Source organism: Manacus vitellinus, unplaced genomic scaffold (assembly GCF_001715985.3).
Source record: "Manacus vitellinus isolate BGI_N305 unplaced genomic scaffold, ASM171598v3 scaffold_6_pilon, whole genome shotgun sequence".
Lineage (NCBI taxonomy): Eukaryota > Metazoa > Chordata > Aves > Passeriformes > Pipridae > Manacus > Manacus vitellinus.
The window spans coordinates 19,737,408-19,806,707 of NW_021940750.1; the positions used below are offsets into that span (position 1 = coordinate 19,737,408).

Below are 69,300 nucleotides of genomic sequence, written 5' to 3' on the forward strand. Positions count from 1 at the left end.
CTCGATGAGTTGAATGTCTCAAACCCTGGTTCCCACAACCAAGCAGTTAAAGTCCAATAAACAGGAAGTAACCAAAAGTGTCTGGGACAAGCGAAGTGCTTTTCCTTGATGGAAATTTACTATTCCTCAGGAGTGGCAGCTTAGAAAGCAGTTGAAATATAGAATTTTAAAAGGCTTAGGAAAAGTGGATTTTAATAAACGTCTGTTTTTTTGCAACATGGCTCATTCTCTTTACTAAATTATTCTTTGGCGCAGAGTATGAGACTTCATAAAGTGTGGTTAGAACATTTTAAAGATGCATCCATGTTAACAAGAATATGGCTGCTTGTCTCATTTCTTGGAAATGAGCTATAGCTAAAAGAGAAGGTTGTCTTTAGCTTTTGAAACATCTGTGCATAAATGTGTGTGTGTACATGTGTGTTTATGGGTTCGGGGGAGTGTCCTAATATACAGCACATATAACAATAGACCTTTTCTTTATGAGACAGAAGGCTTGGTATGGAAACTGTGCAAATTATTAAATAACTAAAAGTAATCTACATATAAGAATGTGTTCTATTCAGACAGGAAAAATAACAAGGAATTATCTGCTGTATGTAGTCTCTGGTATTCAGTCAGATAGCTAATCTGAGAGAATTATATCAGACAGGTGGAACACTACGCTGTATTTGGTATCTCTTGCCTTCTTGAGAGCAGTTGGTAAGGGTTCTGCAATTCATTTTGCTGCATTTAGTCCTGTGGAAAAAGAGAGGTCTGAAGCTCCTGCCATCCGGCAGATATCCTTGAAATATCCAACTGTCTTGTACCAATGGATAAAGTCTGAATCTTTGCTTATCCTATCTGAGGACTGGGATATTGTATAGATTCAGCACACAATAGGCCATTTCACACCATCAAAGTCACTCTTCTTGCTATTATCAACTCCCATAGGGTTATGGCATTCAGACAATTCCTGCTTTTCTGTGCTTGATGGTATGAATTATTGATGTATTTAACTTAGTGGTCTCACCAGTGTATCACACATCACTTCGTTTAATGCAGGCTTCTAGCTGTGGTGTAAACTTTCTGAGCACATTTTAATGTGCAACTTGGTTTAAAAGTATAAATATACATATATACATGAAGCTTATTTATATCTTACAAGAAATATTGCAGCTCAAACTGGTTTGGTTTGCATTAATTTCAGATTTGATTAAAAACAAGAAAATACAGAGATCTGATAACCTGAAGTCACTGATATATGCTTGATAGAAAAAAGGTCATTCAAGGATTTTGGAAGAGCAATGCTGAGCATAATCAAATGCAGTGTAGCTCTCTGGAATATACTGGAATTTAATCTGGAATACACTGATTTAGTAGCATGTAGCATTAACAAATATGTGTATGTTTACCACAATGTAGGTGACCTATAAATAGAGCAGGAAAGAAGTCAGTGACATAAAACTGATTTTTAGATTGTTTGTTTTCTTCTTGAATTCTTCTAGAATAGTTCTTTTCCCTCTTTATTAAAAAACATTGTAAAAGTAATGGAATTCTCACATGCCTTCCACTCACTACACTGAGCTTTTTGTGTGATTACAGAGGAACATAAGTACTTTTATACCAAATCTGAACAGCTGAAATGAGGATTGCTTAGTAAGGATTTACTTGTCAAAGAGTATAAAAAGAGAAGATAACAAGAAAATAACTAAAATAAATACCTTTTTTCTGAACTTAATATCATTGTGCGGATTTACAAAGAATAAACTGGCTAAAAATCATTACACATGCTGACATTATTTATAGGGGAAAAGTGTTTTAAAAGAATCATTGAGCTAAGAGCATTATTTTAAAATGAAAAATAATACTTAAATCCTAGTGACTCAGCAAATATTCTCTTTTAAACAAAAAAAAATTTTGTTTAATTTTGAATTAACCACTCATACATGAATTTAGTCTGTCCCTTCAAAAGGAGTAAGTGAAGTTTGTGTGTAGAAAATCTGAGAATTCATAAAAGCTTGCAGTAACTTCTTCATTTGTGCTTGTAAAGCTTTGAATATTCTTTATATCTGATAAGTTGTGTTGCAATAACTTTGCCACCTGGGGTGATACAATACAGTAACTGTGCACATAGCACCTTCGCTGCCTGTTAGACTCATTCTGGATTTCTGTGTTTGCAAAGGGCAGCACTCTTGTTATGATTTGTAAAGGCTTCTAAAATCACTGAATGGGAAGTGGATGCAGAAGTTCTGAAATACTGAGTAATTGGTCTCCTTCATCTGATAACGAGAATTGTGCCTTACAAAAAGAAATACCTTAAGCTCCCTATATTATAATGCTGTTTCCAGTTCAAAAGTGATATGCATGTGTGTCTCTCTCTAATCCTCCGAGCTTCTTTCTGTGTATGATTTAGGGTTACATTCCGAAAAGCAAATGGGAGATGGACACTTCTGAGGCAAAGCTAGGTGGGTATTTTTTTTTCCTGTTTCTTATAGTTGATATCTAATGATGTTTGCAAAACCTGAAATTTTGTTTTTACTGTGCCTCCCTACCAAAGACAAATAAATGTGTTGATTTCATACATGTGTCTGAAATGGCAAAAACATCTATACAGAAATAGAATTTATCTTCTGCCAGAGGCAAGAGAGTTACTACTTTCTAATCATCACTGGTTTATATACTCATTAATTGTTCTTCCATCTGTTCAAGGAAAGTACTTTGTCTCAAAATTTTTAAAAAGCAGTATTTTATTCTTTATTCATCTCTTCCATATTTATAGTTTTTATATAAGCAAAGAGTCAACTTACATTGCACTGTGTTCTTGTTCATACTGCATACCTTTTTTCAAGCCTAAGTGTCATCAGTAACTTCTTACATTCTTGGAGACATGCCTCATACCTACCTATATTGGAGATGTTTCTCACTTTCCAAAATTGACATCTGTAAGGACAAAGTAGTGCCATGCTTTGAAGTTGGTTCTGAATAATTAGGCGACACTGTATCTTTCCAACAGCTTAGGTGTTGAAAAGTTAATTATGCTTTTCAGTTCCAGAAGAGTACTAGAATTCTTCTTAGTAGTATGCAAAATGGACTTTCCAGAAGCATGTGAGCCCTATTTTTTGCTGTGCTTTTTGTTCTGAATAGTGCTGATGATTGCATTAAACATAAGTGCTGACATTAGGCTTCTGTCAAAGTCAAAAGCAACTTTCAGGCAGAAATGCATTCACCATGGCTATGGTGAAAGGAGTACACATGGGAAGGGGTTTCTGGTCATTATGATCAGTTGTTCTGGGCTTTTTTAACTGAACAATAATGGTTCTAAGTGAAGATTTTATAAGACAGTCTGCACAAAACTGCTCTTTTCTGTCATGTCTATGAGAAGTAACAAATACCTGAATGGGATACAGCATGTCTTAACATTCTGAGGTTTGCTCCTGCATGTGTGGTACAACCCTGTGTGTCATTACTTTTCAATGACCAGAATCACAATTGCACCTTAGAAATAGCATTAGAAGGTCTGGCTTACATAAAAGAGTCTTTCATCTTTTGCTGTTAAATGCTTAGCTACATCATCTCTTCTGCTGCTGTGCTCTTTTTTTAAGTCATGTAAATATTTGTGGAATATACTGATGTTGTGGCACCTGCAGTATAACCAGAGGTACCTTCTGCTCAATTGTTTTGAAATATCAATAGCTAGGCAGCTAGGCAGTATTATATCAGGATTGATCTGAATTTTTGTTATAAACAATAATTTTTTTTTATAATATAAAATTATTTCTTAAGTTTATAATGAGTTTTCTCCAATTATGCATGAAATCATAGTACTGGAAACCTGTGTTGTTGAAGAATGCTCTGATACATAATGTTAAGTGTAGTTTCTAACAATGTGGAGATTGTGACTGCAGCAGAAATTTACAGTAGCTTTCAAAATACTACTAGCAAATAGAAACTAAGAACTGTGTTGTGTTTTCTTATGCAATAAAAACTCCATAAGATAAAATGCAGGATTTTTATATGGTGACCACTTAAATGTAAAATGGGGAGCAGGCAGCAGAGTCACTTTTATGCTGAAGTAAGTTATTTGCAAGGCTATTGCAGTAGTCCTTTAACAGTCAAACTTCATTAACAACTGGATGTTAGCATGCTGCAAAACACAGATACAGGTGCTAAGAATGGCTTTCTATTAAATCTGTATTCACAATTTTATAACTACCCTCTAGTATGTGTTCATTTTTATATGTATATATAGGACTATAGATTAAAAGTGAATTCTGACAAAACATGCATTTTTAATAAAACAGGCATTCCTATGTAATAAATGCGGTTTCTTTGGAAAATTGCTCTGTCAGGGCAGGCAACTTTTAGCTCAAGGTATGAATTATAAACATTTGCAGTCTGTGAGTAAGAATTATTCTATTTACTAATTAGTTCACAATAAGAGTCTGTAGATGACCAGTTATAATTATTTCTGGAGAGGCATGTAAACTGTGCTATGCATCTGTTATTCCAAGTTTGAGTTATTTCCTGGGAGCTGGCCTGCCCATTGGGTTTATTGCATTAGTCCCAGAGGGCACACATTTACAGAAGCTGATGTAAGTGCAGACTCCAAAAACAACACTAAGTCTTGTTTTGCTTTTTTGTTTTCTTTATGAGTAGATATTGTTACAGGAAAGCACAGTAAGATCTTACTGATTGTAATACATGTCAGAAAAGGTCTGAAATGTTTGAGTTCTTTAGCTGCAAACACTGATTTGTGACAATCGCTGTATGCCCCAGAGCTCTTGCTTTAGCTCAGATTTATTTTGGCAGGAGTGATGCATTCCTCTTGAGTATGTGTGTGGTATATCATCGTCTTATGTGTTGTGTACAGCCACAGTTTTTATTCTGAAGTCTAACCACTGGTCTGTCTCAGTGCATATTGCACATGGGTTCTTCTATTGAAATTTAAAGTGATGGACTCTCACTTTTAAACTTTGACTATATGCTAAGTGTTTAGTGCAATACCCCTTTTCAAGGTGCATCTTAGTGGTGATTTCTACAAACTTTCAGGAAGGGAGAAACAAACTCTGCCATAGCTTGAGCTTTGATACCATTGTAAAATTTGGTCTAGAATGCAAATAACATTTTACTTAAAACTTTGTGGCTTTTGTCTCAGAAGAGCAAAATTTAGCTGATTGATTCATTCAGTTTTCGGAGGAGCTAATTAACTTAGTTACTTTCAGAAGCTTTATTATTAAAATTCTAAAGGTGAGTTTTTAAGTTCTGTGGATTTTCAGAAATGCTGCTACTTCGTTACTAAAAATTGAAATGGTAAAATGATGTCTAGTAGTTTAACACTAAATAATCATCTGCCATAAATATTCAAAAGCACCAGTGTTACAAAGTGACACCTTGTCTCATTTTCAGAAAAGAATATTCTGAAATAATCCTTTGTGATAGACTTTTGACATCTCTGTAGTGTCTACTGCATGATACATGTACCTTGAACCATGATAGTATGGATGGAAACAGACTCCTCTGGAAAAGCAATCCAACTTCAAACATGGAGAGAGAGAATGTTTTAAAATAAATTCTGTGTAGCAGTAACAAAAAGGGACAGGGGAACTGCATACTCAGAATGCCTTCTGAACTCCTCTGTTGATGCTTGAGCATTACACATTTCTTGGCAATGTTTTCAGTTCTGTGTGCAGCAGGGAGAGAGACTGAACTTGCTTTCATATTGGTAATGAGGTGAGCTTGCATCGTAGCATGTTGGCTTCCAACGGGAATATGACTGTCTACAGGTACATGCCAACAGAGAGCTCCTCAATTTTCAGTTTTTCATATTCCTAAATGCTCCTCAATGCATTTGTTGATTTCCTTTTCAATGTTAATTTTTTTCTGGAAACCCTTAACATTACGAATGATCTACGTTGATTGAAAGTAATACTGAGAAACAGTGCAAGTACACTACATGCTGAAGTAACACAGGAATATTGTGTAAATCAATTTTGTCTTCTAGAGAGAGTGTCGCCTTTCTGTGGAGATTGAGCATCAAATTTGGCAGATTTAACTTAGAGCAAAAGAAGAACCTTAACTGAACCATGTAACAGATACAAATATTCTGAACATTTTTCTTAAATGTTGGCTTTTTAAAAAAGCAGAGGGGGGTTAAAATGTTTTATTAGAAGAAATTCGGTATCTGTTTCAGGAAATGGGGCAAAGATGGAGTCTTTAAAAATCTTAGAGCTGTATGAGGGAGAAATAACTTCCTTAGTTTATGGCGTTTGAATTATACTAGCATGTCTACAGTGCCATTGTACATACAATCACATTATCTCCATTGTTACTCTTTTCTCTCCCATATTAAGTCAAAAAACTCATCTCTGAACTAAACTTCTTTAAATACATACCTTTGAACATCGTCTTCTGCTACCCAGAAAATAATGCTGTCTTGTATTTGGTTTATTTCTATGGCCTTTTGTGGGTGAATTTAATTACAATGGTGACTTCTGAAACAATATTTCTGACATCTCTGGAAATGGTTTGCAGAATATAATTGCCAAGCTTGGTGTTCCTTCTACACATACATGAATTGTTGGCTTATAAAATGGTAGCATACCATAACATAGAAGTAATAGAATTTACTTTGACTTGTAAAGCTGTTTTTCCTTTTCATGCTTTTGTTATTTGTAATCTTACAATGAATGCTTGATCTCCTGTCCAAAAGCAGCTTGCTACATGATTTCAAGAAGGTGGGGTTTTTTTACTGAGAATAAATGTCCAAAGAGGAACAAAATTTTAGAACGTAGGAATGGTTTCTCCTCATGCTATATCGGTTCAGTAAGAAAAAAAAGAAAATGATGACTGTTGGAAAAATGCCCTGCTCAAATATTCATGACTGACCTCTTACACCATGAAAGAAGAAATTCTGAGATTTTTTTTTCCCAGTTCTGGAGGATTTTTAAAGTAGTTTGCCTTACGGGGAGAGAAAAAGAAAGGGGGCGATCAGTGTTTCCAAGGATCTTTTTGTTTAGCAGAAACAATATCTCAAAAACTTGTCTTTGCATTCAATTATATGATTGTCACTTGTTCCCTGATACTGCACGTATACCATGTTTGACACAGTATTAATCCCCAAATTTGGAAAAATGCTACAGCTTTAGTATTGTGTTCAAATATAGAAAGGTGGATCTGTGGTTCCTAGCTGTTGTTGGCTATATTGTACCTGCAAGCATAGACTCCATATAATATGACCATCTGGAAGAGCAAGCTTTTTCTCCCTCATACATAACAAGACTGTTATTGCCACACAGTTAACATGAGAGATCAATAAAGCTTGAAAACTGTGTTGAGTCTTCTCTAGTTTATTTCAAGTCTCATCATTCCACCTGTCAAGACAAGCTGGATGTACAAATTCTGCTGCTCTTTCTTTTGAAAAATTTTCCACTCTCATCTTGTGCATGTAAATATTAGAAAAAAATTCTCCTTTAACGCTGAGGCTCTGTGTTTGTTCTCAGACAAGCTGGATGGTTTGCGGACTGGCACTAAAAGGAAACGTGACTGGGAAGCAATTGCCAGCAGAATGGAAGATTATTTGCAACTTCCAGATGACTATGATACACGTGCTTCTGAACCTGGAAAGAAAAGGGTAATAAATTTTCAAATGACTTACTGTCTGTATGTGATGATTTAACAGTCTCTGTGAAAGAGTTAGTATCAAGTCATTCAACATCTATGAATATGGGAATTTCACTGACTCACTTTTCATTTTGCTGTTCCATTAGATTCTGTAAGAGAATAATTTTTGTGAGTAGGGTTTTTCAGAGGTAAACATATTAATTATAACAAACCTAGGAATTACAGATTAACTGTGCGTGGGCATGGCTTAGAGATTGAAAATGGAATCATCCCATTTCTTGCTAAAGGAGATGATGCACTTTATTTCAGAGCAACCCACAGTCCTTTTTTATGCTGTATTGTTTTGTGGTGAGATAATGTGATATACACTAGAGATTCCAAGAGAAGATGATGATTTTATAAGTAGACAGAGAAACAATACACTGTTCTGGTATCCAAAAAGATTCGTCTCAGGAAAGTATCAGTTATGTAGGTTTTACATCAATTATGTCTTGTAGACATTGGGAGATAATGTGTATAACTATATGTAGTTCTGTTCTGAAAACAAAATGCCATATGTTCACATGCAATTTTAAAAAAATGGGAAAAATCACAGAAGAAGATGAAAGAGAGGTAATAGAAAGAGGTAATACTCTTTTCTTTTTTTTTTTTCCTTCAAAATAGAAAGACCGGCTTTTGCCACTAAAAGTAATTTAACTGTCAGTGTTTGGGCATTGTTTTGCTCTGTAATGTCAAATAGTACTGGACAGCATGCCTGAGAGAAATGGAGATACCTAAGGCATTGGCAGAGGAGGTGCTGGTGGAAGAAAGCTGACATTGCTTATCAGTAGGAATGTCTGGGGAAATCCAGGTAGACTGTGTGGATAGGGAGGTGCTGGCAGAAAGTTGATAAGGCTATGTCCCTGAGTAACACACTGGCCTGAATGGGACTAATGAGTATGTCAGGGAAGAGCTCTTTCACTTACTGTTTTTTCTTGTCCTGCAATGGTGTGTTACAGGTGAGTTTTTGGTGACTGCAGCCTTTCGGCATCACCTCTTTCACTCCTTCCTCACTGTTGTTCTCACTCCCAGCGGGGTCTGAGTTTTTGGGTGTCACTGTATATGTTTGAACAGGATAAATGCAAGGGATCTGCATTACCATGAAGAGCTACGGGGGAGATGTGGAACTGTAAAGATGAGAGATAACAAATGTATGAAGTTGATTTAGTGTAAAAAATAGTGGAAATATTTAAATAGAAATATATCACACAAGATAGAGAAGAAAACTGTCCTTCATTCATTTGTTCATTGCTGAGTTGCTTTTTAACACCATCTTTCTGTAGTTTCATAGCTCTCTTCTAGATGTTTCCATTGTGCAATTGAAATACAGGTTGCACAGAAAATAAAGACACTAAATGAATCTTGGATAATTCTTCCCGCAGAAAGCATTGCTTTGAACAGAGAAATAATTGTAGTAATTACACTTCAATGCTTAGAATTATGTTTTTGAAATGGAAAAGGGTGATCATCTGTACCTTTTTTCTACTCTGTAGAACAGCTGGGGTATTCAATTAAAAATAATGTAACTGATGCAATTTCCATCTTTACCTATTGGAAAACAGATTAATACTTACCTGTGAAGGAAAATGAATACAAATTAGTATTCTTATGCTCTTACTTGCAGTGGAAAGCCTAGACTTGTATCAGGATTTCTTAAGAGGTTATGCTGATAAGGTATTCTCCATAGGTGCGGTGGGCAGATCTAGAAGAAAAAAAAGATGCCGACAGGAAAAGGGCCATCGGTTTTGTTGTTGGACAAACAGACTGGGAGAAGATAACAGATGAAAGTGGTCACCTTGCTGAGAGAGCCCTCAACCGCACCAAGTATATATGAAAAAGTGGTTAAGTGGATTTTTGTGCCTTGAAGGTAAGTATCCCGTCTTCCTGTGTGTTTATAGCCTTGATGTTTTTTAAGAGTTGAGGTTGCAGTTCACATCATTGTTAGAGTTCCCTCAGACAAGACTATTTGTTTTGGAACCTTGTGTAACAGGTGTCAGCTGTGCCTATGTTAATGTGTACCCTTCTGCACAGCATCTAACAATAAAGGGAGAAGGATTGTCAGCTATCTGTCTCCCCAACCTTATTAAGAGGAAGCTTATGGTTTCATTAAAAGAATAGTTTATCTGTATTCCTAGTCCTGTGTAGTTCAGATTTTGCATACTTTATTTTAATTCTGATGATGTTAGTTGCTGGTTTACTTGATATAACAAACTTTTCCTTTCTTTACAGGCCATTTGCTCTGAGGAGAAGTGAACCAGGGTGTCATGAGCATCTTGCATGGGTCGTGTCACTCCCACCTTCACAGTTTTTCCTTGTTACTTTAGTTTCAGCAATTTTCTTAAGATACTGGCAGAGAACCAGTACCCTCAAAAACTCATTGAATCCCACTGCTCCTAAGTGAGAGAGACAGTTTACTTTTTAATATTTTTTGAGGGGTGGGGGGGAAGGGTCAGTAGTTTTAGCTACTCTTTGTGGGATAAAGTGGAAGGGTTAGACAGATGTTACCTCCACTGTACCATCACAGAATGTTTATCACCTTTGCTCTGTGGCTGTTCTCGTTTTATACTGTATGTACCTTGTAGCTTATTGTATTAGGAAGCAGAACAATAAATTTCACTATAAACTCGGTGTTCTTGGTGGACCATATAGTATGGTTTTTGTTTGACATTTTAAATGTGGTCTTTGTTGACGTGTTGGTAGTGCTCAGAACCATCCTTACCTGGAAGAGGTACTGTACTCATATTCTGGAATGTGTTCTGTCTTCTAGATTTTCCATCTGCTTTTCTTCTCATAGACAGTTCCATTAAGACCTCAGGTCTTGCTGGCCTTTAGAAGTTCATGTTCCTGGAGAGCAGGAATTATTATTTTTTGGATCCTAGTTTCTCAGTTATGTCAAATTTTCATTACTGCGTGAGTATAAATGCTGTTGGGTGACTCTGTAATACTCAAGGTAGCAATGTATGAAAAACTTTTTATTAATGCTCAATGTGAAAACAGGTACTAAAGAGTTCTCTGAAGGGGCAGCCTAGAAAATTCATTTTGGTGTTAGGTCTTTTAGTCAACGCTGATCCCTTTCAGGGTATTTCATTCCATTCATAAGTTTACTGTCTCATAGAGAAACATCATTAAAGGAAGCAGCAAAGACCAGAAGTTATACCCTTCTATTCCTTTAATAAATTTGTTAAGCTTGCTAAAAAAAGGATAAAAGAATAGCAGTCCACACTATTAAAAGTGGTACAGATTCTTCATAGATGCTGGTATATCACTTCTGCAGAGCATCAGGTTTGCTGATGAAAACTTTCTTTTGTCCTCCCAGGTTTCAAAGCAAATGCCTTGCATTAATAATGTTGTAACCAGACAAGATGTGTAAATGTGAAGATAATTGGTGGTTTTATGGTGAATTGAATTTTTTCTCCTGATCTTTCTGAGGGAAGGAAATGAAGTCCTGAATTTCCTTCTCTGCTATTATTTGTTGCTCTGCTGAGTGATTACATTGTGATTTGCATCTAGGTTGGTAAATCAACTAGTTCTGGTGTGGTGGTAGTTCATTCTGTTAATGGAGAGCATGGTTCTAATAGATGGTTTTGTTTGTCATTCTAATGTTTTGGTTTACTGGATGCTTCTCAGCTTTGTCTGTGGTACATGTCTAAAAACTCTTTATTAAAGGAGAGGAATAGCTGAACTTGTGCTATGCCCTGAATATATTTATTAGAAGAAAATTGAACTCCATGAATGCAGCATTTTTAAATGGAAGGTATTAAATACACATTTTCTCTGTACATGTACTATTACATAGCATCCATACTTTCTTTTCAAAATGTTGCTAAGCACTCTTTGAATTCTGACTTAGAATTGTTGACAAATGGAAACTAATAGTTAACAAAAAATCAGCATTGTGTATTGCTGTGGAAATCAGGTGAGCTTCACTTTGGAGACATTACTCTCAGGTACGTGTAAAATGGCTTTCAGTCTTTACTCAGTTTTCCATAACAAAACTGAAGTTCTTGTGGCACACCATCATTATAAATTGATTCTGTTTCTTGACTTTTAAGAACTGATAATGATTTTGTCTGTGTTTTTGCTAATACAATTGAACCAGATCCTTTCCTAACATTTTTCTTTCCAGACTAAAGACTATTTCTGGAGCATGCAAATGGATAGCTTGTGACAGAAGTTATAATATTGTTTATCGGTTTTAACAATTTTGAAATTATTTTAGCAGATACCTCTGAGAGAGGTCACGCTGTTTATTCTGTGGTGTATGTAGAACTAAAGAGAAATGAGCAGAGAGTTCACATAAAGTTATACTTTGCTCTGATGAGAACAGAGAGAAAATATATCAATCTTCAAGTTTAGGGCAAAATTCAGTTAGGAAAATATACTGTTGTAAACGGTTGCTAGACTGTTTGATCAGAACAGGCTGAAGGGTTTTGTTGTTTTCCTGAAGTTCAGAACTTTTCCATTTCTCTAGTACAGAAATATCATTCCATAATCTTTGCCGTTTGTTTCAGTTGGTTTGAATGTTTAGCAGGTCAGTCTTCAACTGCTTGATGGAAAGTGGCTCTGAAAGAAAACAACTTACGCCAGAAGTGCATCCTACAGCAGATTATACATAGTCTAGTCCTTCAGTGACTGAAGGAATCGAGCAAAAAGGAAAAATTCATCATTGCTGCTGGTAGAACTGAGAATATCTAGCTAGTCCCTTGCTTGGCTCATAGTCAGAGCTTGGTGATTAGTGATTTTGATTTTGTCTGGAAAATCCTTCAGTACAGAATCCATTAAGTCTTGATCCTGATTTAGTTCTTACTCATTATTTGCTCACTGATATTGACAGCAGAATCTTTCACAGCACTAAGCAGAAAAAAATACCCACTTGCATTGATGACTACATAGGAAAATATGTATCTAGCACTCTTGTATGATGATCCATCTTTGACCACCATGCAACTGTGCTAACTCTTAAGTTGGACTGTTTCTGTGCAGTGCATCATATTGAAAAATACAGTTCTGAAAATGTCAGCTGCTGCAGAATGGAGCTGCCACCTTTTCAGCAAATTTGAGTGTTAAAACAGTATTTTCTGTGAATTATGGTTTCTCATAACATTTCAGTTTTTCTCAAGACCATCTGCTTTTTTAATACTGAAGCCACCTGTCTCATAATAGAAGTACCTGTGGTTTTTACAAGGGAATGTGCAATGTGCTGTGCTATGCAAATAGAGCACAGTTGTCATCTTCAGTCACCTTCTGCTCATTAGGCATATGAAAGAGTGAAATTATAACAGAGAGTATTAGATCAGTTCTGGAAATTCAGTTTTCTGTTTTCTTAAATGTTTACATCAACATGGATAAATAACTTACCTTGAATTATTAGTTCCTACTCTTTAGAATGGAAGAATTGCTTTTGGTACAAGTTAGTTTCACTTTTTACTCGTCAGGTTGGGCTTGGCATTTTTTGGACTTTGCCTCAGTCATCTTTGTGAACCCTGTCCCTTAATTGTTCCTTGCCTGTCTGTTAATACATAACACACATCACTGCTATTGTCTGTTTGTTAGGCATTGTTTTAACTATTTTCTGAAGTTTTTTAATCTCAGAACAACCATTTAGATACCGTGGAGATACTGAGTAGGATTTCAGTAGTGGTTTTTCTGAAAGGATTGAATTAGAAAAGTAGAGTTATGACATTACACTGAAACAGATATATTAACCTATCCCCCAAAGTCCACATCTAATCCAGTTGAATAGTTAAAAATTATCGTAGAATTGGGAGTTGCAAGTCAGATTAGATAGTATGTTCCCTGCAGAAGAATAGTCTGTCATTAGTGTGCTTTTAAATGTAAGAGAAAAACATGACCTCACCAGATAAAATCAGTTCTTCCCAATTTGAGATTTCAACATCATTAGAATACTCAGAGAATCCTTTTCAAAGACATAAAGTAATTCTGCCTGTGGGACAGCATGTTGCCACCTAAAGAAATTTATCATTACCAGAAAAAAAAATATTCTTTGTCCGTTTATTTAATGCAGCTATCTTGGTGACTCATTTTGTGCCCTTTGGACACAATTTCCTTTTAGTATGCTGTGCCATTTTATTATTAATGTTGCTGCCACAAAATTTTTAAAACCCACACAATACTGGTCAAACCTCGGGATTTGAAGAAAACATAGTTGGACTGGGTTGGAGGCAAATTTTTGCTTTTTTGCTATGAAGTTCCTAGTGTTTCTGCCAACATGCAGCTAACTAACTGTGAGTTGACTAAACTGAAACCCAGGAACTCAGCATAAATGAACTGGAAAAGAGGAGCAGTATTTAGAGTTTTCTTTGCCTGTAGAATGTTCACATGGCCTGCATCCTCAGGAAGCCAAATACTGATGGGTACATGAGTCCTTTTTATTGTGTCTCTCTTCATTACGTATGTTTCCCAGATTACTTCTGGAACTTGAGGTCCACTGACAATTTGGGATCAAACTGCACCGGGACAACCTGCATACTATGAGATAATGTATTTGAGGAGCAGAGGTGGCCATCTCAGTTGAGATCTGCACACTTGCAGCATCAACTGGTCTTAAACTGTGGTTATACTTAGTTTTCTAGTCATAGTAGAAATGACAACAGAAAGAACAGAAATTTCCTAGAATTTAAAATGTGTTTTGAGTCTCTAGGGCAATCATCTTTATTCTCTCATAAAACTTGAATCAAAGTTTTCTCCTGCTTAACCGTTCCTTCAGATGTGAGTCAGAATCTTTAAACCAACTGAAGGACTCTTTAAGTAACTATTCTAATTTCTGCTCAAGATTAATAAATTCCTTCTTCATGGTGAAACTCTTTTGTTTCGTTCTTAGCAGTGGAGTGTTCCAGCAATTGCAAAGTTGCTTCCAAATTTGCATTTGCACAGTACTGGAAGAGCAGCCTGGAAGCCTTAAGTCTTCCTCATGCACGTAGGTTGGAAATATTTCATTCAGGTGAATTATCACCTTCTAGCTGATTAATACTGTTTGGAAGCAGAATGTGCTCTTCTATTCATCGTTTTGCATAAATTGGTTAAGTGCAAGTAGTTACCAGACAAAGGCACGGCAGGTTACTGCAAGTGGAGAGGCAAAAGTGTTTTGAAGTTGCTTATGTTTTCCATTCTGTGTTTGGCTTCTAGTCAGGAGTCTCTGGGCTCTTTGGATTGTAGGATTTAATATTTCAATATGCAAAACCTTAAAGCTGCCTCAGGTGAAATGGCACAGTTTCATTTTTTCCTAATATTTTTCTGCCTCTTGGAACTCTTAGATGGAATCTTTTTTGGAGGGGTGGCCTTTCCCTATGGCTTGTGCTCTGGTGTGTCAGTCATTCAAGTATTTCTCCATACTGTTTCCCTTATATGTGTGTATAGGAACAATGTTTGTTTCCATAACTGCTTGACGTACACATGTATGAATGAATGTTCAGCTTTACATGAAAAATTCCTGATGCTTTTTATCAGGATGGCATCTGAACTGTCGGCTGTGACCAGTATATTCCTTATATGAAGTTGGTGTGTTTGAACAGTTATTGTTCTTGGGAATACATGAAGACTGCAAGATTGCCATCACTTCACCAATTCCTGTGATGTTGCTGTCTTTGGAGAGAAGTTATAACTGCAGTGGTCCTTGGAAAAAAGAACACCCGAGAAGTGAAAAGTCTTCATCTAAATGAAGAAAAAACCAAACCAAAACCAGCCCAAAATCAAACAAAGCAAAACAATAAAAAAGGAATTCAGGTAGTTTTACTCTGATTATTTTAGCTGGTGTCTGTCTTGTGCAGCTAGAATGTGCTAGCAGCTCTGCTGTCTGAGATGTCTGCTTTAGCAACTGGCTGCATATATATATTTATGGAGGAGAATATGAAATTAATCCCTGCCATTTTTTGCCTGCAGGTCAAAAGTGTAGTTGAGCCAGCTGATTTAAAAAGCAGTTTGTCTTTAACAAGCCTGTTAAGGGTGATTCTATTAAAATACTTTTTAATTCTTTTTAAAGGCTCAAGCCATTAATATATTACATGTGAACTGAAATATTACCAAAAAATAAAAAGTCTAAGATTTCTTCTGTTTAAATCTTGTAGGATGTTACTTCTCTGGGGATTAGCACAGAAAGGGAACAGAGCTGCAGCTGTTCCCTGCTTCAGGGTGTAGATGGCCTTAAACTGCAAAAAAATAAATATTTGTGTTTGCAGGTACAGACAACAACTTTAATGGTGACATACACCATATGTGGATGACAAGCTTTCTTAAACAGCATTTAAAAATTATTTTTTTTAATTCTATTTTGGTAAGTCTGATGCAGATAGTAATAAGAGTTTTGTTTGATGCTGTAACTGATCCAGGTACTAGCCTTTTCATACGTGTAGCTTCTGGGTTTTTTAGGAGACGGTACTACTGTCTGAAGGACAGAAAACACACCTTTACTGACAAACACCTACACTATTTCAAGTTACTCATCTGTTGGTGCTCAAAACTTGTGTAAGTGATGAGTCTTTACTACTATGCTTTGAGGTGTTCGTTTTTCCATTTCCATTGAACTGCAGTTGCCAAATTCTTTTCCTTGAAAAAGGCATGGACAGATTAACTTGTATGGTAGCAGATCTCATTGTACTCTTCAATTAGAGTCACACAGAAATCAAGATTTTTCAGATAATGGCAACCAGATGGCACCGAAGTGTTGAGTTCATATTAGGATTAAATTGGAGAAAGAAAAGCTTGATATTGATCCCACAATAATTTAATTTTTGTGATTTCATATTGCCTAATACAGTTTTAAACCAATCACTTCTACTTCATGAAAGAAACTGACCACCTTTCTGTGGAAAAAATGTCAGTGGATTAACATTGTGTGGAGTATCACTTGCAGTCCACAGTCAAGATTTTGCGCTCTATTGAACCTACAGTCTGTATAAACATGGAACAAGATCTTTCTCCTGCTTTAAGGAAAGGCATCAAAATTAAATGGTCTTTTTATGTCCTGATTAAAAGCTTGACAACTGCTGACATCTAATGGAAAACAGGATTTAACTTGCTAATAACTGCTTTTGGAGTGTAAAGTCTTTAAGTATATTGTAGCAAGAAATAATATTTCTGAAGCTTTACAAGGTTCCTTATTGCATTGCTTGTGGGGTTTATTTTTCTTCTTGGTATGAAGAAAAATAAGGACGAATATCCAAATCAAAGCACTAAAGATACTTCTCACAGAAGAACCTGCTAACTTTTCCCTGGCTAAGAAATCTTGGAACTTCAGCTTGATCAGAGGCACTGCAAAGATCTGTCACAATGAAATGTACCTGAAGCTCTAATGTGATTCGGTCCAAATAGGTTTCCAAAATGTATGATGTGATTTCTTCTCATTTTGCACCAGGTACTTTAAGGAGGAACGTGAATACCCTTTTCTAAGGAGTTTACAATCTACATGTTCCTTTATTAGGAATATAATGATTTATATTTCCTTTCCCTTCTCCCACTAGGCAGAGAAAATCTGCAGTAAGGCTGAAGGAATGGCCCTGAAGTAAACTTGGGTGTAAACTTCCTCATTTTTACTTAAGTCTCTCTGTTGTAGCCTCATTGCAGTATATATCGTTCAGATATAGCTTGAGAAGAATATTCAGGTACCCTTTAAACAATTCTACAAATCTGTTGGAAAGAGTCACTAAAATGGTGAGTATGCTGCATTGCTAGGAGTATGGTAACAGTGCTTGTCTGTAACTTCCTACTTGAAGATGAAGTTGGAGCAAAATAAAAATCTAACTAAAAACTAGATTTACCTGTTTTGTCTTTGGTTCAGTTTGAGGAGCTGTTGAAACATGTGACCTTCAGTGATAAATATTTCTCCATCACCTCCTTTGTCAGTTGTGTCCAGTACTGACTTGTAGAAGATTGTCTCAGTCTGCGGATTTCCATCCTTCTCCTGTTCCTCAGCTAGACTTAAAATGTGCTACATTGAAGGAAAGGACTATCTAGAAGTCGAAGGGCACAATTTATGCTTTGTTTATGCAGAAGCGCTGACAATATCATGTCATTTTGCACTATGACAGTTTTTTGGATTCTGCATCTAAGGCTTGAATTTCATTTGAAAGGCTACAATTGTCCAGAGAATTTCTCTCTCAAAGGCTGTTCTTCACTGCACACTCTGATGCAGCAGCATCCAGTGCGGGCAATTTTGGAGATGAGAACCTCAACAGTGTCTGTTACAGCTAAGCAATCTCGCACAGATTGTCTTTCTTGAGGGGTATTGCAACATTTCTTTCTTCATTCAGAGTTTCTTCTCAGCATATGAACTTTTTAGTGTTAAGTTCTGTAAACAGAAAATATGGATGCTGTGTTCTTGTGCATGGATGGTTGTTTGTCATTCCTAGTGAAACAGAACTTCAGAAATACACATACTTACTAGTCTGCACAACTGATGTGAAGTCCAGGGTTAGTACTGAGGTGACTACATTTTTGCAGGAGTGTAATTTATATATGATCTTCATCTCAGTTTTTTTATTCACAGGGTGATTGATTTCAAATGTCATTGCCTTGGCAAATACTCTTTATGCAGCATTTCCTTGATGAATGAATGCTTTAGGTTGAGACTTTGGTATATTAGTTCCTCCAGTTTAGGAGACTTACCTTTCTAAGATAAAGATGAATAGCTTATCTCTTATAGTACACATTGATTTTCCTTTTCTGGACTATTGTGGCATTTCTTTCTATCTTAACTTGTCCTTGGCTATGTGCATCGAGATGAGGGACATCTGTTTTCAATAGCTAACATTGAGTTAGCCTCAATGCACAGGAGAGACAAATAATTAACTTCTAGTCCTTGTGATAATTAACCTAATTGGGCATCATTTTTTTCTGCATTTTCTAGCACAGATCATGAACAAATGTGTAATGTGCCTCATATATATGTTATATAAAACTTAAATGTGTGATGTTGAAGTCAATTTCCTTTACATTCAGTTTTCCAGCTGGATTAGTCCAATCTAGCAGGGATTTAAGACCTGTACATGGCCTCCAGAGCCTTCTGCATTGCTATTTTTCAAGTTTCAGTCATTACTGTAATTTATTTTTTCTCTGTGTTCATGTCAAGTTGCATAGGCCTGACAAGTAGAGTACAGTATAGCCGAATGTACAGATGGAACCCTTATATTGTAGGAACATTATTAACTATCTGCAAGATGTAGGTTGCTTTTTTATCATTTCTGATTTTACTGTTCCCCACCTCCGATACACCAGCAATAATGGAAATCATGAGTTTAAAGTCATTAATGTTATTAATATATTTTTACAAATACACAGCAGGTTGGCACCTTCCCTGGAAAAAAGGGTAGAAATTAGGAGAAAAATCAAGACTGGACAGTATTCTAGGGAGTTTTGAAAAGTATAAAAGGGTAGAAATACTTTTTCACAATGTAAGAATTGGAATTCAGCATTCAGTGTCAGATTTCTCTTTATTTTTTTAACTAACTGTGATAAAAGACAGGTTTTGAAAATAGATAACATGTAAAATACTGCTTTTGCAATTAGACACTTTTTGACTTACGCTGTTACCAACTGGAATTTTTTTTCTTTGGCTGTGTTTTTTTGCTGATGTCATTGTCACAGAATTTGGTTTAGTTTAGAGCAGCTTTGCTTTTGGAAGCAGCAGTCTACCTCCGGCAGCGTCACTGACATGTTGCCCTTGAACCCTATGCACACAGGGATTCCGTCCTGCGCCCGAGATGCGTCTGAGCCAAGCTCTGAACAGTTAATGTGGAGCAGATAAGCCCTGTTACCTGAGTGGGAATGGCACAAGGATGCATGTCTTCAAGGATGCTTCTCAGAAATCGCCTTTTAACTCCTCATAGAATAATTAAGTTGATTTTTATCTAGAGGTTTACCCTAGTGAGTCAGTCCTCTTCCACTTTGCATTCGGAGGGCTGCTACATCTTAATGTGGGTTTGGTGGATGTAATTTTATAATTTTGATGTAATTTTGAATTCTGTGGTGTGGATTCATGTGCTGAGGCACACTGAATGTCTGAAGCTATACTACAGTCTTATGAATTGATAACATAACTGTATGTTAAATCTTAACAGTGCAGAACTGCACTGTCATGGTAGGGGATTTCCCCAGTGCTACAGTTCTGTTTAAATGTCTTATGGGAAAAACAGACGTTGGAGAGGTGTCTGCATAGAACCTTCCTCTATTAATTCTCAGTGCTTCTTTATTTGTACCCAGATTTAGGGCTATCATATGGATCTTTCCCTTGTAAGGCCTGACTTTTTTTGTAACACCATATTTACCTTGTCATTACTCCATTAATTTTCTGCATGATATCAGAGTTACATATACAACACTTGCATTTCTCTGTCCTCTCTGCTGCCTTCTCCCCCAGCTTTCTTAATTATTTTGTATGTCTGAGAATCCTTTCTCAACTTTAGCTTCCAGAATGCATTGTTGTGGTTTGGGTGTGGGCTCTTAACTCTATGGTTTATCTCCAGTGGAAAAAGCCACTGAATGCTTGCAAACACATGGCCATTCAATAATATACTGAATAAAGACAACTGAACTGGCACCAGAAGACTTTGTGAGATGGTGAACTGAATTTTGCAAACTGCTGAAGTAGGAAGATCCCTGGATCACTGGAGTATGTTGCAGGAATGATGCAAGGGCCAGTAAATTTTTCTGAAAAGACCTTTGGGACTCTACATGCTGCTTTCAGGTGATGCTGGTTCCACCATCGTTTGCAAAGAGGAGCTGATCTTCAAAGGATTGCTGCTAGTTGCCAGAGAACAACATATGCAGAAAATACAGCTGGATGGCCCTGAGGCTGATGATTGGCTGACATAATGGCCCATACAGTAGTATTAAGAGAGGTAAGATCATCTGACAGTAACTGTGAGTCTACTGACTGACTGAGGCCTTAATACCCATTATTTGTCAAGAGACAGATCTGGAGAATTGAAGTTAGAAGTTAGACCTTTTCCACAATCAGTTAATTTGGGGGCAAATAGTCATAGATGGTGGTGTGATCAGAGTAGATCGATACCATGAGGAGATGGTGGGCTTCACTACCAGTGTATTGATATATAGACAGACTGTGGGCTGTTATAAGGGAACAGGACACACACTGGTGTTCCCAAATGTGCAAAGGAAAGAAATTGCTATCTTTTTGCTTGAAATACAGAAAGCAGTTTTATAGAAACAACCTTACAGCAACTCAGGAGACAGACGATTCTGTAGTTTTGTCTCTGTTGTTCAAGAGTTCACACGGCAACAATTTGTTCTGCACCAAACAGATGCTCTGTGCCATTGCAGTCTTCCCCACAGTAGCTGCTCAAGAAAAACTGGTCCAAAAATAATTCCTTCTAGGATGAGGTGATCCCTTCTAAAAAATGACATGCAAACATCTTTATGAGTAAACCCAGGATCTACAAGGATTTTGTTTCTGTGGTCGATATGACTGTTCAAATGCAGAATACGTTGCCACCAGCATCCTGGTTACATTGCAGGTATGGAAGATGCTTACACAAGCAAATCATACAGTGCTAGTGGACATCTCCAGTTAATTGCTAACATATGGGTGAGTATAGTGTTGTTATCCTTTACATTTCCGTAAATAATCAAAGCTCCACGAAGTTCTTGAAACAGAACATTCATCACCAGATTAAACACTCCAGCCTTGGCCTTGCTTGTTACAATCTTGTTACAGCCAAGAACCTATGCCATGAATGCAGAGACCTTCACTGACTGGACTGTTACTAAGATGGTGTTTTCAACTTCCAGATGCTGCCAGTTCTGCAAGGTTGTGCTGGTATTTTGGATAACATTGCTCATTAAAAATTTCGTCAGAAATGGAGGTGAGATTGCTTTAAAGCTCAGGGCTTAGAAATAGCTGCAGAATAAATGGTTTGTTTGAAGTCACAGAGAGAAATGCAGTGAAGCTCTGACAACAGCAGTGACTCCGGATGCTGCATAGGAGCTTGTGCTCTGCAAGTTGTTTGAAGAGTCCGCTGCCAACTAAAAAGCACCTGGTGTTCTGTGCTCAGTTAGAAATGCCCTTCTAACAACCTTCCACAAAAGAACAAACTGAAAAATCTCTGGGCTCACAGCTGCAGCCCGGGACATTGTGAAATATGAATAGATGATAATTCTGCTTTATAGTGATTGCTCAAGAGGGGAGAGCACTCTGGCTTTTAAAATACCATTTCTACAGCATGATCTTTTTGTAACTGTGGGTACTATTCTGAAAGTGTTTTATCTAAAACCAGCCTTTGTAATTGTTTTTATTTGAACACAGGTTGCACTCAATCATAGGGACTCTACAGACACAGAGATGTGCAGGGCTGGCCTTACTTTTTCCTTGAGAATGAATTCTTGGTGTTTTTAAATGTTCTTCTTATGTCTACTGTTTCTTACTCACAGACCTGGAAGTTAGAAATGGAAAACAATTATGCTGTTGAATATTCTGTGCTTGCTCTCTGAGAACCAAATGACAACAGGTTTTATATAGAGATGTATAGATATGTAGATACACATACATGTTCTCAGGTATTTATTTTTAAATAATATAAAGTATTTTTTATAATTTTTGTTCTTTGTGTAAAACTATAGATGACACTTATATGCTATGGGATATCCAGTAAAATATTTTCCTTGAAGTCGGGTTTTTTCCTCTGTCTTGTAGTTTTCATATTCCCACTTTTCACTTCACCACTTGATTTTAAGTCCTTATTTTCCATGATTGTGGTAAGACAAAAAGATTGATGCTGTTGGGTACAGACTGGTACTTTTAAAAACAATCCTTTTAAGTCTAGTAGAACAAATAGTGAGAAAGCAATAAATACCAGGAAGGAAACCACCACATTTGGCTCATGCTAATTGGACTTTATGCTGTATCATTAAGAGTTGCGTAGTAGGTAATCTACAATGCCCATTTTATTGGATTAGCAAAAACAAGAACATTGTTTGACTCTTATACACAAAATTAAAATTACCCTATGAACTTTTAATCAAAAGCCTAGTGTTAAAAAACATGACTAAATTTGGGAAGGCTGTAGAAATACTGTAGAAGTTGATGGTTGGTGTGATTGCTTGCTGTAAAAATGCCGAAAGTCATCTCGAAAGGAGAAAATAGAAACTTTCTCAAATTTTAGGTATTTGTAATGCTTGTACGTTACCATAAAAAAAGAAAAAAAGTTGATCATGAGACTTTATGACATGGGACTTCACCTCCTTGTACAGTTAGATGAGAGGGAATTATTATATATATATGGACTGTATCCTCACAGGTGTTGAATGCTGACCTAAATCTGCTTTTCCTTGAGATCCATGCACAGCTCTCCCTGGTTTTACTTGAATAGCCATTCTCAAACCTACTTTTAAAAATGGGTTTACTGGTTTGGGATTTATATATGCAAAGACTTGTGTGTTTATTCTCTGGCAGCCTGCCTTTTATCCTCTCCTACCCCAGCTGCCCCCCCACCAAGATGAGCACCAACCTATGGGGTTTGGGTGGTGGAGGAAAGTCTGCGTGCAGCTTCCATCAGAGGCTGACTATGCTCTCACTCCTTTGTGCGCCCTTGCTCAGAGTAAGTATCTCCTTCAAAAGTCCCTGGGCCACGCATTGGCCTCCTTGTCTCAGTGCCCGCCTGAACTGCCCTGTCTGGGTGAAGCTCTCAGTTAAACAGCTCCCATTTTCACCATGCTCATCTCCCCACCTGGGCTGTTGTATCTCCACCTGAGCTGCTACAGCAGGCTGGTGAGCTGGGGCACCCCGAAAAAGAGGATGCAGCCCTGGCTGCATGGCTCCATTGCCACTGTCTCACTAAAATGGGGCTTTTTATTAAGTCAAAGAACAGCTCATGTAGCTGCTGCTGTAAAGCTGGTGCTGGGCACAGACCCAGTTCCCATTCCATGGTCCATGGTTCACACTAGTACTGTATCTCATGGTGTGCAAAGGGAAAAAGCTTTTGCTATCAGCTAGAGATACCAGTCGGCCCTGCTGGACCCTGTTTTATCTTTGATACTGATCTCCACAGTCTCTGTGCATCACCTTCCCCAGGAGTGGTGCTGCAGGACAGGGCAGCTCTGCGCAAAAGAGGCAGAGGAAGGGCTGTCTTCTTGAGATGAAAAGTGATGTCTGATCTCTCAAATGTGGTAATTGTACTGTAACCTGGATTAATCTGACCCTCTGATGCATATAATAGGACAGCAAATTTTGCTGAGCAATGTTTCATGAGCAGGCTCACCAAGGGATGCTTATCTGGAGCATGAGCTTCCCTCATGCCAAATAAGGATCTGAGATGTGTATTTGAGAGAAGGACCCTTTCAAAAACATTTGCTTAAGCTGGGAGCTTCTAGGGCTGGTTCAGTCACTGTAGACCGGCCCAAGTCATTAAAGGAAGAAAACAAAAACCAGGTATATTTTATTGCTTGTCAGTTTCCCCAAAACTATTTTGACACACAGGGCGAACATTCACTAGGAACTTCTTAATGCTCTAATTAGCTGCACGTGAGTAATAAGGGCTCTCATGGTAAATATTAACATAGATGAGTACATAAGGGCTCTCCGGCCTTGTCAGCTTAGTCAGTGTGGTCACATCTCTCTCTTTTGGCTGCCACAGCCTGGAGCAGGAATCGACAGTTCTTAATGCTTAGCAGCCTTTGGTGCTGTTCAGCTGTATGGACTGAGTGCATTGCTGTGCTTGGGTTATGAATGCTATTGGAAATGTAAAGGGATAGCCTTAAGGAATTATTCCCAGAGGAGACAGTTAAAGGTGGCTGTGGGCTTTTTGCATATACCACAGAAATTTGGATAGAGGGAAGGAAAGGATTTTTTATTTAAAGATGAAACTCAATCAGCAGTAGGTGAGTGCACTACCCAAATTGCTTCCTCAGGTAATTAGTGGGAAATAGTGAAGCAAGAGCCCACCCAAGCCTAAGAGTCAAAACTGTAGTCACAGTGTCCAAATGCTTCTTGAATTCACACAGGCTTGGTGCTGTGACACTTCCCTGGGGAGCCTGTTCCAGTGCCAAACCCCTTTTACAAAGGGTAAAAAACCTTTTCCTAATACCTAACTTTAACCTGCCCGACTCAACTTCATGCCATTTCCTCTAGTCCTGTCACTGGTCACAAGAGTGAAAAGATCAGTATCTGCCCCTCCACTTCCCCTCACGAGGAAGTTGCAGACTGCAATGAGGTCTCCCCTCAGTCTCCTCTTTTTCAGGCTGAACAGACCAAGTGACCTCAGCCACTCCTCACACGGCTTCACCTCCAAACTCTTCATCGTCCTTGTTGCCCTCCTTTGGACACTCTAACAACTTAATGTCTTTCTTATATTGCAGTGCCCAAAACTGCACACAATATTCAAGGTGAGGCCACATCAGTGCAGAGCAGAGCAGGACAATCCCCTCCCTCGACCGGCTGGTGATGCTTTGCCTGATGCCCCCAGGACACAGTTGGCCCTCCTGGCTGCCAGGGCACTGCTGACCCATATTCAGCTTGCCATTGAACAGGACTCCCAGGTCCCTCTCTGCAGCACTGCTCTCCAGCCTCTCGTTCCCTGGTCTATACACACAGCCAGGGTTGCCCTATCCCAGGTGCACAATCCAGTACTTGCCTTTGTTAAACTTCCTGTGGTTGGTGATTGCATATCTCTCTAATTTGTCAAGGCTTCTCTACGGGGCCTCTCTGCCCTCAAGAGAGTCAACAGCTTCTCCCAATTTAGCATCATATGCAAACTTAGTATGCCATAGACTCCTACGTCCAAGTTGTTAATGAAGATGTTGAAGAGAACTGGGCCTAATATGGAGCCCCAGAGAACCCCATTAGTGACTGGGCATTGTGGAATTCACACCTTATTTCCCTCCTACTTCACGCTCCATCGCCCTCAGAATAACCCCAGCTCCCCTCACCTCCTAGCAGATGTGCTGCCTTCTCTGTATCAGTGTTTCTGTGACCTAGATTGAGGGAAGGCAGTTTGAGTCCCCTCTTAACTTCTTTGCCAGTTGGCTGCTGCTTTCCAAGGCTCTCATGGGAGCACAAGGCTGTGATTCAGCTCCCCCACTTTAGCATCATGCAGCAGAGTTGTGCCTGCCTGAGTGCAACCCCCCTGACTGCAAGCAAACAATTGGCCCCAGAGGAGGCAGCTGAACCCCAGGCTCCCCAAACAGGCAGAAGCTAGAATAACATACAGCTCTCTAGTTCCCATTTCTTCATAGTTATATGGCAAATGCTGGAGCAAAAATACTGCTGCAAATACTTTGTGCAATCCTCTGAACGTCTTTATTAATGATCAGGTTGTAGAGTCTCACTCTTTGGAGATACTCAAAAGCTGTCTGGATATGGTCACAGACAACCAGCTCTCAGTGGCCCTGCTTGAGCAGGAGGTTGGACAAAATGATCTCCAGAGGTCCCCTACAACCTCAGCCACTGCATGACTGTGGTTTAGGGCACTGCCTTAGCCCCCCACCTGCTGATTTACTGACGCTCATGAACTTGCATGTTACCAGAGGAAGCATGAAACTGCTCCCCCCAGGGACTCTGTAGTGGCTTTGTGTCAGCATGATGCCTCCAGTACACCTGTATCTTACGTTCCCTAATTATATGGCCAGATGAATTTACTGACCCTTCCCTGAGCCAGGCCATCATTTCCTTTTTCAGCAGGGTTGTTTTTGCCTACCCAATGCATTACTTAAGCTCTGAGGTAGTTATTGCCTGCACAAATAGCACCAGCAGCACTTAGTGGATGTTGAACATTTGAGTCTGGCACCCCTAAGCTTTGGGCTATGGCTCCATCTGCCTCCAGCCCCCCATTCCTGATCCTCCCAACAAGTTGCACTTCAGAGCAGAATGACCACGAGGCACTGGGGTTTAAAGGAGCTAATGTTGGTTAGTGGGGGCTGCTTGGCCCCACAGAGATGCCAGCAGGTGGACTAAGCCCTTTTGCTGCAGTCTTAGTCTTTTCCCAACAAGAAACAAGAAATTCTCAGTGTAATGCTTTAGAATAGAAGTCATCAAAAAGGTCTCTAGGGATGTAAAAGGGTAATTTACACCATGTGTTTATTTAAAAATGAGTCAAGTAAATTTGATGTTGTAAAATATACAAACTTGAAGAAATAAACATACAAACAGAGGCAGGAAATCTGGGTGGCCACACTCGCCATGGGGGGAACCACTGTAAAACTGCCCCTATTCCAGAGCCTTCTCATCATGCCCTGGTGATACCACACACTTCCTTACTCCTGCAGATGCCCTACCTACAGATCACTCCATGCACTCTTCTGATACCAGAGCTGTGATTTTTCTCTCCCGAGTCACTTGCTGTGCACTAGTACACAGCTGACACTGCAGCACACCCAAAATCATCTTGGCCTCCTTCCAGTCTTCTTCTCCCTGGGAGTTTTGCATGTGTATGTTGTTCCTCATCCACAGTTACACATCGCTGCTCTCCCTGCTGTGCCTCTCCCAGGACCTCCCTCCTCTTCACATGCTTTCCCTCCCCATTCCTGCCTCTGTCAGGATTAGAGAGCCCTTAACAGAAAATGCTTTGCCATGCTCTATCACATGGAAAAGTGGCCACTGAGTCCTGGTCACAGGGTAAAGAAACCTCCTTGGGTTTACACCCACTACATCAAGGGGGCTGCAGATCTCAGGGCCCAGCTCCCCAGCTTGTATTAAACCCATAGGGACTGATGGGTCCCAAATAGCATGCTTCTCTTTCATCACAGACACGTTGCAAAGCAGAGACACTTGGGGCAGTTTTGCCTGCAGAAACATGATGTGAGGGGACATGGGTGAGTTTTTAATGTGGGGCTGTTCTCCCAGGTCCTCCCAGGCTGATAGGGGCTGTTTGCAGTGCTGAGCGGTGCCAGCCATGCACCCTGCTCTCTTCCAGCATCACGGATAACACTGCTGGGAAGCAGTCAGTCCTGCAACCAGCACACACTCAACTGCTTGGCCACAGTACACAGCTGTTTGAGGTGTGTCAAACTCCTGTCAAACAGCACAGGAGAGGCAGGGGGGAATGTTGTTTGTGCTGGCTACAATAAACACTGGTTTTACATCTCCCAGACAGAGTCAGCTGTCCCCTTGGGGTGCTTGAAATGCTGGAATTCACCAGCTGTTTTCTTTGGACACTGGTGTGTTGTATCTGGACAGAAACTGAGTTGTGCTGTTGGACCAGGCTCATCCACCAGTCTGCTGTGCCAAGAAAACTTTGCCCACTACTAGGACATCTGTCTGCTTTATAAACAGCAGGTTTGTTTGCTCTGGTCTGTGGCCCTCTGGAAGAGAGAAGGAAGGTGCTCAGCCAAGGTCACGGGGAGAGCTGGGGGAGGGCAACTTCCCAGGCTCCAACCTGATGGCTTCATCTCTGTCTCTTCCTTCTGCAGGTCCCCACTGGCTTTGAGCAGGGGAATAGAAAACACAGCATAAAATCCCAGCTCCTGAGGCAAGTGACAGGCCTCAAGCAAGGAGCTGTCTTACAGGTCAGAGAGAGAGTACTCTGAATAACGTATGCTGTGCACAGTGCCCATGAGGTACTAAACACATGATGGCTGCACACAGGACCTGGGGCTGCTTTCACAGAGACTCAGCTGCGGAGCAGTTCCTGGGAGCAGCCAGCAGCTTTGAACCCTTCCGGGATGTCGCTGTCCAGTTTAGAAATGATTTTGTAAATAGGTTTCTTCCAGGAGGGGTCGGCGTCCTTGCCCGCCCTGACAGCACTGAAGAACTCCTGCAGCGTCAGACTGGCCACCTCCAGGAACCGCCCTGGCACCTGCAGCAAGATGGGCATCAGCCCATGGCACCACCATGTTCCTGGCTCCTCCTTACCCCTGCAAACCCCACCATCCCTATCCCCCAACTGCCCCTCCTCACCTCGAAGTCGTTCCCCTTGTTATAGTGCATGTTAAGGGCACGGAAAAGCTCTGAGTCGCGGGAGACCTGGAGGGTGCAAGCATCTGCAACACCCTCTAGCAGGGCCTGTCGGGCAAACTTCTCCACCTGGATGTAGTAAAACTCACGGAAGTTGCTGAACCACTTGATGAGCTGGGAGGTGATGCAGCGGCTGAACTGCCAGGGAGAGAAGGAGGATGAGTTATGTCAGCTTGGAACCTCCCTACGCATGAGCCCCCACAAACCCCGCTACACAATTCTGGCCTGGCCCAAACCCAGCCTTGCCTCAGGCCTGCCAAAACACCAGCTGGGACAATGACACAGGGGTGTCCACAGTGCTCTCCCCACCGAGATTTGGATCTCAGCTGCCCTGAAGTGGAAAGACACATTCATGATATGCTTTAATCCCAACACCTCAATTGCACAGAGTGAAGACTTGGCAACCCAGTTCTGCCACAGCCCTGAGCACCTGCTCCAGGGCAGCCCATGCTGAAATGGGTGCTGTCCCCTGGCTCCTGCCAGCAAGGCAGGGAAACACAAGAGTAGCCCCTTCCTCGTGGTTGCCCAGTGAGGCAGGCTAAGTGCCACACTGCATGGGGGCATCATCCCAGGGTACTGCCATTTTACCTGCACATCAAGGAAGTAGGTCTTCAGCAGAGTGGAGCTGGGGTAGCGAGTGAAGAAAAACATCAGCTTGGCCTTCTTCAGGTGGCCAGGGGTCAGCGCCTCCTGCATCTGCCTTGGGGTCAAGGAAAACCTGCACGCAGCAGCCCCCCAGCTCAGCGTGTCCCTGAGCACCAGCCCTGACACACACATACCCAGTGCCCATGACAACTCCTCCCCACAACCTGGCAGCAGGGCACAGGGGGTTCATTTCTGACTGGGCAGCCACTGGATTTCCCCTTCAGCATCCCTGAAGAAGCTAATGGTCCCCTGGCACTGTACAGGCTAATGGGAACAGGGATTTTCATGAGACACCTGTTCATAGCATAGGATTACAGGACCACTAGTATGGACTAAGAACATGCTTGGGAGCTCCTGACCCACAGCTATGCTACAGCATCTAACCAACCCTGAGGACCAGCAGTGCCCCGGAATGGCTTAGGACCTCCTTCTTGCTCACACCCTTTTAGCCCCCTGTGGAGCAGCAGGGACCCTGGCCTTGCACAGACCGGCAGGGGCTGTGCCAAGCTGTGGCTCCAAAGGACAAGGGAACCACATTCTCCAGGGACCTCTCTAGCTGCCCCTAAAGGATATCTGAGTTGAGGCAAAGGGTGCTCCATCCATTGCAGCTGGCAGGTCGCTGTGGCCATCCCTGCCAGCTGGCAGCAGTGCCAGACTCTCCATGTTGGCAGGGCTCAGGGGCAGAGGATGGTGCTGCTGCTGTCTCACGACCGATGACCTCAGTTTGACGGTTCCCCAGTGTAAGCTGAGGGGCTCTGGAGGACACCTCTCCAGAGCAGATGGGCTCCCACGAGAGTCGGTGCCCCAGAGGCTGTGCTGGCCATAGTCCAACATCTGGCTCAACAGCTGGCTGTCCTGGACAGGGGTGACCGGGCCCAGTGAATAACCCATGCTGGGTATCTGAGAGGATTTTCTGATGCCCTTTGAACTGAAGGAGCCAGCATGAGAGCCCGGGCTCTTCTCCAAAGTTCCTGGCAGGACTTTAGCCTGAGCTGAGCCCAGTGAGCCTGGTGCATTCATGGGAGATGGCTTAGCAAGGGGCTTTCTGCATTTCCCACCAGTAAAGTACTCTCTCCTGGCATCTGGCCCCAGCACCAGGCAGCTGTTGTGCTGCTGCTGGAGGTGGCTGGCTGCCTTCGGCCAGACAGTCTTCAGGACAGAGTCTACCACCTGGGACGTTACCCCGGCCAGCTCATGCTTCAGTGCCTGCGAGAGGACCCTCACTGCCATGGGCAGGCCACCTGCATCACGTTTGTCCTCGTCCTCCTCCAGCCCACACACCTCCAGGATGCTCCTCCAGAGAGGTGCTTTGCAGGGGTTGCTGGTGACAGTGGCACTGTCCTTATCCAGTCTGTCTCTAGGCCTTTCAGGAAGTGGCTGCACTTTCTCGGAATCTTCCTGGGTTTGAGCAGCATCCGCAGAGTCGTAGACCTGGTAGAACTTTTCCTGAAGCCGCCTCAGCTGCTGCTCTAAAAAGCAGAGCTGCTCCTTCAGCTGCTGGCAGCCCTTGGCATGGGAGCTGCCACCCATGGGGGCCACTCGTCCAGCCACCCCCAGGCCCTGCTGGGGCACCCTCGGCTTCCTCTTGTTCTCCGGGGGTATCTCACTACCTCTCTCCCTCTCATGCCTAAAAGCTGCCTCCAGGCTGGTGTCAAGTGCCTGAGGGGTTGGTGGGAGGCTTATGCCTTGGATGATGCTCTCCACCCTGGCCCTCTTGGCTCGTAGGTGCTGGTTGGAGAGCTGGTCCCCATCACCAGCACAGGGCATGGGAGCCGAGGCACGGGTCCTGGGGAAAGCCAGGGCTTGTGCTCCTTCTCCAGGAGATGCACCACACTTGTCCTGAGGCAGGGCAACTGCCTGAGAGGAAGGGAAAAGGATGGTGGAATCCAGGCTCCTGCCAAACATTGGGTGGCTGAGGAACTGTGATATGAGGGATGCATTGGAGGAAGGCAAGAGAGAGTCAGTCTGGAAATAGGGCTCCGAATTCAGCCCCTGGCCATGCCCTGAAGTGGCATGGCCTCTGTCCTGCTCAAAGCCAGTCCTGCCATCCATTTTGTCTTCCTCCTGCCTGGAAACTGGAGAGCTGACCTTCAGCTGGTTGGGGATCATTTCCAGTGTCAGACTAGCAGGCTTCCCAGGTGTTAGATGTTTCAGCCTGCTAGCAGTGTGGAACTGGAGAAAGAGCAAGAAACAGGACCTCGTACAGCAGTTCTCCATGCACATGGCCAGATAAAAATTTTTCCTCACAGATTTCTGTGGCATCACTGCTCCCCTGCAAAAACTATTTCACCAGGGAATGACCCAGGCAGAAACCTCCAGGCACTGCAAAACCTATGAGCAGGCTGTTGGATGTCACATCACAGCAGCAATGCCCTGGGCACTGCCACAGCTCCCACCTACCAGCCAGGCATTCATTGTGCCCAGAGTACGTTTTACCTGGTTTGGGCCCCAGATGTGCCTGGCAACACACCACCAGCTGCATCCACACCAGAAGCATTTGAGGAAACTTCCTTCTGGGCTTGTGGACTCAGGTACAAGGGAGGTGAGCACCAGATGGAGCCCTCTGCCACATATGCCTGGGCAAAAGTGGTTTTGGGTGCTCCTGGGTGCTGACAGAGCACAGAACAGCAGCTACATCCCTGGTGAAGGCGTTCACGCCAGGGCATGGTTGCTGCTGGCTTCTGCCAGCCCCTAGCACCCACCAGCAGAGCCACCAGGGCATGGGGATGGGTGGCAGCACTGGGGGGCTGGGCCAGCTCAAACAGGCTGGTGGAAAGGGGCACAGCGAGGGTGAAAGTGTGATGTGACCTGGGTGAAAGTGTGATGTGACCTGCTGCGAGCGGGACCCACTGAGATGTTCAGGCTAACACAGCACAGGGTTCCTAAGTGCTTGGCAAAACAATGAATAAAAGGAATGGGGATAGGGATTATCAAGGAAGAGAAAAACTACTGAGCCAGCAGCCCCGGGCTTAATATAGTCATGCTGACTCCACTCAGGGATCCACCCCCTCCACTCATTCCCTCACTCAGGCAGTTTTTCAAAAGAAGGTGTAAAAGCTCATACCCTGGGCAATTACACAGTAACTGTTCCTCTGGGATACTTCTTTCTCATCCGCATTAATTAGCAGTAGCTTTGCACCACTGAATTAGGACAGCTTGTGTGTTTTCCAGACATCTTTAAAGTCTGAGATTCTTTTGCTATACCCAGAAATGTCTGATCATTTTCAACACCATCAGTCTCCTGTCCCCATGACTGTCTGCTCCGTGGGGAGTCCTCCAGGCAGTGTAGAAAATGGATTTCTTCTCACTGTTTTTTAGCAGGTTGCCTTTCTTCAAACAGCCCTCTATTCCAGGCAGGTGTCTAGGAGAGCTCTACCTTTTTTGGAGCTCTAGTCTTTACAAACCAAGTCTTTTCTGGGTTATCTGACACCACTTGTTGCTCTCCTGTGTTGTCTACCCACCCCTCTTGACCAGTAGGATTTCATTTTCCTAACAGTCTGTTGTGGGGGCTTTCAAACTGCTCAGTTTATCAATGGCTGGTGCAAGGCCAGGCTGCCGGCAGCTCTCAGCATCACACCTGGCCCTGGTGTAACAAGCTTCACCATTGCCTGCAGTTGCCACTTAGCATGCCAGCTGCATCCAAGAAAGTCACACAGCAAACACATTGCAGCCATAGACTCCATCCCCCCTTAAGCCTTTCTGCAAAGGCATGGGCACAAGACAGCCAGTCCTGCTACCTCACTTGTTTTGTGACAGAAACACCTTTTGGCACTTGCTCACAATTCCTCACCTCTAGTGTGTTCAACAGCAAGGTCAGGGAGCTTACCTGTCCCCTGTGCTGAGGCTTCCCAGCCCCAGGAACCCGGGGCAATACACCCCTTGTAAGCAGATCAACGCAGAGCTAGCAAGGAGCCCTCCACTTGCTTAAGGTTTCCAGCACCACCATCTTTCTGCTGGAGATTTGGAGGGAGGGAGGGAGCAGAGCCTGCGGTCCCAGCTTGTGGCAGCTCGCTGTGGGTGGCCTCATTTCCCCCTCACAGCCTCGCCAGCACCGCAGGGACCAGGAGGTGCTGCCCCAAGCAAACTGCTCCTGCTGATGCAGCCCTTTCCTGGTCAGCTTAGCAGATGCGTGCTTCAGTTCCTACTCTTACTACCAGCCTTCACCAGTGCCACCTTCTGGAACACTAAAAAGCGGCCAAGGCTCCTCTTACCTGAAGAAAAAGACTGAGGAACGAAGTGAAGATGCTTAGAAGAGAAGCCAAGTGTACCCTCTCCAAGACTGGAGCCAACCCACATGGGCTCCCCAGGTGCTCCTCAGTGAGACAGCCGTGCCACCCCTCCAGCACTGCAAATGCCCCCAGAGCCTTCCCCAGCCGCCACATCCCCCTGTCTTCAGCCGGCAGTCCCCAACCCTTGCAGCTCACACCTCTCCGCCCCACTCACCTCGGCTCCAGGGGCACGGGGAGCAGTGTCCCACAGTGTCCTGCAGTGTCCCGCAGGCAGGGGCCGTGGGATGCTGCAGAGCCAGCGCGTCCTCCTGCTGCGCTCAGGTCCTTTAAAGAGGGAGTGGGGAGGCCGGAGGCAGCCAACCAGCTGGGAACGACTTCTGAATATGCAGATGGACATCCAGGAGGTCAGGTCCAGCATCAGGCTCCAGCCACCTTCCCTGTCGCGGCCATTTCCCACACTCGTAGCCCCTGGAGTCAGACAGGCAAGGGCTGCTGCTGAACCGGTGGCTGCCCACGTGGGCAGAGAGCCAGAAGAGCAATTCCTCCCTACAATTTGGCCTGGAAACCCCATCCCGGACCCAGGATGGTAAACCGCTGGTGAGACAGTGCAAATACACCAGACTGACAAGCAATGCCACAGGCAAGGAAGGAGCCAGCCCAGAGCCCAGGTGCTACCCATGTCCCATGGAAAGCGCCCAGGCATTTCCCCCACCACGGGGACACAGATGCGTTTTGGCTGAACTGGAGGTCTGTAGTGTAGGACATGGCCAAGAAATGGGACAACACAGGAAGAGCAGCAATACAGGGTCCGTTGTCACAGGGTGCTTTGGAGACAGTGCCACAGCCCGCAGAGCTGGCATCCCTCCCAGCTGAGCACGCCCTAACACCAGCCCCAGGACAAACTATCTGCCCCAGGGGCACGTGTGGTTGTCAGACGCTTAACTTCGTGCAGGAGCTGCAGGTGGGCGGACAAAAGCCAAGCCACATGTGCCACTCCTGGGACTTCACCTGCTTTGCCTTCACATGCTTATTGAGCATGGCAATGTTTAGGGTATTCACTGGGTAGAGAGGAGGCTGTGGTTAAAAGCAGTTGACATCAGGTGGTCAAAAAGCAGATCACAGAGAAATCCCTGGCAGAGAGCCTTTCTGGTTCAGTTGCCTTTTATTAAAGCAGTCAGCACATCCTCAAAGCCTCAGGGACTATCCCCTGTTGATTTTTATTCAACTTCTTTCCTTTGGAAATGATCCCATATTTTGAAGGTTGCAGTTCACCATTCATATATTATTAAGCAGTGGATAAATTAAGGATGTGCATAACCCAGACTTGGCTCCTTGAGAGATGCCTGGCTGCAAGACAGCCGTTTATAGCTATCCCAGGCTAATTCTCAGGTTCTGCAAATAGGTTCATTGGGTTTTCTCCCACCAGTGGTTCCTCGCCTGGAAGCAGGCAGAAAACAGACACTAGCTGGGGGATTCTCAAATATTTTCAGCATACAGACCACATCTGAGGAACAGGGCTTACTAGTCGACTCATTTGCCAGTTTGCCACAGGAAAATGACTTCATTGCCCATTTCTAACCATGCAACATCCCAGTGGCTGACGCTTGCGGCAATGTCATTCCACATGAGCCCCGTGGTTTGCCATGATGAGCAGGAAAAACACTGGTACAGCTGCCCTCCAGCAATCCAAAGCTGGTTCAATGAAGTGTGTCATGAAACGGCACTCTTTGGTAATACAGAGGATTATTTATCATTACGTATTTATCATATTTATTATTACAAGTACATATATTATGACATGTAATAATATGTATATACACAAATGTATGTGTTTATAGGTATATATGCAATACATACCTATTATATATGTATATTATTATTACATATCTGGTGATACGTAGGAATATTACAATTACACCCCCGTCCCCACCCTGTCCCTGTCCCTGTCCCTGCCCCTCAGCCCTCTTCTCCCTCCCCCCCCCCTCCGCGATGGTTTCCGCCCCGGCCCCCTCCGTCCTGGCGGCGGTTGGGCGGCCGCCGCGCGCTTCCGTGCCGCGCGGGGCTGGTTCCGGTGTCCGCCCTGCGGCCCTCCCCTGCTGCCGCCGCCGCCGCGATGGTGCCGCTCTGGCGGTCCGCTCCTCGGCCGCGCGCTGGCCGCTCGCTGCGCGCCCTGCGACAGGTACGGCCCGCGGCAGCGCCTCGGGGAGCGGAGCAGCGAGGGAGGCGGCGGCGGCTGGCGGGCGAGGTCGGCGGCGCCAAGGACACCGGGACGCGTCCCCTGCTGCCCGGCGCCGCCGCTCGGGGCACGGCCCGGCGGGGCACGGGGAGGGGCGGCAGGGCTGCTCTTGCAACGGCCTGCGGTGGCGCCACTGTCCCTTCTCAGCGGGTGCCCTCTGCCCCGACACCGCCCCGCCCCGGCCGCCAGGCCCCTGGGGGAAGGGCGGCGGCACCGGGCAGGGCCTCCGATCGCCGCCGCCCTCGCCCGCCGGCGCTGCAGCGTCTGGGGCCCCCGCTGTTGGCAGCCCCTGGCCTGCGCTGGCACAGACCCCCCGGCGGGGTCCGCCCGGGGCAGGAGCGGCAACGAACCGGTGTCTGGTTTGGTTTATGATTTCTGTGCTCGGCCTTCAGAGCAGCCACTGAACCGTGGCAAACGGCGGTGACCTGCACTGGCGACACCGCGGGTGGCAGAGCCCGATGGCAGCTTAACCCTGGGGCTGCCCTTGGCCAGCTGGGTCCTGCTGTTCGATGACTCCTGGACACATCTTCCGTTTAAATAGCAAACATGCACAGCCTTTTGTGCACACATGTACGTGCACACCTACAGGAGGAAAAATACCACTTCTCTTCCAGGTGACCAGCTGGAGCCTTAGAGCATGGGACTTGATTTTAGCCATTGTATAAATGTAGGCGAGCAAGTGTTGACAGCTGATTAACTATGTTATGCTTCCCCATAGGGTTGCTCTGTGGTAAATGCTTGTCTTTGGGCTTGACAAATAGATCTGTGTTTATAAACATGTAAAACTGCACTATAAACAACTTATAGCTAACTGTATAGTATAGTTTGTTATACATAGATGTAGATACAAATTGATTATAGTGCAGTTTAAAACAAGCTAACTTAAGTGACATTTTAGCAATATTTGCACTTTGTCGGCTCTCAGTGGTGCTGTGCAATTATACAGAAAAGGGGAGAAGTCAGATGGACTATTCAAAACAGAACTAAGCGGTAAATTGGGAGGTTTTAGCCGAGTGCTAGGAAAGTGAGATACTTTTAGTTAACCTGTTAGTTGTACTGGAAGAGTTGAGTGGTAGTAGTTTGGTTTCCATTTGAGCAGTGATATGGGAAGTAAGTTTTGAGACAGGGATAATACAAGCTCTTTGGAGAAACGGAAAGAAATGCCAGAACTTGGCAAACTTCTGATGGCAAAAGTGAGAACAGTAGACATGTAGAAAATTCAGGAACGGAGGGTTGAATGGGAGAAGAGTAGAGTCAGTGAGGGTGAGGAAGGGTTGACGGTTGGTAAAAGAGAAAAAGGTCCTGAATTCATATATCAAGTAGAAATCATGAATGTGCATCCATAGCCTGTAGCATGTAAGAGTCAGGGCAGGGGCAGGCAGCCGTTGAAGGATGACCTGAAAAAGTCCAGAAAAGAGCTAGTCTGAAAAAGAATGGTTTGATCAGGAGCTGCATTTGGTGCTTTGATAATCAAGTCCTGTTTATCTGGAAAGGTGTTTGTAAAGAACTTTTTCTTCCCTGTTTGATCCTCCTCTCTGCTGGAGGAGTTCTCAGCCTGTTGTCTTAGTAACAGTATCCTTCACCACTTAGCATTGTTATCTCCATCCCACCTTGACATCTGCCCCCCATGCTATATATAATAGTGTTGATATGCATGAAGGCTTTGCAGTGGGGTTTTCGTGTGCAGCAGTGGTTTGTGCTCATCCTTGTTGAACCTGCATTTGCTTTGCTCTGAAAAAGCCATGGCTGGAGAAGTGATTGATGCTCTGCCTGTTGTTGGAGCTGCCCAGCACTGGGCTTCTGTTTTGCCTCTGTTGAAATGAGCTGCACTGTCCTGTTCATCAAAGTTCTTACCTGAACTGGTCCCTGATCTCACTGTTGGTATACAGGCTGTTGCTTTAGCTGATGTATTCCATAATTTATTTCAGTGTGTAGTGACCTACTGGAAGGTGATGGCTCCTTGAAAGGTGTGGCCTGGGACGATGTGTACCAAGGTCACTTTGGCATAATAGCAGTTGTAAAAACAATTCTGAGAAGTCTTGTGAAACGAGGGGGAAAAATTAATCACTTGATACATGAGTCACTAGCTAATTAGAGTAAGATTTCTTTCTTCAAGCGAAGGCTGTCTTTTTAAAATGACCCAAAGTGCTAATGCCAGGTAGCAAAACCAAAATGTTCCCATTTTCACTGAAAAGCTCCAATAGCAGGCAGATTTAGCCAGGTGATACCAGAACAGATGCAATCACAGTGATTCCTTCATGGAAAAAGGGAAGAGGAACAGCTCTATCAGGCATCTCCTGGAGCTGCATGTCATCTCTGAGGTACCATAGTTAAAAGGCAGGCACACGGCAGTTAGGCAGAATGCAAGCCAGAGAAATCTCAGGGTTTTTCATTAGTGGTTTCCTCCTCACATTAAGCTCTTTCCCTCATTTCTTAACCTAGAAAATAGAAGGATAGAGTGGAACCGATTTTTTTCCTTCGTTTTGCGACAGTTGTGAAACACAGACTTGGCGCCTTGGGAAGAGAGCTGCAGATGTGTTTTCTCACAGTGATTTGTTTTTAGGACAGTCCTTCTGAACTTTTTTTTTTGTTTTAACTTCACAGTAAACTGGTCCTGAGCAAATAAAATTGTCTGGTTTTGCTTTATTCTGAGGCTGTTCCTTTCTTAACAATTTATTTTTTTAGCATGCTAGGAATGCCCTTAACCACTTTTTTAATAAAGCACCCAGAAAACATTAGTGGGCAGAGGGGAACTTAGGTCACATGGTATTCTATTTGGGACACTCCGGAAAGTGGGAAGAATTTGATCAACACAGGAACTACCATATGTGCTGAGGATTGTGGCGCTTTAGATAGCTGACCCAGTGGAGTTCAGTTGAAGTTTGTCTTACTGATCTTGGCTTAGGCCTGGCTCTACACAAACCAGATCTGAGTTAGCAGGGGCCAGTGCTGCACCAAGATTAAGCATCGTAGCATTCAAGATGACTCTGCAAAGTCTGTACGGTGCTTCTTGCTTTCCCTCCCCAGGTAGACTTGGGGCAGGGGCTCCAGTGAGCCCTGACAGAAGCTGATTTTGCAGGACCGTTGTTCCAGGATCATTGGTCTCTGCAGTGGACCAGAAGGCAGAGTAGCTGCATGGTGCTGTGCTGGACCTTAGGAACAAGTCGGCCTGGTTGCCTGCATCCTTGGCACAGCTAATCATAACCCTTTTGAAATGCCCATCTATCACTGAGTTGACTCTGTGTGAATATCCAAGAAACCAAATCCATTGATAAGCTTGGATAATTAAACTGCCAATGGGTCAATTCCAGGCCTGTTAGTAGTTTTGATATGAACTATACACTAAATATATTTTTTTATGCTACAGCACTCAGTCCTGTAGATGGTGTGCCAAGCTTAAGTCTCTATGTTGTCTTACCACCCAGCTCCCCAAATTATTCTGATATGTAAGATCAGTTATATCCTGTCCTGCTTGCTCTGCTGAAGCTGAAATCAGGGCTTATATGCAGACTTCAGATATTGAAGGTGTGAAGGAAATCTGACTTTTTCCTCTTTCCTTAGCTGGAGGATAAGGGTGCTTTGAGCTCTTGAGTATCTGACTTGTTCTAAACCAGTCAACTGCATTTTAGTCACTGTGATATTTTCCTGTTGCTTTTAATGAGTTCTTAGGTTCTCCAGACATTGAGGTTTGATATGAGAAATGTATAATAACAATAGGGAAAGTAACTGGAATATCTTTGAAATGTCTTTTGAGGGCTGTTATGGTGAGCTAGGAGTGCAGTCAATGATTATGTGGGTATGCAGTGAAACATCAAAAGGAGGTGGAATTCCTGTCTTACTGATAGTGGTAGAAATTTTACCATTGAGAGCAATTCTGGCCTTCTGGAGTTCAGAGGCTCTATAACTTTAGAACAAATTTTGAAAAACCCTAGATGCTGCATTTGTGACTGTAGGAGTAAACATCATGGGATGTTTTTTCGTCATATCCAGTAGCTACCCTTGACCTTTTCATTCATAGCAAATTTTATTAGAAATCTGTTCCTTCTTGAAGAGGAAAGTGTGCCTGAGAAGGTCAAAACAGCTGAAGCCACAGCTGAAAACCAAAAGCATCAAATTTAACATCACTGTCACCAGAAAGCACCCTCGAAGGAGTCAAACCAAAGAGAAGGGTATAGGTACTCTCACCATCTCCTTCTCTAGCACACTATGGGAAAGTAGCATGCCTGCAGACTGGAGCATGGGAATGGTGGGTCCTGTGTCTGATTCAGATCTCATGGAAAAACCAAAGTCCTCCTGGGATGGGTCTGTCTTCTTGTAACACTGATAGATCCTTTTCTCTCTTGCAGGGGAACTGTACTCTGGCAAGATGCTCTCTCTCTGGTGAGTCTAATGCTTTTATTTACAAACTACCTAGAAAGAACAGAGCTGATGATGGAGGTTGGTAATAGGTTTTATTGGGGTTTATTTCAATCAGTCATGTAATGAAGAAACAGTGAAATGAGCTAAGTTTCTGAGTGCCTCCCTTGCATCATGTACATGCTGCCCGATCCCTTTGGCTCTGGTGAAGATTCCAACAGCACAGCACAGGGTATTTCAAGCACTGCAGTGCTTGAAGCATGTGCTGTTGCAGAGCCCTAGGTCTCTGATAAACTCCCTTGGAAATGATAGGTGAATATTGTGACGTATCAAATCTGGTTCACCTGTGAACTCTACTTTGGTGCCTAAACTGTTTTTCCTTAGAGCTCTGTTTCTTCTAGCTGTACTGTGTTTATATAGCATTACATCACTCACTTCTGATTCCACTTTGAGAAACCAGTTAAATCTGCTTACCTTTTTTGGTTTCTAGAGTTTCAGTTCAGCTCTTTAGTAGGAGATGGTGTAAAAATCATATTGCTTTTTAAAAAAAAAAAATGGGGAAATGGTTCTTCCTTCTGGCATTGTGCAATTGAGGTAATTATACTCTCCAGTTACTACTCTGACTCTCTTTAAGATCAGTCTGGAAAATTGCCCAGTGCCCTATAAGAGACAAAGGACAGGAGTTCAGTTCATAATAAAAATTGCAGTGTCAGGGCACGTGAGCAGTGTGGGAAGGGGACAGTGGGGTATGTGAAACTGAGAAGCTATGCAAGTACTGTTTTGAGTTTTGGAAAATAAATTCTCTGGAAAGGGGGTGGACAGAGAAGAGGAATGATGGTAGCTGGCTACTCTGCCCTACACCGTTTTCATTCTTTCTTCCTCCTTACCTGTCCATGCGACTGTGAGGCTTCCTGGGAGGTGCCTCTTAGGGGGCTGCTTCGCTCCTGCCCTTTGTACTCAGCAGTCCTGGACGTGTTCCTCATGACTGTTTCCTGGTTTCCTTCTGAGTGAGGTGGCTGCTGCTTAGTTTGCCCTTTTCAAAGTTATCCTTATTAGCTTTGAGATCAAGATATAACTGTTTTTCCCATCCCTGTAAATCTAGATGAAGACAAGACCACTGTTCCTGGCAAGCTCCGGGCAGGTTTGATGGCACCGAGGTGTCTCTGCATGGCTATTAGTCCCAAGCTTCTTTCAGGGTGGACACTGGTGTCCTCTGCATTCTTTTACCTGACAGGGACATTTAAGGGCTGGATAACTTTCCTGTGGGGTAACTCCTTTCTCATTCACAGGTGTGGCTGGGAGCCAGGGATTGGCTTACACAAACAGCAGGAAGCTTCTGTAAGTATCCCCAGGAAAGCTGTAATGTGGAGAGACTGGGGCTGCTCTAGCTGTGAAAAGATTTGGGGGCTGAGAAACAGAATGTGGTTGGCTGTCATGAAATCCTTTTGCACATCTTAGGAGCGTGGAGATAGCCCTAACCAAATCTAGGTTTTGCAGGTCAGGAACTGAAAAGAAGCTTTGTCTGAAACCGGATACCAAGGGCAGGGAAGGGACAGGAATCAGGAAACTGGTGACTAGAGGTATTTGCTCTATGATGGTCTTCTGATCGGTTTTCTGTCAGAAGAAATGGGGTCATTTACAGAGCTCTTGTTCCTATGACAGGGTTTGCATTGCTAAGGTGGTCTTGTAAAAATGTATTTGAGTAAATAATCATAAGAGCACATGCATAAAAGCCTGAAGTACTGGTCTGTTTGTATGAAGTAGCCTGTGCTAGAGGAAATGCTAAAGCATGTTTGTTTCAGCTTTCCAAATGTGATGTCAGTAGATATAAAAATCATGCTTTGGAATGCTTGGAATTTCCAGCTCCCTGTGAAGAAACATGGTGGAGAGAAATATCTGTCTCTCGGATGTGTTGCCATAGGCAATTTATGGTGCTTTTGCTTTTTTTTTTTTTTCTTTGAGCAATCTAACAGCTTCTGTAGAGATGACAGTCCTAATCTGGAGGTAAAAAAATGGTAACTGCACTAGTCTTGTACATAGGGTGGGCTGTCTGGTCACCCTTTAATCAGTGTTTAAACCACAGGGGTTCCGTTGAGTTGTCTGCCTAAATTAAAATTCCATGCGTGTCAGTTCTTACTGAGTTTCTGAGAGCACTAGTGATGGTAGGATGTGATGTTTTCTTTCTTACTGGATTGTTGCAGCTTGAGCAGTAAGTAGGAGTCCCTTAGAAAAAATATGTTGGAACAGACAAGCAGCCTTTCACATCAGTTAAGCAAATGTAAATTCTTTACTTGAGCTTGGTGCTAGCATCCTGCATAGGAACATACTTCTGTGTTCATACCTTTCTCTCTTCCTGCAGAGTAAATAGCTCCAGCGTCTTCACTGTCCGGTACTTCAGAACCACTGCAGTACGTAGTAAGTAAAAAGTCAGGAGTTAGCAGTATGCTTCTTTTGGTACCTTTTGCTGTCTTGACAACAGCTGAAGCTACCTTCCATCCTTGGTCATGGCTCACTGCTGTTCTGCCTTCGTGGACAGCAGAGGGTTTATGTCCCTGGGGCCGTAAGGATTTTGTCTGGCATTCCTGTCACAGTGTGACTTTCAGTCAAATGGAAATTTCTCTGCTGTTTAAATGTTAATCAGTGTTGAAGCAAAGAGAAGGCCAGCAATTGATGTCTGATGACCTACCCCCTTTAGCAGAATTGTGATGACAAGAAGGAAGCAATGCCATAAGTTTTGAGCTCTGAATGCATTCAGATCTATCTGTCTCTCTCACAGGGGATGACGTGGTTACAGTGAACACACCAGCCTTTGCAGAGTCAGTCACAGAAGGAGATGTCAGGTGGGAGAAAGGTAAGCACTTGCCTCTTCCCTGAAATTCTCAGCACCATTGCTGCTGCATTGGACAGCTCAGGGATGCATTGTAGTTCATTGGTTGACAGCCTGCTGTGTGCCTTTTGGTCTGTGACAAATGGGGCAGTTAATTGCAGTTCTCCTAAGGGATAAGGATTGCAGTTACTGCCTTGTCACTCCTAGTCATGGGTGATGTTGGGTGAAGGGAGATGTCTAAGCTGGAATCAGACTCTTATCTGTGCAGTGGATTGATTGTTTGAGCTAGTCTTTTCTTTAGAAGTTGTGGAGAGCTGAGGTGAAAAAATTCTGGGTTAGTGTGGGACACTGCTGTGGGTAAAGAGGGGAGGCCAGAGCACACCTCCCTCCTCACAGTGGTCTTCATATCTATTATTCAGCTGTTGGAGACACAGTGGCGGAAGATGAAGTGGTGTGTGAGATTGAAACAGACAAGGTAGGAGTTTTCTGGACCAAAACTTTTTCTAGTTCTGTAGCAGATACCCTGTACGGTTCCTCTCCTGCTAAGAGCTCCTACAGCCTGCAGGCCCTGACTGTGTCTCCTGCTCCCTTTATGGAGAAAAGCTTTTCTCATCAACTATGAGAACTGGCTGTTCCTTGAGTGAGAATTCTTTAATAATTCTTCCTTACTCATACATTTGATTAATTATCAGTGGTGCTGATGTTTGTTGGAGGTGCATTTCCACTTCTCCTTCCAATTCCAAGAGTGCTCTAAGCTTTGAAACCTGTTTGTGCTTAAACAAAGAAGAAATCTGCAAGCCATAGGTTGTCTTCAAATTGTTTTAAATTTAGGCTTTAAATTTACCCACCCCTTAAAGGACTGTTAAGCTTTGAAGTTCTTGCTAAATTCTCTGCCAAGTTCTGCTTTCAGTGTTGCTGTCAGGAAGATTCTGGCAGCAGGTCAGTTCTTGACTTTACCCTGGAGATCAGGCTATATGTTGCACTGCCAGCATCTCCTGAAACTTCATTGGCACAAAATCTTGGCGGAGAGTGTGAAAACTGGTGCAAATGGTGTGAGACATAGCTGCTCTCTGTGCCGAGTTAGAATGCGTATCTGCAGATATTGGCATCTTCTCTTGGGCACTTGTTGTCCATCCAATGTTTGGGGGAATTTCACTGATTTTTCTTTTTTCAGACATCAGTGCAAGTTCCAGCCCCAGCAGCTGGTGTGATTGAAGCCCTTCTGGTACCCGATGGTGGCAAAGTGGAAGGAGGGACACCTCTGTTCAAACTCAGGAAAACTGGAGGTAAGTCAGGCATGTGTAACTTGCACAGGCCTTCCTGTTTCCACCAATCTTTTTCTGAAGATGAAAGGAAAGCATTTAGAGGGATCCTGAGAGAGGTTAAATAATTCCTCTGTCTGCCTCTGTAGCTGGAAGAAAATTCTCCTATTCTGTTGTCCATTAGAAAAGCATAATTTTATTCTTCTGAGGGGGGAACTTCTGTTCCCTCAGGAGGAGACTGAGCTCTAAGCTAAAACTAGCTGAGAATTCCCCTAATAAAACTCCCTTCTCTGCCCTCTTCTTTGTAGCATCCAATCTCCTGGACAGTGAGGAGATCAAGGGTGTTGATGCGTGAAACTCTTTCACCATGAGTTTCTCTTGTGGTGACTCTTGTCAGTTCAGTAGTGCTGAGAACATAAAGGCACTCTGCTGGAGGGTTAACTTTTATCAGATTGGTTCTGCTGGAGGGTTAACTTTTGTCAGGTTGGTTGGACTCTCAGATCCCTGGCACTGGAAGCTGTTGCATTTACCATGGTTCTTCCTTGTCTTTCAGCTGCTCCTGCCAAGGCTAAACCAGCAGCAGCCCCTCCTCCTCCTTCAGCCCCTGAACCTGTAGCTGCAGCTCCTCCTCCCCCTCCCCCTCCTGCAGCACCAATTCCCACAACAATGCCACCAGTGCCGCCTGTGTCAACTCAGCCCATTGACAGCAAACCAGGTGAGGCAACAGCTGATCGTTCCTGTTCTCAAACCTCTCTTCTTTGTGGAGAGCATGTAAGATTAAAGACTGCAAACAGTCTGGTATTTATGGCGAAGGCCTCCTGCATTATTCCCCTGCATGCTCCAGTATGGAGAGCTCAGCTATGCTCATGGAACTGTCCAAGCCCCGTGCAAGGCTGCTCCTGCGCTGCGTTGCTTAAGCAAGGAGCTCGAACGTGCTTTCTACCTCAGAGCTTTTCTACATGACTTCCCTTTATGACTGATGTTTTTTTTCCCCTCAGTGTCTGCGGTGAAGCCGGCTGCAGCCCCAGCAGCAGCCCCTCCTGGGGAGGCAGCGCCCACCAAAGGTGTCAGATCAGAGCATAGGGTAAGCTGTGGGAATGGGATCTTGCCAGCGCTTCTGTTGCTGGGTGATAATCTGTTCTGGCATAAGCCTTGAGCTTTCCGGATGTGTTCATATCTACCTGTACACACACTGAGTGTGACAGATGGGGAAATTCTCTGCATGAGGAACAGGTGGGGTGGAGGAAGAGCCAGGACCAATCCAACACAGGTCTTTTCTAGGCAAAAGTCTTGTCTTGAGCTCTGCTGACTGAGGACAGAAGGACTTGATGTGATCTGCTTGGTCTGTCCACAAGCCCTCAGCAAAGGGCTGAGGCTGCTGCAGCTGCCTTGTGCATTCTTAAGAGAACATGGCTGAGCAACCTGCTTTTTAGCAGTCTTGCTCTTCTCACATTAGCCATATGCTGAAAAGCTAGGCATGCTTGGAGGTCCCAAGGAACACAGAATACAGTGATGCATTTCAGCACTGCTTTTCAAGTGAACTGTGTGTTGACCTGAGCAGTGAAATCAACTCCTCAGCCCATCGTGCTCCTCAGGGAGACCTGGAGTGAAAACCTTGGTCCTAGGCATCTATTAATAGTCAGCTAGATGGCAAGGGAAGGACCTTTTGAGTTTCTTGTGTATTTTGCCCCTTGGATGAACTTGAGGCAGCTTCTGCTTATACCTTTTTAATTTTCAGGTGAAAATGAATAGGATGCGCCAGCGTATTGCTCAGCGGCTGAAAGAGGCTCAGAATACTTGTGCCATGCTGACCACTTTCAATGAGATCGATATGAGGTGAGGAGCAGACCTTTTTTTCCCTTTATGAGTAGAAACAGATGAAGGCAGTGAAAACCTTGCTGATTCTCTTTGGAGAGATTGGCAACATGTCTTTTGGGACCTCTCTCCCGGGTGTGTACCACAGTCTGCACAGCTTCTTTGGGGCCATGTTAGTGTTGCAGTATGAGGAGTACTTATCTTCCTATTATTCCTCAGGAGTCATCTGCTGCTTGTAAAAGGGGTAGTCTGCTTCCTCTTCTGTGTGCTTGTTGGTGGGGCACTGGTAAATGTTAAGCAGAAGACCAGGAGGGACTAGTATAATGGCTGTTAGAAGACAGCAAGATGTAGCATCTGCTTTCTGCCACCCCACCAGGTTATTGCTTTTGGAGGTATTTAATTCCCAGTGAGGTGGTTCTCCAGGGTTCATCAGCCTTTTGGGTGAGCATTGCATAGGTCCGAGGTCTCTGCTGTGAGATGGTACAGCTTTCCCAAGACAAACTAGCATGCTTCCCCATCCCCTCCAAGCAGGTGGGGGTCTCCTGACTCAAGTGCTTGCGTGGACTGAACGCACTAATGGCTTTGGAGGGTGGGCAGCTTGTGTTACAGTGCATTAAGGGGAAATTGTGCCCAAATCAAATTGCCTTGTGTAATCCTATTCTGCTCCTTAAGACAAAACATGTAAATATTTGGGTCTCAGAACAATAAGGCTGGCAAAATAGTCTTGATTAGAGGGAAGTGCTGCAGCTTTATCTCCTCTCAGAGGCTCATTGAGGTGTCGCTTTACGCCAGCATAGGGCTCTCATTGCATCTCATAATCTAGTTTGGATAGATTGCTGGGAGGCTGACTTGTGAGGACCTGTGCTGGGGCCTCCTACTTCCCATGGGAGTCAGTGTCTGAAAGGAGGAGGCCATAATGAGACAGTTTCATAGCAAATCACCTCCTCATTGCTGCAGTCATGCAGTTGTGTCTTGGGAGGCACTAATGTCTTTGGGCAGTAATCCTAGCTCTAAACAAGGTTAGGCGCAGGAAAACAAACACTGAACCATGGAGAACCATGCTCCTTGCTGAAACTGTCTCTTCAAAGACTCAAGGTGTCTGAAGAGAGGAGGGATGGACCATGCAATTCCACAGCGTCTGGTGTTAGCCTGGAATAGGCAGAGCTTGTAGCCACAGCTTGGTTGACTTTTTGTAAATGGCCTCAATTTTGATAAATAGACACAGTGGGAAAACGTGATTAGTCTGATTGAGAGCTGTGATTGGGCTGGCACCTACTACCATAGCACCAGGGAAGATTTCTTTCATATTCACTCAACTCCCAGAGTCAACTCAGAGAGTTAGATACAGAAGTGGTGTTGTGCTGGATGGTACTGGACTTGCAGAGTGATTGAGGTCTTTTCCTTTGTGCATCTTTTTTGCTTTTGGCATTTCCTGTTTTTTCACCCTTCTGTGTCAGCCCAGCCACACCTGCAGTTGCTGTCTGTGATGCCGCATGGGTACGAGCACTCCTACCTGGAGAATCAGTGGCAACATCAAGCCTAAGAAGGAAATGTGCCATGCCCCATCATGTTTCTGTGCTTGGCAGTGTGAGCCATGCAGGTTAACCTTGTCATGTTGATCCTTTGGCAGGAGCTTTAGAGCCATGTTCAGTACCTATGACATTTGAAGGGTTTTCCAGCAGTGGTGGTTTCCCACTTGGTGCAGGTTTGCAGTCCCTGGGGCTGGCACTGAAATCTATTACAGAGGGAACAGTGTTTTCTTGGACTCCCTGCTTACCAACATTATCACGCATTTTGCAGCAACATCCGGGAGATGAGAGCTGTACACAAGGATACCTTCCTGAAAAAGCACAACCTGAAGCTAGGTTTCATGTCAGCTTTTGTGAAAGCTGCAGCTTTTGCTCTGCAGGACCAGCCTGTTGTGAATGCAGGTGAGTGGTGACCCTTGCTGGTGAGTTGCATGTTTCACCAGTGAATGTGACGGAGTTGGGGAAAGCAGATGGCCAGGTCCATGGCAGGACTAATAGCTTGGACAAGCAAGTCAAACACACAGGAAAAAGGGAGACAGTCCTGCGTGCTGCAGCTGATTTTAAGTAGATAGAGGACAGCTTGCCAAGGGGGGCTCTTGGCAAGGAAGGGGTGGCCAGGAGCAGGACTGGGGCCATGCGTACGCAGCCCACAGAGGGCAGAGCCTGCTGGTTGGTGTACATGTAGCTGCTGTAGGCACAATGCAGTTCCTGGGGAGTGTCAGAGGCGCTTGCTGAAATCTAGAGGAGCGGAATAACCAAGGGAAAATAACTGAGGGCTGACCTATGTGGACTGGGTTTCCTCTGTCTATCCTGATGCTTCTCCCACAGGTGCAGGAAGGGCTTATTCTTCTCTGGAATTACATTTAAGCTAGGCATGAGCAAGTTGTTATGATTTTGTGGCTGCTTCTGGCCTGTTGAACCCTTGATCTTGGATACTGCATGTGTAGCCCAACTTTTTTCTCTTTCTAGTGATTGATGACACGACCAAAGAGATTGTGTACAGGGACTATGTGGACATCAGTGTTGCTGTAGCAACTCCTCGGGTAGGTACCTTGGTTGCTTTGTCTCTGCTTCCTGCAGCCTTCGGTCTGGGATTGTCAGATACTTTGAGCCAACTCAGCTTTGCACTGTGCTGCAGCAGAAATTAAGTGATGACACTGATTGCGTAGATGAGACATCTAATACATTGTGGACTGCTGAGATAGCTTTTGAGAGAAGATGGTGGACCAAGAGTGTTCTGCCTCCTTACTAGGAGATGTGGTAACAGGGTCAATACAGATCTCAGTTGTTAATGAGTAGGGCTAAGTTAGGGAAACCCTTTTTTGTCATGGATCCATGAGGGTATAGCATAGATAGTAAAAGCTTTGCATGTCACGTCCTTTGGCTAACACTGCTGTGCTGTTGCACAGAAATGTTCCTCTCCAGGGAGAGTATGGAATGGAGATACAGATGTTAATTAGTGAATTACCTTCTTGATTAGAAGATTCTGTTGTGAGGCAGAGTTTGGACCAGGACTGAAGTTCTGTCACTGCTCCCAAAGTCTAGGGGAGGCCCAACATAAAGGGACTCCACTCTTCTCACAGAGAAAAGAGGTGGCAGCTGAAATCTGTCCAGTGCCTCACCTGCTTTTATGAATGTGGAGCTGGATCCAGACAGACCTAGTTGATTTTATGAGACAGGCTAATGAAGACAAAGATATCCTTTATGGTGTCAGCCCTTGGTGTGTGTCATGCCAGGTTTCCCGTCAGGCTGCCAGGGTGCAAGGCAGCTCTTCCCACCACCTGCTGTGCACTGAGGGTAAGGCAGGAACTCTATGGGTCTGCAGCCAGGCTCCTGCCCCATAATAGCTATCTGTGTGTCGCTGCAGTGAATTTGCTATTCATGCACTTTGGTTCTCCACAGGGTCTGGTGGTCCCTGTGGTTAGGAATGTAGAAAACATGAACTTTGCTGACATAGAGCGCGCTATCCACGAGCTGGGGGAGAAGGTAAGGAAAGTTGGAGGTTTTCCTGAAGAGGGTTGGGAGGCATGGGAGGAATTGGGAGTGCTGGATAGGCATGAATTGATTTGGTCTCTCTGTGTTGTCATCTTGGACCTCTAACATACTGAGTTGTGCTGTGGGGAGTGATCCAGTTACATCTGTAGCTGTGCCTGTGCTTTCCAGGACAGCCCTATCTACTTGTTGTCCTTTCAGAAGACCACAAACTATTCATTAGTGGCATGGTGTGTCTTCACCTTTGTCTTTAGAGGCCGAGGCTTAACTGCCCTGGGATAGAAGTCCCTGTGTCTTGTTTCCTGCAAAAACAGGACTTAGAAGAAAAGGCGAGAGAATCCTTCCCTAAAGCCACTAAATGTTCAGCTCTAAAGACAGATGCATTTTCAACTAATTTGTGCTGGGTTTCAGCTGAATAGATCGATAAGCAAAGCTCTTGCAATCAGTATTTATGGAGAGAGTGAACGTCTAAACCCTTTCCTTTGCTCTCTGTGATCTTTGTGGCTTTCTAAGACTTCACTTTTTCTTCTAGGCACGGAAGAATGAACTGGCCATTGAAGACATGGACGGTGGCACTTTCACAATCAGCAATGGAGGGGTTTTTGGGTCACTCTTTGGGACACCTATCATTAACCCACCCCAGTCTGCCATCTTAGGCATGCATGCCATCTTTGACAGGCCTGTGGCTGTGGGAGGCAAGGTAGGTGGACCTGCACTGCAGGTTTTAGTGAACAGAGGGAAGGGCTCAGTGAGTTGAGGACCATAGTCCATATTTTCTAAGGGATTGTTGTCAACTTCTAAAAGGCTTTACTGTGAAGGAGAAGCAGAGACTAATGGGTGTAGGGCAGCTCTGCTGTCCCTTGTACTTGCCTTAGGTGTGCAGGGGGCCTTGTCCTATCTATGAGGGGTGGAACTGGACATAATCTGGTTAGGTGCAGAGAGGAGGAGGTTGTAGCCTTTGTGATAGGGAACAGCTCCACAAAGGGACCTAGTCTTGTGTGTGGCCTGGACCAAGCCTGGCTGAGTGGCTAGGTAATCCTGCCAGGCAGTACAAATCCAGGAGGGCTTGAGCCCTGGATTTGGGGTCTTCCCTGAATTCACAGGAGGGGATCATGCAGGCAGTAGGGCTGAGCTCATTAATCCTTGTCTTATTCCTGCCTCTCAGATCGAGGTGCGGCCTATGATGTATGTGGCGCTGACGTACGATCACCGGCTGATCGACGGCAGAGAGGCAGTGACCTTCCTGCGCAAGATCAAGGCAGCGGTGGAGGATCCCCGCGTGCTGCTGCTCGACCTGTAGAGCAGTCACACCCCCACACAACCCACCCAGGACAGGCCACAGCACCAGCAGGGACAATGCAGGGCATTCAGGAACTGGCAAGGGTCATTCCAGTCTCTCTCCCTCCGCTGTGATTAGAGCTGTCCCAGAGGGAATTACAGGGATAGCTCCTACCTCCTTTCCTATTCTGTTTAATGAAGGTTTAGTATCTCTCAAGAACTGCCATGCAGTGGGCCAACCACTGAATGGCACTGCCTTTCCAGAGATATCTGTACAGCATCCTCTCCCTCACAGCACCAAAATCTCACCTCTAGCTTGTCCAATACCACTGGAAACTGCTTGCTGCTACCGTGCTAGGGTACTTTCCCCGCCCCTCCATGACGGGTTCAGCTTTATTGCCTAGCACTAAGGTTCCTGGGAGGGAGAGGAAAGGAAAGGCTACTGTCCTGTCCATTTTTTGCTTGAAAATATTTCACACTCACCTGCCTTGCAAGGGCAGTCTGGGGGACCCCCAGGCTCCTTGCAGCAGAGGTTTTGACCAGAGCAGGGCTTGAGGTAGGCGTCATGCTTCTGGCAGCGCCCTAGTTACACTCCCTCCACAGACAGTAACGTGGTGGCAGCAGCTCCCCTGCTTTCCCTTGGAGATTGTTTGTCTCTCACCAGCCTGGTCACTGTGGCGTGAATGTTCGTGTCCAGGTGGGCAGCGCCCGTGACCTCTGTGGAGGTAGCAGTGTTCCCGGGGACAACCCTTTCACCATTACAGGCCTGACATGGGGGTGAGAACGAGCCCCCAGCAACTCTCCTTGAATCACAGCTCACTGGTGGTGGATCTGACTGCTGGCTTCCTGCGTGCAGGGGCTTGGCCTGCTTCCAGCAGACACAGCTGGGGGGGCCAGGCCTTTCACTGTAATGTATATCCCAGCCCATGGGTGCTGGTTTTGGGGGGAGGGGTCAGTCCTTAATCTGATAGCGCACACATGTATTGAGGGGTGAGGGGGTTGCTAGTGCCTGCAGAGTCTATTACTCTTACCCCCTACACAGAACTTGTAACTAAAATATTTAACACAGCGGATTTTAAATGAAATAAAAGTGGGCAATGACTGCAAGGTGGGGTGTGTTTGAGGGAGCGGCTCCTGGGCAAGGACTCAGTAATCAGCAGCATCCCTTGTGCAGTGTAAGAAGCCTGTTACCTGGTGGTGAGAGGAAAAAGGCAATGGGAGCTGGGCCCACCAGTGGTGGTACTAAATTGAGGCTTCTCTGCCTGTGAACTCTACTGTCCTTTAACTCCCTGCCAAAGAATTGGCTCTTCCCGGCAAAGATGACGTTTTCAGGGCTGGAAATCATCCTTTTCTTGGTCTAGCAACAGAATTGTTACATATGGTGAGGAATTCCCACTGTTTGCTAAGGGGCATGATGGCCAAGAGGGAGACCTGAGACAGGCTCATAAAGTACAGGTGTGGAGCCAGGTTGGGTTTTCACTGCTACAACAGGGGAGAGTTGTAAATCATGCACATGGGGAAAAGGCTGTTGGGAGTTGCAGGAGAAAGGAGGCTCAAAGCCTCAAAGGAGCTCAAAGAACTGTAAAGCAGAAGCTGGCTGTGGTGCTGAGTGTTTCCCCAAGGAACTGTCCTTATTGGAACAATACAAAATCATTCCCGGATCATGGCAGGGTTTTCCCAGCTCTGACATCAACTTCAGAGAATGGGTTGCCCTTCCCAGCTATGGGTGAAGAGGGCAGCCCCTTCTAATAGAAAACGATAGCACTCACAGCTGGTAGGCTGACAAAAGGGAGAGCAGTTTGTGCCTGCGTTTTCTTGGCAGCTAGGGATAAAACAGTGTGTGGAGTCAGCTTTCTTCTCCCTGACCCTAGCTGAGGTAGAAGGTTAGAAGGAGAGGAAAAACCCCTTCCCTTTTCTGGAAGGGCAAAGGGTCTAGTTGTTCTTGCAAATGAGTGAAAGAGAAGGTTCTGATTTAAAAATGCTGCTAGCTCCAAGCCCTCCTTGCTGGTTTAGGATATGGAGGGCCTGTGAGCCGGGGGAAGGGCAATGCCTGTATTCTGCCTGGAGCTGCAATAAATGAGGCCTTTGAACTAACTAAGGAGTGAATGTACAGTCAAGCTTTTAAAATGAGGCAGCCTAGCAAACTGCTTTATTTAACCAGCCCTGTCAGGGCTCACTGTAGAGGGTCATGCTTGAAGCTTCCTTTCTTTTGACCCTCCTGGGTGACACCCATGGCACTGAGTTGCAGGAAGCCATGCCGTGACTTTAGCCACAGGGTCCTTCATCCTGAACCTCCCCTGAATCACAGGACTAGGAGGCTGGTGGACAAGGGTACAAGCCTGTAGCTGGACAGTTCGGACAGTGCAGGCGGCCCTGGAGAGGAAAAGCCCCAGGCTCAGCTGCTCCTGCCCTCTGGCCTGCTTGTGGCATCAGTGGTCATTCCCTGCTTAGTCCTCCCATTTTGTCACAGCCTTTAAGGTGTGTCCCTACCTTTGCTGGTGCAGATGAGTTTCTCCCAGACTCTGCTTCCCTCTGGTGGACAAGCATTCCTGCTGCTTCCCAAGAGCCAGGCTCAACCAGCAAGGTGTTACTGCTGATAGCAAGCAGGAGCTGGAACCAGCTAGCCATAGAGAAGTTTCACTGGTGCCAGTAATTCCTTACTATCCGAGATAAGTGTACAGTGTGAGGGAGTGCTGGGAGAGGAGGGCCAGAACTAGACTGCTGCCATTGCAAGCTTGTCCTTCAGCCTTTGAGCGGCTTTGAGTTGCAAAACTGAGCACGGCAGCCTCTGCTTTGGGCTGTTAGCAGACACCAGTGTTCACGCTACTTTTTGTTCCATCCTGAATGTGTGTACACTTGGCCTCCTTCCCTCTGTGCTGGCTTTCAGAGCTCACCTCTTTAAGCCCTCACTGTCTGGTCTACCAGGGATGACTGCTCAAAGCACAGCAATGAGGAGGGCTGGGCTGCTGCCCTGCCAGCTGGAAGAAGCACCAGGCACGGGAGGCTGGAGCCACAACAGGTAATGATGACAAAAATCAAGGCTGGAAGAAAACACAGAAACTCTGCATTTCTCCCAAATCTGAGCTGCAGCCCCCTGGCTGTGCAAACCTGAGAGGCTGTGAGGCAAGCAGGACACAAGGGCAGATGGCCAGGCACTCATTGCCAGCTTCTGGATTTTGGCTGCATGGTGCTGATGGCCAGGGGATGACACCAACCTGGTGCTCACAGGCAGGTTTGAGAAACAGATTTGGGGCTCTCCCTTGCTCAGCATGCTTGGCCTAAGGCCTAGCTCGTTCAGCTCAGAAACAAAAGAACATCTCTTCAAGCAATAATGAGTGGTTTATTTTTTCAGAGGGTGAGGGGGAGAAGAGCAGAGGGTTCCCTCCCATCTCCTGCAGCAGGCATTACCCACACACACAGACATGCAGTAAGGGATGGGCAGAGAGCTTGGGCTCCAGCCAGCAGTACCCAGGGGGGCTGCATTTGAAAGCCACAAAAAATAACAGAGCAGGAAGGTCACTGTGGTAGCAGCAGAGAGAAAAAATGAGGAGTTCCAGGGTGTGGTGCTAAGCTGAGCAAGGGATGCCCCAGAAGGGGCACATGGTCTCTCCCTGGGGGTGAGCACCTGGGCTCCCTTTCCCACTAGGGAGGACCTGGATGAGAAGACAGCCTGGCCCAGCCTGCAGCAGAGACAGGCCATGTAAGGCTGCAAAACTTCATGTGTACCCCAGCCCAGGGCAGCCCTTGAGGCAAACTCTCCCCAGCAGGCAGAGCTGCCAGTGCCACCTGGGTTCACAAGTGCCATGGACAGAGGATCGGTGCCCAGCTCCCTAAGGGAAGCACAGCCTGCCTAGCCCACCAGCTTGTTCCAGGGGACAGTGCTGAAGAAGGAGTGGGACTTCAGCTTGGCCATGCCACCTCCTCCGGAGCCCAAGCGCTGCTTTGGATTGTACTGCAGGAGCTGCAGAGAAAGGGGATGGGACAGTAGGAGGGGTAGATGGGAACACTGGAAAAGCAATCCAGTCTGCCTTTCCCCAGCCTCTAGCCCTGTCCTCCCTCCCATCCACCGGAAGTCCCTCACCTCGGTGAGCAGCGATGTAGCAGCCAGGCTGAGCCCCTGTGGCAGATGTAGCTGGGTGTGAGGCTGAATTCCCGCCGGATGGTTTTGTGAGAGTGGCTGCAGGAAGCAGAGGGTGATGGTAAGCAGAGGCACAGAGGAGCGCAGGAGCACCTCGCTGAGCCTTCATTGCTACACAACCCAGCCCTACACAGCAGGATTTAAAACCCAGGGCTTTTTACACCCAGAGACCATGCACAGGCACTAGGAATCACTTGTCCAAAGTGACCTGGCAAATCACTGAGGTGCCAGCAAGACAAGGCAGCCTTCCAGCCCCTGCACAGCAGGAAGCCCTTGTGCTACAGTGTCACCTCCTCCTCCCCCACCCTCCTTGCACAGCTCAGCCTCTTACCACTCCTGTCAGCAATTCATACAAGAGCGAGCCAAAGCTCCAATAGTCAGCTGCTTCAGTGGGCTCCATGATCCCCCCAACTTCTGCAGAAAAAGCCAGAGAGGGGTTAATGGGGGAGGCAGGGAGCACAAATGGCCATACTATGCTGGGCACATCTCACTGCCTGCAGAAGCTCCCTCACCCCAGTTGGTGGCACTGGGAAGAGGGCAGGACAAGGCAGGGCTCACATCCCTTACCTGGAGCACTGTACAGCTCTTCCCGTGCCTGGCTGCAGTATTGGGGCTCCACCTCAGTCCACTGGCCAAAGAAGGTGAGACGGACATGACCTGCAGAGCAGCACCGGAGCCGAAAGCAGGGAGATTAGGACAAGACTAGGGACTTTGTTTGGAGCACTAAGCCAAGCCATATCCCCACACTGGGAACAGCCAGGGTACTAGGCCCCAGTCATGCTCTGAACACAGAGGCACTGTGCATCCCCTGGCATCACACACCCCCCCAGCCTTCCAGTGCTTGCCTGGGATATGCAGCACTTTGAGCTGGAGAGACTGGCTAGGTGGGCTCCAAGCTAACAGACCTCAGTGCAGGCTGTGGTGAGGAAAGAAGGGGCTTTTTGGGGGATGAGGGGGAAGGTTATCTTTCCTCTTGCAAAACTCTCTGCATTTTTCTTAAGCAATTAGTAGCTCTCCAGATGTTTGCCCCAGATGTTGCCAGCTGAGCAGTGACTTGCACTCAGAGTGGTACCCATAGCACAAAAGGATGGGAAGGCTCCAGAACACCCCAGCAGGAAGTAACTAGGAGGAGAAAACTGCAGTCCCATTAACCTCAGCTGGTCTCAGCTTTCCCATGCTGGGATTTCCCAAGCAGCCAGCCCCCATGTGGGAGCAGGGGCAATGCATTCCTGTGGCTATAGCCCCTGATTCTCCTCCTGCAGAGCCAAATCTTGTACTAACCACTTGGAAAACCTGAGATCACACTTCCAACTTCAGGAACATTCAAACCTCTCCAAACTCCCATCCTCCTCCAAAGGAAACTCAAGAAAAGTCCATGTTTCCTGGAAATGGGGCAAGCAGCAGTCTCCCAGCTGAGAGACCAACCTTGTCCTCCTCGGAGCAGCAGCATGGGGCACTACCTACCAGCTGCATCAAGCAGCAGGTTCCTGGGGTTGAGGTCCCGGCACAATACACCCTGTTGGTGAAGTCCCTCTAAGGCCAGGAGGATTTCTGCTGCCCACAGCTGCACCTGCTCCTCCTTCACAGCCCACGCTCTCTGGTTCTGCCTGTGGGAAGCCAAAGCCCTGCATGGTCCTGATGGTTGCTGCTTGCTGAGCTGGCCACAGGTCAAGCTTGCTTCTCGTGAGGGCTCCCACGCTGCTGGGTCAGGCCCACAGGGCTTGCCAGAGCTGGACAGGGCAACTCGTGCAGGAAGCTGCCTCTGACCCAAGATCAGGAGAGGCTGAGCCCCGGAGACCTCAGACACTTTCTGAGACAGTGGTTCCCCTGCCCCTGGCTGGACCCTTCTTTTTGATCCAGGGGCAAGGGCCTGGGGAAGCCTGGAGTCTTGCTGGGAGGCTGTTCTCTCTGATACGCAGCCTGTGCTGCTGGTTAGATCATCCCAGAGGTAGACAACCAGGCCCTGGCCAGCGAGGTGGCCAGGGCATTTGGCTGATGGAAAATAGTCCACGACACCAGACACAGTCATGCTTGGATCCTGTCCTCCAGGTGCTGCCCTCATGCTGCTGGCAGGAGCCAGGAGAAGCTGGTGGTGGTTTCCTGAGCTGGGGTCTGTGGGCCCAAGGGACTGCTCCTGAGGTAGTGAAGCATCAGTGTTTTGGTGGGTCACAGAGCCTGGGAGGCCACTGCCTAGCCAAGCTTGGCTGCTACCCTGGGAGGTTCCCACACCATCCTCTCTGCCACGGTCCCTCAGGGCTTGAATGGTGTTTGAATCAGAGTCCTCCTGGACGCAGTACTTGGAGCGGAGGTGAGACCACAGTGTCTCCCCTGGAAATCAGAAAGAAGAACAAATGATGAGTGATATGGTTTGAAGCTTGCTCCCTGCCAAGTCTCCAAACCTTACCACCAGAGTTCCCCCCCCCCCCCAAACCTCAAGGAGAAGAGGGAGAAAAAAAACTAAGAAAACCCGAAACGAGAGAGAGACAACCAAAGTGAGATATATAAATATATTTACACTTATATACAATTAAAATAAGGGAAAGGGAAGGGGGAAGGGAAAAAGGGAACAAAACTAAAATATTATATATATAATAAATATCCCAATTAGCAGCCCAATATCTATCCACTAAAAGAGTTAGCAAAGAAATAGCTCACTACTCTCCTGGGACAACCGAGGGTCGCTCCGGAACGATCGCCGGCAACCTCTGTCTCCCAAGGTCGACAAGGCCCAACCAGGCCTCGCTCCCCAACATGGCAGACTCAACAGCAGGGAACCTGCACCTCCAAGCCGCCGGAAGGAAAGAGAGCGAAGGCCTCTCCTCCTTTCTTCTTATAATCTGGCTTACGTAAAAATCGTAGGGAATACTGGGTAAATCTGGACCCTTCCTTGGTTACAAACTGGTCACCAAGGAAGGCCTAGCCCAAACCACCACAATGAGGAACAAGGTATCCCTGGTTCTCCCACCATGGACACAGCCCATTCAAGCACAGGCCAAGGCCCACATACTGAGGATGTGACTGAGCATCATTAATCTCCCCTGCAGCAAAGCTCAAGTCCATGCAGAATATGCCCTAGCCCTGCGAGCACACCATGCTCAACACCACACCTCCCCCAAGGACCTAGCACATCAAAGTCTCCTCCTTTAGCAGCCCTGCTCCCCATTCTGCACAGCCTCCTTTTCTTTTAAAGATGCTGGATGACATCAACTTCTTTACCTAAAGGCATTCCTTCCCATGAGACAAGGTGGCTAGCTTCCATATAACATCCCCCAACACACAACCTCTTTCTCCTTGTAGGTCTCCACAAGCCCATTTCTAGGTTACATGCCCAGTCAGTTCTTATCAAATCTCCAGAATTCCTACTACATGTGAGCAGCTCCGTCCACAGAGTCTTCAAGCCCTGGTACCCACCACCCTCCTATGAAGGAGACTTGCACTGTCACTATAAAAATTAGTTCCAAAACAGTAGGAGAAACGTATTTGGGATTTTAAAGAAAGGGAGGTTAGGGATAAACCAAGATGCTTCACAGACAGGAGGCAAGGCTGTCTCCACTCACCCTGCACGTGCTCCAGGTGGAGGAAGATGGAGTCCTCACTCACATAGTAGCACAACAGCTTGACCATGAAGGGGACCCCATGAGGGATGATGGTCTGTCGTTCACGGGTCTCAACATGGGATTTGGGGAGGCTCTGAGGAGGTACAGGCAAATGTGTGTTACAGCACAGGGACTGGGACTCCCTGCTGCCTAGCACATGGCAGGACTGGAGGCCAGCCAGAAGGTAGCGTGCCGTCTTCCAAGCCCCATGGCTGCTCGACTGTGTCACCTGCAATGGAACTCCCCATCTGTGGAAACGCGCAGCTCTTGCGGAGAGGTCTGTCCATCCCCAGCACTCAGCCGTGATAAGGCAGCCCTCTGCAAAGCTCTGCCAAGGCATGGCACTCCCCACCTGTACTGTGGGATCCAGAGGGCACTGCTGGTCCAGAGCAGTGACCACCCCACAACCACCCCTGCTCCCTTCAGGCAGGAACCTGCTATGCCAGCCCTTTCTCCTCTTCCCCTGGAACTGATGGCTCTCCCTGTCATGCCAGATCCTCCTGGTCCAATTATTGAAATCCTTTATTGTTAGTTCCAAGGGGACTGGAAAATGCTCTAGAACTTGCATTGAGCACATCTCACCCATAACTTGTTTCAGGGGTTGACCAGATTAACAGGGGCATAAGTCTTGGCTTGAAGCATTACAAAGCAGAGAAACAGATGACCAAGGAGAACTACTTCCCTTCTGATCACAAAGGATGGCTGAGGCAGCCAGAAGAAGCTTTGTGAACCATGAACTTCCTCCAACACCTCTGAGAGCTGCTATTTTTTGGTCCTTTCACCTGCCCCAGCCACCTGCTTGAACAAGGAGGCCCTGGCATGACAGGGAGAAACAGGCAGATGAAACTGAAAACACTCACCTTAAGTATAAAGGTCCCACCAGTGGCTGGATCCTGGACGATCTGCACCTGGAAGCAGTATTCACAGTACCTGTCAGAAGCAATCACTGCTTCCACCCCAACACACAGCCTACAGGAATGACCCAAGAGACTTAACTCTGGAACTTAAAAAACTACCACCCAACTAGAGGAGTTTGGTGGGGCTCAAACCTCTACTCTTGAAAGACAAAATGAAGGTTATTAGCAAGGAGACAGCCATGCAGCCAGGAAGCAGAGAGTTAATTAAACCCAAGAGGTGACTCCCATGCCATTTTTCCTTCCTTCACACCAAAGGGTTTCACAGTGCTCCTTCCAGGAGCTCTTTGGAGTGCACTAGGCTCAAACCTGGGCCTCATCATGACAGGAAGACCACATCAGTCCGGACAAACTGAGATGTGGGAACAGCAGTGGAGAGCAATGTGTAGTGTGTGTATGGGGTCAGTAAGCCTGGCATCTTCGTTCCGAGATCACAAACTAGTAACTAGTTTATTCATCCAGATAGCTCATCTTCTGCTGAAGTCCAGATTACCCACAGGAATCTACCATTGCGACACCTATCATCAACCATGATTCCATGTGTGGGAAAGAACTGGACGTATCAACCTCCTTGTAAATAACCTGGGAGCTCTGGTAAGCAAAAATAATGGGGACATGAACAGATTTCACGATTAACTCCAATGGGTTCTTCAATCCAGTCCTGTGAATTATTCTTAGTGGGAATGGTGTGGATGGATAACCCCACATTCCCTGGTGGGCGTGCTAGGGGCTAGCACCCCCATCCCAGCTGCTAAGACCCTCCAGTTTACACTCCCTTTGGTCTAGCTGCAGCCTCACCCTCCCAGTTCCACACCAAGTCATTACCTTATCAATCACTCCCACAACCTTACACCGTCTCAGGTTCTCCACTGCTGAGCTCAGCGTCCTGATGGGCCGGAAGCGCAGGCTGCTATAGCCCTGCAAGGCAGTGAGAGAAGAGGATGAAGGACTTAGAGATGCTACTGTCCATGACATGGGGTGGGAGAAATCCCAGCATTTTCCAGAGGAGGCAGCAATACTGCCTACCTGGTCAACATTCAGAGACAACACTCCAAATGAATGAATTATGGCTGTGATTCATTCCTAACATCAGCTGAACCATTTTCTTGGCCAGTCCCTGGATTTCTGAACTTTTCAGGGAAAGCTTGTACCTGCAGCAGAGGTAAAATCACTTCAAAATTTATAGCTAGACCTGAACTGTTTCATTACTAAAGGGATCTATATGAAAGGTAGTTGTATTTCTCCCCTCATCCTTCTTACCAAGCCCCAACCTTGCCCTGCCTCACTCCCTTCTCCCTTCTTTAACCACCTCCTCCTCACAATTCAGCAAGCAGCCATTGGTTTCCATAAAGATGGGAACAATGACAGGGAAGATGACATTTTTAACACTTGACAAGGTGGTTACCTGCAGTGGCTTCAGTCTCCCCAAAAATGGCCATATTCACTATGGTGACAGCAAGCTAAGCGTACACATTTTCGGGGGGGGTGGTTCTGGAAACATCCCAGGAAAGCTGGGCCCATGTCAGCTCCTTGATCCAGGCAGGGCAAAGAGCTGCCAGCTCCCACACAGCCACTGGCATGCCAGGACACTTTGAAGCTTGATGTGTATGCCATTTTCTCTACACCATCATACTGTGGCATGTGGCAGAGGCTCACTGGGGCTGCTCTATCTGTGTCCCCCACGGTTTCCCAGTGATGCAGCTTTGCTGCCATCCCACCCATGCTGCCCCACATGAGCCCCTCACCGTGGCAGTGGTGTTGCCACCCCCTGCAGCCCGCTGGAGGTGGCAGTTGAAGATTTCCTCGGCGCGCCTCAGGTACTGTGTGATCTTCCGCTTCACGGCCTCCCGACGCTCCTTATTGGGGTCCACTGTGGTTGGTGCAGAGAGTGGCTGTGAGGGGCCTGCCACGCTCCCCTGGTGCCCTGGCCACAGTCCCCAGGGAGATGCCCCAGTCCCCTCACCCTTCTCCCAGAAGGGATGCACTCCCTGGCTGCACTCCCCGGACAGATGCCCCAGTGCCCTCATCACAGTCCCTAGAGGGACGTCCCGGTCCCCCTTGTCATCCTCCCTGGAGGGATACCCTGACCCCCTCACTGCACTCCCCAGATGGATGCCCTGGTCCCCTGGCTGGTGTCCCCGGAGGGCTGCCCCGGTGCCCCGTTCCCGGGAGGCCGCACACACCCTGCACGCCGCGGAGCAGCACGTCCACGCCGTTCTGGTAGTGGTTGAAGGCCTCCTCGTAGTCCTCGCTGACGTCCCGCTCCAGCGCCAGCCGCAGCTGCCGCGCCGCCTCCACCAGGTAGTCCGCCGCCCCCGCCGCCCTCGGGGCCCGCCGGGCTGACGCGGCTCCGCAGGCTGCCCCAGGTACACGCGGGCCTGCGCCAGCGCCCGGGAGCAGGGCTCGGCCTCCGCCCGGCTCATGGCCCCGCGCCGCGGGACAGCGGGAGGGGGGCGCGGGCTCAGCGAGGAGCGATGGCCCTTCGTCCGGCACCACCCGGCACCGCTCACCAGCACGCCCCCCGGCCCGCTCCCCGCCGCCCGCCCGCGGTCCGCACCTGGCAGCGTGGCCGCCAAGCATCCCGGCACGCGGGAGGGCGGGAGGGGCGCGGCGGGGAGGCCGGCGCTGATTGGGCTGCGGATGAGAGATCATCATCATCATCATCAATCATCACATCGCCCCGGCGGGGTCTGTGCGCCGGGTTTCCCCACCGGGGTTCCGCCCCTGCCGAGGCAGGCGCTCCATCGCTCCGTTAACGTGGGGTGAGCGCCGTCGCTCTGCTTGCTTTATTGTCATCGTTATTCACCATTAATTGCCCTTAATTAACCAAGCTCCTGTTCGTTAAGTGCTGTCTTTGCCGCTGCCTTTCCTTCCTCCCATAACGCTTAATTAGCCGTGTTTTAATTAGCCTTTGCCTCTGCCGGCCCCCGAAGGGTGCACCCACTCCAGCAGCCCCTCCCCTCCCGCTGCCCCAGTTAAGGTACTGGGTGTGTTGCCGCTTCATCACGGTCAGCCCATGGCACCCTTGGCTCTTCCCGATTTCATCTTTCAAGTGGGTGCTCTTGCCCCTGATGCCGGGCTCTCAGCTGGCCCTTCTACCAGTTCTTGTAGACTCATTGAGTTTTACAAACTTATTTCAAATGTACAGAACAGGGAACATCAGCACAAATGCATAAAGGTACAGCAAAGTGACATCATAGTCAAGATTCCAGTTGGTGGTTAGTACCACTTAGTATGTAGAAAATAGCAGTCTCTGTCTTAGCCTAGAAACATGTATTCCTGCCCTCCTGGCTTCGCTTTTTTTTGGGAGGCCAGAAAGGCCTTGCAGGGCCAAATAGATCAATACAGTTATTAGCGAAGGAGATTTGCTGAACCAGGAGTGCTCAGTTAGTTACTGCTCAGGCCAACTGGTTTGCTGTGTCTGTTGGATTATTGGTCCCAGTTTGACTAACCACCTTTCCAGAGGGATGACAGGGGACCTGCAAAGGGAGGAGGGCTGGAATTAAATCCCAGGGATATCCTAAGAAAAACTATACTAAGATTTGTTGGGAAAAGAGAGGCACCTGCATCTTTGTCCATCCCTTGCTAACCTATGAGCATGTCCCATTCCAACAGGAAGTGATTCTAAAAAGAGAGTTTCATTTTGACAGGAGCTGGCCTTGTGCTGTGCCATCACAGCCACACCAGCCTGGTCGGTCCCTGTGTTCAGCTGCTGCTGGAGCCAGTACTTGCTGTGGGGCTACCCTGTGGTTGCTTCATACCCTGTGCACACTGATTGCAGGGGGTCTCCCTGGCTCAGCACCCCCAGGTAGCTCTTTCACGCAACCCAGTCGGTTAACAACAGAACAGGAAAGCAACCAAACTCTCTCTAATGAAGACCATTTCTTTGGGAGTATGAAAGTATTAACTGTCTCAGAGGGCAGGGCTGGGAGGACAAAAAGGGGTCTGCTTTGTGAGGCAACCGGCTGCCCAGACATCATTGGCTTGCTTTGTTCTTTGATTTCTCCTCAAAACATTTCCAGGTTCCTTTTCCCCACCAAACCCTACATCAGAGAAATAAATTTTTTTTTGCCCAGTCTGCTTATATCTCCCAGTCTCTGGGGCCTTTTAATTCCCACTAGAGCCTGGGGGCTTCTCCTTCAAACTCAAGAGAAAGTCTGAGCAGGAAAAAAGTGAGGTGGGGCCCTGGATGAGAGCAGGGGTGCTGCTGGCACAGCTCACCTGCCTGACTTCAGCAGATCTATGTGGGCCTGGAGAGGACAGAGAGCACAGGTAAATTACAAAATCCAGCGCAATGTATCTGTAGAGGGGTGTGGATATTGAGGTGATGGTGGTACAGAGATATGTGAAGAGGAATTGCTAGGAGGGGAACTGTTGAGTTCATTGTCAAACACCTCTGAAGCAGCCAGAAGAGCGTGAGCCAAAGGCATCAGCAAGAAGTGCCCCAAGGACTGGCCTGCAAGGAAGAGCCTTGCAAGAGGAGAAGACACATACCAGTCCTGAGGCACAGCTGCCCTTACCTGTGGGCTTCCAGGTTCCTGTGTCAGTGCTGGACGGAAGATGTTAAATTTGGGGGATTACTTTTAGATTAACCTGTTGAAGAGTTTGTGGCCCTTGTCGGGAAGTGGGAACTCCCAAAACAAAACTAGCACAGACAAATAACAGGGAGAGCTGCCTTTTTTCTTACAGCCTAAAATAGATGCATGAGAACTGGCAAAAGCTTAAAACATGCTGAGACTGCAAACATCACTGACTGCAGAGGCAGAAGGATTATACCCAACTTTGTTCAGATGCAAAAGTCTTGTAAGTCAAAAGTGAGAGGTTAAGACCTCAGTGAATCTTTATTTGCATGGAGACATGAGACATCTGCACTGGCATATGCCGGGAGAAGCTGCAGGGAGGCAGCACTCCAGTGGCCTCCTAAGACTGGGGAGGCTGGAGGTAACCGGATAAGCTTTAATGTCAGGGCTTCATCAGCTATGACACTATGTCTCTGGGCCGATCTCCACATCACCTTTACAGGTACTTCCCCAAAAATATGTAATATTTTGTTCCTGATGCATAAGCCTGGTTTATGTTTTGTCTCCCCCATAACTCTTCTACTAAACCATTTTACTGCACTTCTGACTCCTAAAGCCTTATTAAACAAACCTTTGCTCTATAAGGCTGGGAGACACAGGGAGCCCAGGGATGCTGATAACACAGTGTGTGCTGCTCCTGTGAGACAGCTGCCTGTCTGCAAGGCTCACACAGGCAGGGGAAGGATGGAGAATTTGGGAGAACCAGGGCTGGGGCATGTTTTACACCTGGCCATGGGGGACCCCGCTGGCTTTGGGGCTGAGGTCTGTCATGGTCCCTTTACAATGGCACCAGTCTGCTCCTACAGCCCGGCTCTACAGCACCTGGGGGACATGAGGTTCTGTAGATGTAGCTGACCTTGTCAGGGTGCTCAGGTAACATATCTGCTGTGGCCAAGGAGGGCTGCCAGGAGCTAGTGGTTGAAGCGTCTAAAAAAGGCACAACTGGGAGCAAACAGAGTGGGGACCAGCAGAAAGTGGTTGGTCTCCTTGAGAGGAAACATGAGTGGTGGACACAAGCCCTGAGGCCAGGAGCCCTGCTCTTCCCCTTGGGGCAGCAGCCCCCCACCTTGATCTTTATACCACCACTGGGTGTGATGTCCTGCTGGAAGTCCCTGCCCCCTCGGGATGAGGGGAGTGGCAGGACTCCCCTCTGGCAGGGACAGGGAAGGGAGCTGGTGTTTCCCTGAGTATGTGATGCCTGCAGCAGCCACAGGAACTCCAGGGAGGTGCTAGTACTCATTTGGTTCCCATTACCTCCCCAGAGTTAGAGGGAGGCTGGACGATGCAGCTCCCAAACCTCCTGTGTAAGTGATGCCTTCCCCTGCTCCCTGCCCTTGTTGCTGTTTCAGTGGGACAGCCACGTCCATCCCAGGCACCTGTGTCCTTGTTGTCCAAGACTCCATGACACCGGAGGAACAAGGGACAAGGTCACACAGAGCACCCAGGTGGTTCAGGTGATGGAGGGGGAGAAGCAACACAGGGTAGCCATGCAAGGCAGGCTCCTGGCCCTACCAACTCTGATGGGCAGAGCTGCCTGGAATATCTCAGTGCAGGGCAGCAGTCAAAGAGGTGACACCAGACACCAGGAACTGTTTGGAAAAGCTGCTGGCCATGAGTGTGTTTGAATTTGTTTGGGTTTTTTAATAATCACTTTTGATAAATTTATTTTTATTAATTAACATACTTGGGTTTATGTAACTTCCTTTTTAAAAGTTTAATAGTACTGAGGTGAAACTTTAATGTTAAAGCAATATAGAAACCATCATGTACATCCTCAAGTGCTGCGTGTGGTTCTCCTTGGCCTTAGAGAGCAACCAGCCAGGCTGAAATGGCACACAGGGATGTGTCCTGCATGGACCAGGACAGGCCTCCAGAGCTAGGGTGCCATGTGGCCCACGCAGACCCTGAGTAATGTGGGAAGGGAAGCAACAAGTCCCCCTCATCCACAAGGTAGTGAAGGAGGAACTTCATGGATCATTTTTGAAGCAGAGCCTATGTAGGCTGTGCTCCAGGACACTGTGGATACCAGAATTGGAAATGGGATCCAAAGGGGATCCAGCAAGCTCCTGAAGGATATGCCCAGCTTCATGGGTGCAACTCACCCAGTCCATGCCATGCTACATGGTGGCAGCATGGAGGTTCACATCTCCTCAAAACCCACCACCAGCTTTCCCTGACTGGGATTTGCCCTGTCCCCATGTCCTTGTGCCAGCCCCAGGCAGCACAAGCATTACAGCTCAGAGCAAGCCTACCCCTGCTACATGCAGCCATGTCAGATGTGGGAAGGAGCTGCCTTGGACCCCAACTTCTGCTCCGCTAGGCTCCGCTCTTGCTCCTCAGAGCAGGATAAACTGCAGGTCCCATCATTTGAGGGTAATCTTGAAGCATTTGCAGATCTTGCCCTCCAGTCTTTTGCTTGAAGCTTTCAAGAATGACCTTTGATTTAACCCAGTGCCAGGGGTGCCTCACAAACATGCTGGTACCCAAGTCACCCTTAGGGTTTCCAGCTATATGCACTGCTTCAGGATATGGCTTGCACAGGTCAGTATGTGATGCATTTGGCAGGCAGCCCCTGCAGCAAGGGCAGGAGGGAGGACAGGAAGAGCCCCAGGAATACTGCTCAAAGCATGGAAAGCCAGGGGCTGTGATTTCCCCACCAGACCTGGGCACAGGGCTGGTTGAGTGGGGAAAGTAGAAAATAGCAGCACCCGCAGCCACCTCAATGAGGGCCACCAGCTCCCTGTACACTCAGGGTATTCCCAGTAAGATATGGGGGCCCCAGCCCAGCCTGCCCCCCCATGTCAGGTAAACGAGCCTTGGTGGAGTGTTTCCTGAGTGGGAAAGCCCATGGGCAGCCTGCCCCACACTGCCCTAAATCTTGTATCAGCCCTGCCAGGGAGGACAGAACAGCGAGCCAGACATTTGGACAGGGTGGGGGAAACAGGATGGTAAATAGGAAGAGGTACCAGTCTCACATCGTAGTATAGAGGAGAACAGCAGTTCCCCCAAAGGTCTCCCAGTACCCAGCTGAATTCCAGCACATGGGTAGTGTCCCAACATGGGCAGCAACTTGGTCCTGACCTGCTGGTTGCCCGTCTCCAGCATTAAACCAAGGGCAGTCCCTTGGGTGCTGAAGGGTTGGTGCTGGGGACAAGCCCTGGATCACTGCAGGACTGCCCTCCTCCAGCCTGGGTGGGTGCCCACAGGGAAGCATCCTGCCTGCAGCTACTGGAAAGCAGATAGGAGCGCTCACACTGCCAGCTCTCACTTCTCACCACCAGCTTTTATTGAGCAGGGCAAGGCTGGGATGTGGCTGCAAGCAAGGAGCCCAGTTCCCTCCCAGTCCCCACCAGAACAGCTTCCCAAGCAAGCTCCCTGGCACCCTCCTGGGCTGTCCCGTGCCAAGGCTGGGACAGATGCAGCCCTGCAGCCTTGCCTGCCCCAGGTTTCCTTCCTCCCCAGCTGCAGAGCACTGACAGGACAGAGAAGTTTTCCAGCCCTGTGAGCCATCTCTGCTTGCTCCCACATCACGCTGTCCTCCCCAGCCAGTTCCAGCAGCACATCCACCAGCTCTGCTCCTCGCTGTCCCCAGGATGCCCTTGAACACCAACACACGGCTTGAGCTCCTCATCTTCAGCCCCAGACCTGGTCATGGGTCCTTTTGTCCTGCTGCCAACAGGGCAGATGGGGCAAGGGAGTCCTTGGTTCCAGGCTGTATTCCCGCCAAGGTCAGGCAAGAGTCCAGTCAGCTCTTCCCTGACAGAGTTCTGCTGCCCAGTGCAGCTTGGAGGGACATGATTCCACAAGTCTCCCATGCCAGGGGGAAATGCAACTGGCTCAAATCCAGGCAGCAAGATCGAGGCTGGGGGCAGAGCAGAGGCTACCTGCGTGGTGTGCCACATCTGCAAAGAGAGCATGGCATGGGGTGAACACTGCCAGAAATGGAGGGACACTTGGACCCCCAGGCTCTGCCCTGGATTCCCCTTCTCTGTGCCTGGCCCCTCTGACACTGAACTGCAGGGGTAGGGACTGCAGGCAGCCTCTTCATGGGGAGGAGTGAGAGCGATGGGGCTGGGGCTGGTTGAGCCCCTAACAGCAGGCTTCAGACAAAATGGGGAAATGCTAGAGGAAAGTGCCAGCCACAGGTGACATACCTCAGAAGTGCCCACAATGAGTCCAGTCTGTGCTGTCATAGCAAGAGGATTGAGAAAGTGAGCTAAAGGATGGAAAGGGTAGAATAACCCAAACAATGACCAGTCAAGGACAGCAGGAAAGACACAGTTGGCAGCAACATGAGGCTGAAACTGGAAATTCATGGATTCAGGAAACCTAGTGTGGTCTATGATGGTGATAGAGCTAAGCACCATCAAGTCAAACAGTCCATCCATCCCCACCCCATCCAGCTTTGAGCAGCTGAGCCTGGAGACTATGAAGCACCGATTGAGCCTTCAGTAAAAAACCTATCTCCCCACAGCTGCCCACTGTCCCCTCCTGCTTTCTTCTGTGTCTGCTCTGCACAAATCCCTCACTTCTCACAGTGTCAGTAAAGATCTAAATGTTTAAAGAAGATGCTCATCCCAAAAAAATTAACTCACAAGACAGCACCCATACCTGCCCCTGCTCACTTACAGTTCACAGTCTTTCCGTCCCTTCTTGTCTTGTCTTCTCTTACCTCGGCTCTTGGACCTCCTCCTTCAAAAGGAAAGTACCACAAGAGGGGCTGATGTGTGGGAGACGAGACCCACAATTTCAGCCAGTAATGTTCCCCCGATGTTACTTACCTTCCCAACCTCATCAGGTCCTGCCGGGGCCTGCAGAGTGGGAAAAAGACAGAGTGGAGTGGTTATTGGGCAGTGCTGCATGTTGAGCTGCAGGAGGTGGCTTATTGACATGCCCCAGTTCATAGCACAATCTACCTGTTATCATTTGTGCTTAAAACAGACCCAATATCACTTCTCTCCATTTTATCAACTCCTCAGCCAGGAGCTAATTACAGTAGGCAGAGACCGCAAAGGGGCTGGCCAGCTTTGGTGACTCCCCTGGGGATGTGACATTTTTGCCAATGAGGTAAGTTAAGTCTCAGCTGCTCTCAGCAACAGTTTTCATAGCTCATAGTTAAACAAGATGCAACATCCTGAGTAACAGACATGTGGGATTTGCTGCAAAGTTTCGGTAGTGGTTCTCAGCCACAACACACTTGGCTTAAGCATTCCCTTTAGGGGTCAAGGCAAGGACATCTACCATGCCTGCACTACAGAAAGGAGCGATGTGCAGGTGTGGAAGAAGCTTAAGGAAAAAGCCAAAAGCAGCTGCAGCAAGAAGTTTTCACAGATTCTAAGGCAGCCTACACA

At 46.3% G+C, this 69,300-nt stretch overlaps 5 protein-coding genes across 6 annotated transcripts in view; 2 read left to right on the plus strand and 3 right to left on the minus strand.

Moving 5' to 3' along the window:
- YLPM1 (YLP motif containing 1) overlaps nt 1-10,271 on the plus strand; it is a 35,746-nt gene extending 25,475 nt beyond the window's left edge. Inside the window, exons 18-21 of the mRNA XM_018082693.2 lie at nt 2,393-2,444; nt 7,479-7,609; nt 9,326-9,505; nt 9,868-10,271. Of these exons, the coding sequence (XP_017938182.2) occupies nt 2,393-2,444; nt 7,479-7,609; nt 9,326-9,472 (330 nt within the window). The 3' untranslated portion in view covers nt 9,473-9,505; nt 9,868-10,271. The remainder of the gene's footprint in view (nt 1-2,392; nt 2,445-7,478; nt 7,610-9,325; nt 9,506-9,867) is intronic.
- A 17,937-nt stretch (nt 10,272-28,208) lies between these two features.
- On the minus strand, nt 28,209-31,306 carry PROX2 (prospero homeobox 2). The gene is made up of 4 exons (XM_008925051.3): nt 29,837-31,306; nt 29,141-29,248; nt 28,496-28,690; nt 28,209-28,394 (listed from the first exon to the last, which is right to left on the minus strand). Exons 1-4 carry the CDS (start codon nt 31,304-31,306, stop codon nt 28,209-28,211), a joined length of 1,959 nt encoding a protein of 652 aa, XP_008923299.3.
- Nucleotides 31,307-35,517: 4,211 nt separating this feature from the next.
- On the plus strand, nt 35,518-52,816 carry DLST (dihydrolipoamide S-succinyltransferase). Of its 2 annotated transcripts, none has more exons than XM_018082633.2 (15): nt 35,518-35,605; nt 40,009-40,042; nt 41,308-41,356; nt 42,378-42,433; nt 42,795-42,869; nt 43,265-43,320; nt 44,020-44,131; nt 44,661-44,822; nt 45,106-45,191; nt 45,846-45,943; nt 47,723-47,853; nt 48,421-48,494; nt 49,354-49,437; nt 49,976-50,143; nt 50,609-50,801. In XM_018082633.2, exons 1-15 carry the CDS (start codon nt 35,540-35,542, stop codon nt 50,741-50,743), a joined length of 1,386 nt encoding a protein of 461 aa, XP_017938122.2. In that variant the 5' UTR covers nt 35,518-35,539; the 3' UTR covers nt 50,744-50,801. The 2 variants fall into 2 exon arrangements, with proteins under 2 accessions (XP_017938122.2, XP_029819982.1); XM_029964122.1 differs by lacking the exon at nt 35,518-35,605 and adding an exon at nt 36,172-36,276 and having other exon boundaries at nt 50,609-52,816.
- Nucleotides 52,817-54,047: 1,231 nt separating this feature from the next.
- On the minus strand, nt 54,048-61,949 carry RPS6KL1 (ribosomal protein S6 kinase like 1). Its single transcript, XM_029964094.1, has 10 exons — nt 61,553-61,949; nt 61,115-61,239; nt 60,195-60,287; nt 59,316-59,363; nt 58,417-58,549; nt 56,324-57,187; nt 55,427-55,516; nt 55,191-55,273; nt 54,803-54,898; nt 54,048-54,682 (listed from the first exon to the last, which is right to left on the minus strand). The coding sequence occupies exons 1-10, from the start codon at nt 61,947-61,949 to the stop codon at nt 54,572-54,574; spliced, it is 2,040 nt and encodes a 679-aa protein (XP_029819954.1). The 3' UTR covers nt 54,048-54,571.
- Nucleotides 61,950-67,016: 5,067 nt separating this feature from the next.
- Nucleotides 67,017-69,300, minus strand: part of PGF (placental growth factor) — a 6,841-nt gene continuing 4,557 nt past the window's right edge. The window contains exons 4-6 of the mRNA XM_029964095.1: nt 68,731-68,760; nt 68,579-68,641; nt 67,017-67,851 (exon numbers count right to left, since the gene is read on the minus strand). Of these exons, the coding sequence (XP_029819955.1) occupies nt 67,830-67,851; nt 68,579-68,641; nt 68,731-68,760 (115 nt within the window). The 3' untranslated portion in view covers nt 67,017-67,829. The remainder of the gene's footprint in view (nt 67,852-68,578; nt 68,642-68,730; nt 68,761-69,300) is intronic.

Coding starts and splice junctions, on each gene's coding strand:
- PROX2 (XM_008925051.3), bottom strand. CDS start 31,306: ATGATCCCCAACCAGCTGAAGGTCAGCTCTCCAGTTTCCAGGCAGGAG. Junction 29,249..29,836: donor AGAGTCTGGCACTGCTGCCA/GCTGGCAGGGAT, acceptor ACCCCAAGGCAG/ATGCAGGAGGCGCTGACCCC. Junction 28,691..29,140: donor CCTACTTCCTTGATGTGCAG/GTAAAATGGCAG, acceptor TCTCCCTGGCAG/TTCAGCCGCTGCATCACCTC.
- RPS6KL1 (XM_029964094.1), bottom strand. CDS start 61,949: ATGCTTGGCGGCCACGCTGCCAGGTGCGGACCGCGGGCGGGCGGCGGG. Junction 60,288..61,114: donor GTGGCAACACCACTGCCACG/GTGAGGGGCTCA, acceptor ACTGCCTTGCAG/GGCTATAGCAGCCTGCGCTT. Junction 58,550..59,315: donor GTGGGACCTTTATACTTAAG/GTGAGTGTTTTC, acceptor GTACCTCCTCAG/AGCCTCCCCAAATCCCATGT.
- DLST (XM_029964122.1), top strand. CDS start 36,172: ATGACTCCTGGACACATCTTCCGTTTAAATAGCAAACATGCACAGCCT. Junction 43,321..44,019: donor GTGAGATTGAAACAGACAAG/GTAGGAGTTTTC, acceptor TTCTTTTTTCAG/ACATCAGTGCAAGTTCCAGC. Junction 49,438..49,975: donor TCCACGAGCTGGGGGAGAAG/GTAAGGAAAGTT, acceptor TTTTTCTTCTAG/GCACGGAAGAATGAACTGGC.